The sequence below is a fragment of the Vombatus ursinus genome, unplaced genomic scaffold, assembly GCF_900497805.2.
Source record: "Vombatus ursinus unplaced genomic scaffold, bare-nosed wombat genome assembly UNPS02009770.1, whole genome shotgun sequence".
NCBI lineage: Eukaryota > Metazoa > Chordata > Mammalia > Diprotodontia > Vombatidae > Vombatus > Vombatus ursinus.
Genome location: NW_020949548.1, coordinates 12479634 through 12542411, shown reverse-complemented (window position 1 = coordinate 12542411; position 62778 = coordinate 12479634). Strand labels below are relative to the sequence as shown.

General features: G+C 40.0%; 1 protein-coding gene across 1 annotated transcript; it reads left to right on the top strand.

Moving 5' to 3' along the window:
* The first annotated feature begins 12716 nt into the window (after positions 1 to 12716).
* CTR9 (CTR9 homolog, Paf1/RNA polymerase II complex component) lies at positions 12717 to 41532 on the top strand. Its single transcript, XM_027852584.1, has 24 exons — positions 12717 to 12815; positions 14379 to 14477; positions 15726 to 15965; positions 17393 to 17510; positions 18077 to 18166; positions 20041 to 20189; positions 20856 to 20963; positions 21831 to 22175; positions 23170 to 23259; positions 23375 to 23503; positions 23609 to 23792; positions 24305 to 24393; positions 25194 to 25379; positions 25471 to 25558; positions 25797 to 25945; positions 28961 to 29077; positions 29241 to 29386; positions 30561 to 30632; positions 31674 to 31809; positions 31955 to 32110; positions 32675 to 32829; positions 35012 to 35108; positions 36238 to 36350; positions 38944 to 41532. Exons 1-24 carry the CDS (start codon positions 12771 to 12773, stop codon positions 39350 to 39352), a joined length of 3510 nt encoding a protein of 1169 aa, XP_027708385.1. The 5' UTR covers positions 12717 to 12770; the 3' UTR covers positions 39353 to 41532.
* Positions 41533 to 62778: the final 21246 nt, after the last annotated feature.

The following is a 62778-nucleotide window of genomic DNA, read 5'->3' as shown; positions in this document are numbered from 1 at the left end:
CACACACACACACACACACACACACACACACACACACACACACACACTGGTCCTCTACAGAAGCATTCTTCTTAAAATGACTTCTCTTGCAACTCATTTGGTAAATACTGTAAGTTTTCCCCAAGGCAGCTTTGGGCTGTGAAGTACCGGATGTTAATCCCATCCACGTTGACTTTAATAAGCAATACTCCCATAAGGGGAAGCTGTGGAGCCCGCCTCACGTCAGCATGGTTCATAAATCTCCGGAGGAGACAGAACAGCCTGTGGGCACTCACTAGCTACTTAACTCCCCGATCCAGTCACTGAGAGGCAGAAGCCTCTCACCGGGACTTGCACGTAATAGGTGCATAATAAATGCTTGTCGACTTCCGCGAAGAACCATAAATACTCTACCAATGCTGTTAAATGCTTTTGTGGTCCCTGCTCTTTAACAGCAATGATGAGGATGATAATGATGCTTTAGGGGTTGCAAAGTATTTTATAAATATTACTTCATTTTACGCTCAAAACAATCTTGGGAGGCAGGTGCTATTGTCGGCCCTATTTTGTTGTTGTTCCGTTGTTTCCATTGCGTCCAACTCTTCATGACCCCATTTGGGGTTTCCTTGGCAAAGATACTGAAGTGGTTTGCTATTTCCTTCCCTAGATCATTTTTTACTGATGAGGAAACTGAGGCAAACAGGGTTAAGTGACTTGCCTGGGGTCACATAGCTAGTAAGTATCTGAGGCCAGATTTCAAGCCTTCTGATTCCAAGCCCAGTGCTCAATCCACTGCATTACCTAGCTGCCCCATACCTATTTTACAAATGAGGAGATTGAGGTAGACAGATTAACTTGCCCATCATCACACAGCTAGGAAGTATCTCAGGCTGGATTTGAACTCAGGTCTCCTTGACCTCACACTCTATCCACTGCTCTAGGAGGACAGAATCTAACAATGGAAGAGACAAACAGTCTGAGCTAATATGTTCAGAAAACTCTGACTCACTGGCTCTAATTATCAGTCTGGGCCATCCCTGCCTTCCTGCTGACTCTGAAAGGTTTAGAGGGCGACGACAGACGTTTAGGGCTTCTGTAAATCCTTCTTTAAAGCAAAGCAAAGCCTAAAGCGTGTACTTCCACAAGGTCATGTTTGTTCAAACCTTTAAGCCTTATTCCTGGACCTTTCCACTCTATGTTTCAGCCCCCTTGCCCTACTGCTGGTTTTTAGATTGAAATGGGAACACAACCAGTCTCAAAAGATAAGGGCATATGGACACTTCATTAAGAGAGAGCCAAACCCTAGGACTTCTATTTCCTTAAATAAGAGGCTGCATTGTTTTAGGACCACCAAACAGTGGAGGGCTTGCTGATTTGAATGGTAACTGAAATGATACAATACAATTATGTATAAACCTGGAAAGTTTGAGGACCTGGGTTCTCTTCCTATAACAACAGGCAGATCTGTCTTGGGAGGGATGAGGGGGGAGCATAGACCCATCCTAGGGGTGTCCTTGGCCCCAAGGCATAATAGGATTTCTGGCAAGTAATTTGTGCTACAAAATTAACTGCAGTTCCATATTTGACCAACCACAGTGGATGCTTTCAGCACAAGTGGGCAAGGCGTGTATTTAAAAGCATCACTATGGGCAGCTAGGTGGTGCAGTGGATAGAGCACCGGCCCTGAAGTCAGGAGGACCTGAGTTCAAATCCAGCCTCAGACCAAACTCTTGACACTTACTAGCTGTGTGACCCTGGGCAAGTCACTTAACCCCAATTGCCTGAAAAAAAAAGAAAGTAAAAGCATCACTAAAAATGCAATGAAGTATTCAACAAATGGTTTGTGAACACTTCGCAAAGAATGTGATGATCACTAGAAGTTTGCTTCTGGGTTCATTGCAAAAAGTCAGACCAAAATGATCTTGCTTCCTTTTCTGATAGATTGATCCTGCTGACATACTGAATTCTGATTTCAGTAAGGCATCCGACAGACTTTTACAATGTTCTCCTAACTAGCATGGAGAAATGAGGACTGCATAGTTATTGTAGGTTAAATATTTGTCACACATATTTCTTACACGTGAGCCTCACTACTACCATGGTCTAAGTTTAAGCTCACTCCTCCCAAGGATGCTGTGGGTATTTGTGAGAAGGAGTGAACCAGGTTTTAGGAAAATGTTATCTGAGTGTAGTGGCAGTTACCCTCTAGGGACCCAACCTGCCAATTTGAGCAGAGTATCCTCCATGCCTAGAATACATTCCCTTCTCATCTCAGGCATCATTGAACATCTAGGAGGCACAGTGGAGAGAGTAATGAGCCTGAAAGTCAAGATCGACCTGAGTTCAAATCCAACCTCAGATATTTACTAGCTGTGTGACCCTAGGAAAGTCATTTAACCCCTGCCTGCCTCAATTTCTTCAAATGTAAAATGGGGATTATACCTCCCAAGGCTGTTGTGAGGATCAAATGAGATAATAATTGTAATTTGCCAAGTTCATAGTGGACACTATATAAATGTTAGCTGTTATTATTATCTCTGCTTCTTAGAATCTCTGGCTTCATTCAAGGCTCTCCTTAGGCTTCACAACCTATACAAGGCTTTGATTTTCCAAGTTGAGAGTATCTCTCCCCCTCTAAAAATACTACTTTATATATACTTCACATATACATTTACTTTCTGTTAGTTATTTCCTTTTTCCCTGCACATAGCTTGCTTTGTATATATCTGTTTGCATATCGTCTCCTCCATTAGATGCTCCTTGAGCGCAGGGACTGTCTTTTGACTCTTTTTGTAGCTTCAGTGCTTAGCACAGTGCCTGGCACATAATAAATACTTATTGATTGACAGATTAATTGTGTAGGTTGTTCCCCTCTTCCCCCTAAGCACCATAGAATGTCAGCTCCTTAAGGTTAGGAATTGTTTCATTTTCACGTTTAAATTGATCCTCAGTGCCTACCATAGTGCTTGGAATATATGTCTAGATGATTAATATGAGTTCAAATAATGCAAATTTAATTTAGTGCAAAATTTAAAATCATACCAGATAACATCCAATGTGAGCCAAAATTCAATTAATGCCATTTTGTGAACTAGTCAAGGGTTTTAACGTGCTGCTACTGATAACATCAGTCCTTACTTATATATTGTCCAGTGTGGATGTAATGGATGTGTTGCTACATACCATATTACCAACAGTTGTATTACCTTTTATTTATTTATTTAATTTTTTTTTTTTTTTTTGGCTAGGCAATGGGGTTAAGTGACATGCCTAGGGTCACACAGCTAGTAAGTGTTACGTGTCTGAGGCCGCATTTGAACTCAGGTCCTCCTGAATCCAGGACCAGTGCTCTATCCACTGCACCACAAGCTGCCCCTACCCTTTTTTTTTTTTTAAAAAGAGCCCTTAACAAAATGGACAAAAGGAAGAATACTTCAGATGGAAACACTAGCATTGAAGAGAGAGACACACACAGAGAGACTGAGACAGAGACAGAAAGACAGAGAGAGAGAGGTTTGTTATTACATTAGAACAAAAATTTAACGTAATAGAACTACACAAACATGATCATACTAACTCTTATACAGCACAAGATACTGAAATGCCTAAATCTATAGTACAGTATATTACCACAGGAGTGTCTATAATACAGAATATTACAAAACATGTAGGCAAAACAAAAGAAAGAAAATGCAAAGTTGCATTAGCTTTTTGTAATTTACAAACCACTACAAAGAAACAAAATATTACAGTGACAGAAAGGTGTCTTTTAGTGGTATGGACTGATGATTGCAAAAAAAAAAATGCATTTCTCTTAGCAGAGCAGTCATTCAGCCATTAAGGCAGGGAAAGAAAACAGAAATGAAGTAGATAGTGAAGAAACTTCGACTGTAAGCATTGGTTCAAAATGAAGTTCAATTCAATAATGTTAAAATTGCAGAAGAGGAGGTCAGTGCAGATGAGGGTACAGCAGCTAGATATCCTGATGTTTTCAAGAAAATCAAAGAAGGTGGATACAGTGATCAAAAAATTTTAATGTGGATGAAACAGAAATATTTTGGAAAAGGATACCTTTTAGAACTTAAATTTCTAAGATATAAAAAACTCAACCTGGATTCAAAGCATCCAAGGATCATCTATTGAAAGGCAATGCTGAACAGAATATTAAATTAAAACCAGTCCTCTTGATCTGAAAGGCTACAACCACGGATTGCCTCCAGTTCTTTCATGGTCAAATAAGAAATCTGGGATTACTAAAACTGTTTTTGAATACTGATCTTCAAGTTATTTTAGCTCAGCTATTGGAAAATATTTTAAGGACAACAATATACTGTTTAAAATTTTACTCATTTTAGATAATGCCCTAAGTTATCCAGCCACACTTGGTTCACTGTGTGAAAATGTAAGCATACAAATTTGCAAAGATATAGATAAAGATCTCTGTACCTGCCAAGGTATGTATAAAGATTTAAAGAGAAGACAGCTCAGTTTATGTTGTTAAACATATTTTAAATGACAATAATGACATTTTTGTAATATTATCAGTGCAGGCTTATCTTTAGGTATGATATTTAGTTATTTTTTAATATTTAAGATTTTGCTTTTAGTAGTTATTACTTTGTAATAAATTTGAATTAGAAATAGACTTTTCTTATATTTTGCTGTTATTTTAATAAAAGATAAAAAACTGATTTAAAAAATTTTTTCATTGCATATTTCCACTAGGCTGAAATCAACTACCGTATTTTACATATAATTATAACTTCAAATAGTGCAAATTCAAGTAATGGGATCACTTAACAGGATTCATTATTTACACTAACTGGAATCTAGCTGTGGTTGCTATTTAATAAATGCTTGTGGAGTGAATAAATAAATGATGCAGTAGGGTGGCTTCATAGCCACTTAAACAACCATATGTTTACTGCTGATAGGTTGATGTGAACCTAGAAGAATGTTTCTGGTTTCATGTTTCAGGGCTCTATCCTTGAACCTGTCCTGCACAGTATTTTTAGCAATGACTTGAATGAAGGGGGGGGAAGGGGGGGAAGGGGGGGGAAGGTGGGGGGAGCATATCTATAAAACTCACAGATGACACAAAGCTAAAAGTCATTAAGTGATAGGAATCCAAAATTATTTGGGAGCCTAGAATGTGGAGTTGAATCTAAGAAGATGGAATTTAATATGATAAATATAGTCATATCTCTTGGTTCATAAAATCAACTTCATGAGCAAAAAATGGGGGGAGCCATGACTAAATCACAAAGGCTCAGAGTTGAAATGGACCCAGCAAACCTGTATGTGAACAAGAATTCCCTTCTACAACATTCCATAACATCCTGACAAATGGCCATTCTGCCTCCAATTGAAGACCTCCAATGAGGAATCTCATTACCTCCATTACACTTTTAAACATTTCTAATTGTTAGGAATGTTACTCTTCCATCACACCAAAATTTGTCTCTTTGCAACTTCTTGCAATAGTTTCAGCCCCCTATTCAACATCTCAAAAAATCACTTACATAAGTATGAGATGAAGGTGTCAGTCATGGTGGCAGAAGAGCTAGAGGGGAGAGTGAGCCCTGGAAGAACACCCAGGGCTCACTCAGAAGAGGTACTTACTGGATGTTAGTCCGATGAGAGGGAACGATGCCAGCCTTTCTTCTAGTGGCAGGGGAGGAAGAAGACCCAGCACAGATATGGCTATAGAGTTGCCAGGCCATGATTTGTCTCTGTAACGAAAGAAAAGATAGCTCAAGAAAAAATAATAACAAAATTCATCAGAAAGAACAAAAGGGTAAGAAAATCAAAGGAATCAATGAAAAAAAAATGTGAAGGAAGGTAGACTAATAGTACCAGATTTCAAACTGTATTATAATTTGGTAATCATCAAAATAGTCTGGTACTGGCTGAGAAGTAGAGTGATGGATCAGTGAAATAGATTAGGAACACAATACATAGTAGTAAATGACCATAGTAATCCAGGGTTTGATAAACCCGAAGATACAAACTTTTGGGGTTAAGAATCCATCATTTGACAAAAATTTCTGGGAAAACTAGAAAGCAACTTTGGCAGAAACTGGGCATATACCAAGATAAAGTCAAAAGGGTTAAATGACTTATACATAAAGGGGAGCATAAGACATAAATTAGGGAGCATGAAAAAATGTACCTGTCAGATCTATGGATGAGGGAAGAATTCATGACCAAACAAGAGACAGAGAGGATTACAAGAAGTAAAATAGGTAATTTTGATTACATGATATTAAAAAGCTTTTACACAAACAAAACTAATACAGCCAAAACTAGAAAGAAAACAGGAAATGGGGGGAAGGCAGAGTTTACCACAATTTTATCTGATAAAGGCTTCATTTCTTAAATACACAGAGAACTGAGGCATAATTTATAAAAAATAAGAGCCATGAGACAACTAGGTAGTGTAGTGGATAGAGCACTGGCCCTGGAGTCAGGAGGACCTGAGTTCAAATGAGACCTTAAACCTTTGCTAGCTGTGTGACCCTGGACAAATCACTTATCCCTGATTGCCCCCCCCCCAAAATAAGAGCCATTCCCAAGCTGATAAATAATGGTCAAAGGATATTTGTAGGCAGTTTTTAGAAGAAGAAATCAAAGCTATCAATAGTCACACACACAAAAAAATGCTCTAAAAATCATTACCGATTAGAGAAATGCAAATTGAAACAACTCTACCTCATACCTATCAGATTGGCTAACATTACACAAAAGGAAAATGACAAATGCTGAAGGGGATGTGAAAAAACTGGGGCACTGACATACTAATATGTTGGTGGAGTTGTGAACTGGTCCAGTCATTCTGGAGAAAAATTTGGAGCTAAGCCCAAAGGGTTATAAAACTATGCCTATGCTTTGACTCAGCAATACCACTACTAGATCTGTATCCCAAAGAGATCAAAGAAAAGGGAAAATGACCTATTTGCACAAAAATATTTATAGCAGCTCTTTTTGTGATGGCAAAGAATTGGAAATTGAGGGCATGCCCATCAATTGGGGAATGGCTAAACAAGTTCTGGTATATGATTGTGATGGAATACTATTATACTATAAGAAATGACAAGTAGGATGGTTTCTGAAAAACCTGGAAAGACACATAAACTCATGCAAAGTGAAGCGAGCAGAACCAGGAGACCATTGTACACAATAACAACAGTATTGTAAAGATGATCAATTGTGAAAGACTTAGGTACTCTAATCAAGACAATGACCCAAGACAATTCCAAAGGACCCATGATTAAAGATGCTATCCACTTCTAGAGAGAGAATTGATAAACTCTGAATGCAGAGTGAAACATACTTTTTTTTTCCACTTTATTTTTACTGTTTTATTTTGTTTTCTTTCATAACATGACTAATATGGAAATATGTTTTGCATAATTTCATATGTATAATCAATATCAAATTGTTTACCTTTTCAAAGGGGGAGATGGGTAGAAGGGAAGGAGAGAATTTGGAACTCAAAATTTTTAAAAATGAGTGTTAAAATTTTTTAACCTATAATTGGGAAGTATTTGATGAAATAAATAGAAATAATTTTTTTAAAAGAGAGACACTAGCTCAGCAGAGATGATCATATGTATTAGTGGAACTCGGGAACAAGGGCCACAAATTCCATTATATTAAACAATAGAACAAGGAATTCAGGGTTAGGAAGCTAGTATTTAGTCAGAGTAACAGGTCGGCTCACTGAGATTCAGCTTTTCCCAATTCTTTCCAATCTTTCCAATCCTTTCCTGGTGTCAAGAAACGAAGCCAACCTCCTGAAGACATCATCAGAGACCCCAATGTTGCTGGTGATGTTTTAGATCAACCATCTTGGTTCTAGGGAAGCCAGAGCAGCCTCCAAGAGGGGTATATTATTTACCCAGCAGAGTAAGACAGGGTAGTGAAACCAAGGGAACTGCTCCACACAGGAGTTTATGGATTTCCTAGACCTTGTTCACAGGGCTGTAACACTGGGCAGGGAAGCTGTCATCTGGGTTCCAGCGAAGCAAAATTCTCTGATGGGAACCCTGTTTAACTTGTTGATCTGTGAGTAGTCAGAATAAGTCAGGGACATGACCCAGGCGTCTAATGTGACTAACAGATTTAACTTGGCCTAAATGACATAAAGGAGATCTGTTCCTGAGAGTCAGGAAGACCTGGCTTTGAATTCTGCCTCTGACACATATTGGCTGTGTGAGTTTAGGCGAGCCACTTAACTCAGTTCCTCCCCCCAATCTTTCCCCACCCCCCAAGAATATAAATGCTTCTGACTTTCTGGATTTTAACAACATGTGCCCCATCCCCTTTCAGCTCCCTTTTGTTTATTGTCTTCCCCTTTAGAATGTAAGCTCTTTGAGGGCAGGGATGTTTCATTTCACTCTTTATCCTTAGTGCCTAGCCCCAGACCTGGTGCACGGCAGACACTGAATGCAAGCTTCTTGAATTAGATTGATGTAGCAGATAAGGTTGTGAGCAAAGGTGGCCATCTCTGATAGGACAGTGATTGCTTGTAAGGAAAAGAATCGTGGAATTTCGTATCAGCTCCAGACTAGCCAACAGAGGAATGTGCTAACCAGAAAGACTGACATCGTTTTAGGCTGTGTAAATAGAGGGATGACGTACCCTACAGATTTGGGGAAGCACCAGGTCTGCTCCTGAGCTGGTCAAACTGCATCTGAAGTATTGTACTGAGTTCTGGGCACCACCTTTTAGGAGGAACACTGATAAGCTGAAAGTGTATGTGAAGGAGGGAGACCAGGAGGGTGAGGATGAAACGACACCATAGGAGGAAACCACATCAGTTGAAGGAAATGGTGGTGGCGGTGGCGGTGGTAGGGGGTTGTTTAGTCTGTAGAAAAGATTGAAGGGAGACAGCATAGCCAGCTGTCTTCAAATATTTGAAGAGTCAGTCAGTCAATAAACATTTACTAAGCGCTAGGCCGTCATGAAAAAGGAATTAAGACTTATTCTATATTGCTCCAGGGAGCAGAACCTGGATCAATGGGTATAAGTTTGCAAGTTTTGAATCAATATTAGAGAAGAATTTTCTAAAAAGCAGAACAAATTAGAGCTTTCCAGCTGCCTCACAAGGTAGTGAAATCTGTCCCTGCACATGAGGCTGAATGACCTCCTCTCCAACATCCCTGGAAGAGGATACTAGGGTGATAGGAGGCAGACTGGATGAACTCTAAGTTCCCTGCCAACCAATTAACCAATTAACAAGCATTTATTAAGCACTGATTACATACCACACATAGTGCTACACTAGGGATGAAAAGACAAAGGATAAAACAATCCCTGATCTCAAAGGGTTAACATTCTAACTCTAAGATTCCATTCCTTAGTTCCTTCGTGTAAGTGATTTGTCACCAAAACACAGAAAAGAGAATACTTTCTCCAAAACTTCAAAAGTTTTCCCTTGATTCCATTGCAAAATGAAGTGAATTATTTTATAAGTAGGTTATTTGGATTTTGGGAAATAATTTCTCCAAAAAAAAAAAAAGAAAGAGATGAATTAAAAGTCAACAACATTAGTGCCCTGAACCCAGTGTCTTTTACTTACTATTGATCTCCGTAAACATCTAAAGCTGGCCAAATGACTGCTCTTTGGTATACGTGTGTCAGTATGATGGAAAGATGGTCCTAAAACTGGCTGTTAGTAAATCAGTGGGAAATTCTATACTAGAATGTGAACCACTAAATTGTTCACAAACAAATTCAAGAGCCAACTTGGTTACCTATGCTAATGAGCAGACAGGTTCATAGGATAATATGAAAAAAAAATTATATACTAATTATTATGCAATTGTCAAAATATAAAAAGGTCCCTCAAAATGACTTATAAAAGTCCATCATGCATGCCATGAACATTCTCCTCTGCCCAAGCAGTTTTTAAACCACAATGGTGTGTGTATAATGTAGACAGAGATGGAGTAAGAATTAAACAAAAAGATTTTCAAAACATTTTAAGATCCATTTCATAAACAAAAAAATCTCTTAGTATGCAAACCTAAGTAGGTTCAGCTAAAACAAACTTTTTTTTTAGATACAAATCTTGGCAGCTCATAGCAATGCAGTTTTTTTTTCTCTGAACAGTTAGAAAAACTTCTTATTCTGCCTTATGGGATGAATGCATCGAATAGTAACCAACAATCTGAAGTTTCCAAGGCCTACCCTGTCATATCTTCTAAATTATCTTCCTGAACACTGAACTAGAAACTCCTTATCTGTGTAAAGCAAAAACACGCAGAATATATTTTCCAATTTACCCTGGGAAGAAATAGATTCTGCTCACTTGTTCAAACTTTGCGGTCAATTTTTTTTTTTTAAGGCAATTGGGGTTAAGGGACTTGCCCAGGGTCACACAGCTAGTGTCAAGGGTACAGTCACTCTTAAGAGAAGCGCCTGCCTGTTGTGAGGTGTTTTACACTTTACAACCCATTTGCATAATGGAATCCCAGAATCATATAATTACAGAATTAGAAGGGACCTCATTGGCCATTTAGTTCAACTCATTTTTGAAATAGAATTCCCTCTAATCCTTCCTTATTCTCTCTTTTGTGTAGATGAAGAGGTAGCCCCCCTTCTGGTCAAGACCCAGTTGTCTACTTTCATCTATCATCCTGTCATCTGTCACATCGAGGAGCTTGTCCCTTTCAATCATCCTTCCTCTCTTATATATAATTTTTTTCTTATCTTTTTCTCCTGCTCTATACACTTTTTAATTATTTCTTATCTTTCTTCCTTGCTACCTACAAACATTAAAAATAGATTCCTCCATTTTCAAAACAACCGCTGGACCCTGGCATCCCCTCAAGCTATACCTCTTTTCTCAAAACCGAGTACATGCAATTTTTCCTCCCCAGCTCCTCAATCCCTTATATTCTGCTTTCAGAGCCTATCACTTAACTGAAACCATTCTCTCTTAAGATACCAAATCCAACGCTCTTTTCCTCAGTCCTCTTCCTTCTTGACCTCTGTATGACATTTGACGCTGCTGACTGCCCCCTCTTCCAGGATACTCTCTCCTCGGTTCCTCTGTCTTCCTTTCTTCAACTGTCATCCAAGTCCCACATCATGTCCCTATACCATGAATATCCCTGAAGATTCCATCATGGGCTTTCTTTTCTCTTTATACCCTTTCTCTTAGTGATTCCGTTGACTTTCACAAGTTCAATGATCATCTTTACCCAAATGATTCCCAAATCTACACATCCAGTTCTAATCTCTCTCTTGAGCCGTAATCTATCGTCATCTTCCATTTATCTGCCTTTGAACAGACTTTCCCCCACACTTGGAATTCACACCTTCCTTACCTCCACCTCTTGGAATCTCCAGCTTCCTTCAAGACTCATTTCAGGTATTATCTTTCTCTCTCTCTCTCTCTTTTTTTTTTTTAACTAGGCAATGGGGTTAAGTGACTTGCCCAGGGTCACACAGCTAGTAAATGTCAAGTGTCTGAGGCCGCATTTGAACTCAGGTCTTCCTGAATCCAGGGCCACTGCTCTATCCACTGTGCCACCTAGCTGCCCCTAAGTATTATCTCTTACTAGAAGCCTTTCCAGATGTGCCTCCTTAGCTTTGGCCTTCTTTAACTTTCCTTATCTGATAAATTGTATCCACTCAGTAGATATGGAAGCAATATGGTGGGGTGGAGAAGTGGGGAGTGGGAGGTGGGAGAGAAGGAGAGTACATGCCTATTAATTGGGGAAGTTTAATTTAATTTTAATAGAAGACAGCCTGGTTTAGCACCACTGAGAAAGACTTTCCTTCAAGCTCTGCCTCTGACGGTAATAACTGTGGCCATGGGCAACTCTTTTTTTTTTGTTTGTTTGTTTTAAGGCTATGGGGGTTAAGTGACTTGACCAGGGTCACACAGCTAGTAAGTGTCAAGTGTCTGAGGTCGGATTTGAACTCTGGTCCTCCTGACTTCAAGGCTGGTTGCGCAACTCTTTTAAGATTATACATGGTGGACAATCCTCTTTTACATCAGCAGAGGGAATTTCCACACTGGGAGATCCCCACACCAATGAAATGAAGCACATTTCCTAAGGTCATACAGGCAGTCAGTGGCAGAACAGAGATTCAAACCCAGGTCCTCTGACTCCAGATCCAGAATCCTTCCAGAGACCTTCCTTTCACTCAGGTTGATACAGGGGAAGTTTCACAGAGTGACGTCATAACTGGGCCACTTTACTTAAATCGATTATTAGCCAAGTTCCTTTGCACGATTTTTTTTGGTGCCATTTAAAAAGTTCCCTTTGAGCGATTCCCCCCAAGGCTGTTACACTGTGCGTACCCTTTGACCCCGCAATTCCTCTCCAAGAGATCAGGCCCAAGTCCGGCCGAGTCTGTGTTCAGTTTTGTCATTAGTTAAACAGACTGTGGTTCAGGTGCCGGGGCTGGACCCGGAGTCAGCGAACTTCAACTCCAAGCCTGACTCTGGCGCGTGTTCTTTGGCTCCAGGCCCCCAGCCCTGGGCCTGTGTCCCGGTTTGTAAGGGCGGGGGGCGGGGACAAGGGAATCTCGAAGCCTCCTCCAGCCGCTCCCGCCCCGCCCCCTGGGAAGCTCCGCCCCCTCGCGCGTGCGAGTTCTTCCGGTTCAAAAGGGTCGGGAGCCGGAAGTGCCTGGGCCCCCTTCGGCTGTGGCGGCGTCTGCTCGTTGTGTTCGCGGCCGGAGGGGAGTTGAAGAGAAGCGCTTGACGCCGCCGGAGCCGGGCGCCGAGGAGGAGCGGGAGCCGGCCCTGCCAGCGTCGGGTTCCCGGCCTCACTATGTCGCGAGGCTCCATTGAGATTCCCCTCCGGGACACTGATGAGGTGAGCGGAGCCGGGGGCCAGGAGGTGCCCCCGCCCAGCAGGGGGTGGGGCGGGGCGGGGCAGTGGAATCCCCCCCCCCCCGGCTTCCCTCTCCCTTTCCCTCCCCCTCCACCATGCCCCAGGTTTGCCCCAGCCCTTACCCCCCAGTCCGGGGTCTGACCCGCCCCCACCCCCGGGCCCGGGTCCGAGCCGACCTGGGGTCGTCTGCAGACCGGGGTGGGGGGGTGGTTCGAGGAGGCAGAGAGCTGACACCCCCTCCCTCTTAACTTCCGTCTGCGAGCCCCGGTGCCTCACCCCGGTCCGAGGAACCCTCCTGGGTAACTTTGCTTGGGACCCCGTACCTGTCACACCCCACATACATCTCCCCCCTTGTTTGAGCACCCCACTCATTGCTCTAGAGGAGGAAACTGAGGCAGGCGGGGCTGAGTGAAGGAATTGACTTGTCTACCCAAGGTCGCAGGGGCAGTTTGACAGCAGGGGTAGCGTCTGGTTCCAAAGCCACAGCTTGGGAAGGACCTTAAGGGGTCTTTACGCCTCGGTTTGTCGAGGAGATACAGAGCACTGGGGGTTCTGTGGCCTCCACAGCCCAAGTTTCTTTCCTCCGCATCCTTTCCCTTTCCATTGTAAGGGGATCTAGACAGCTCCTTCCTTCAGGGAGGTCCCACTGCTTTGTATTCACCCGAATTTTAGACTTCCGCTGATGTTTGATTTTGCTATCTAAAGTCATCAAAAGTGGAGTTATATCTACTCCTGGTTGGTTATGCACAGTTCAAGTGTTTCGCTGACTTAAAGTTGCACTGCTTGGATCCATTTGCAAAGCTGATTATTACGCAGAAAATGTAGTTGGCTTACTCTAAATCAATTCTCCTCCACTGAAGTCCTTCTCTTAGAGTGGTGTGGGGGTGATTCTGGCTTCTTGAAGACTGCTAGTTCAGTGTAAACTTGGGGGGGGCGGAGTTTGGATTGTACCAGCCTGAATTAAGGGCCATCATAGACTCTATGTCTCTTTCCCGAGGACTAGCCTAGCACAGGTCTGTACGTTAACAGATTGGTTATGTGATGATATGATGGTATTTTTGGCCACAGAAACTCCTGAAAGCCTGCGAAGTCATAGAGGAAACTTGCAATCTGTACCGACCCTAATGAAATCACAGGTTGTTGAAGTATTAAAATATGTCCAACTCAGGACCATTTCCCTTAGTAATTAAGGTGGCATACTTGGGTTCTAAATACAAATGCAAAGCAGTGCTTGTTGTATGGAGTATACTAAGACATCTGTGGCATTTTATAGCCAAAATGATTCTTCCTTATCCAGCAATGCCAACTTTTTTTGCGCTGGTACTTATGAACATATTTCTTGTGCGTGCCAGAAGCATTTTTCTCACATTGAATGGTATCAGTATTTTTGAACTGGGCATTTTGTCTCAGTTGAAAATGAACATAAGCGATTTTTTTCTTGTTTGTTACATAAAGAGGCATATATGTACTGATAAAATTTGTACTTTGGGAAAAATAACTGAACAAGGATGTGAATAATGAGTAACAAATATTTTTGTATTTTAGGTCATTGAACTTGACTTCGATCAGTTACCGGAGGGGGATGAAGTTATCAGTATTCTGAAACAGGAACATACTCAGTTGCACATATGGATCGCTTTAGCAGTTAGTATTTATTTAAATAAATGTTTTTCATTTGCTGACTAGGAAAATAAGTTCAGAATATGCTTCTTTTAAGACTCTACGTGTATCTGATTTCCACTCAGGCAAACTTTAGGTCCATTGTAGAATTATATTGTGTCCAAAGAAGTTCACTCTCTTATTGTTTGTAGAACAATTCTGACATATTAAATGTACAATATTTCATCATTTTGAAAGAAATATTATTTAAAATAATCCATATAAGTTCTATTCATAAGGTTTTTTGTTTTCTTAAAGTGAAAACTGGTATCAGCTAAAGACTGTTCCTCCTCCCAAGTTTCTAGGAAATATAGACAACGGAAGCAATTGCCTGTACAAATGCAGTAGACGTTTCTTAAGTGCCTGTCATGTGCCAGGCTTTTTGTTAGGAGCTTAGGATGTAAAGGCAAACCCAAAATCATTTCTCCTTATCCTGCTTGTATTCTCTTCAACGATGCCACATAGAAGAAGAGTTATTTTTGGGAAGGAGAGAGTTTCAACTATCATCTCTATGTACAGGATTCCCAGTTTATAATATAATGTTAATCTCTGTCCTGAACTCCAACTCCATAGCGCCTCTGCCTACAGGACATTTCCATTTAGATCTCCTGTTAGTACCTCAAACACACGTTCAGAACAGAACTAATCTTCCCCAGTAAACTGACTCCTTCTCCAAATGTTCCCGTTTTTCTTTCCAGTGTCCCATGTCCTCACCCTAGGAATAATCTTTGACTCTGCCCTCAACCTCATGTTCAGTCACTTGCCAAATCTGTTAGGTTCCACCTCCGCAAAATTTCTTAAATCTGCCATCTTTTTTCCATTCATGTAACTGCTCCTTTTATCAGGGCTTTATTGTCTCTTGCTTAGGCAATTGTAGTAGATTCCTAATGGTTCTCTTTGCTTCTGATTTCTCCCTTCTCCAATCCATCTTCCACATACCTGCCAAGTTAATATTCTTGAAACAGATTAACCCACATCACTACCCATGTTCAAAATCTGACCTCAGCCTACTTGTCCAGATATATTTCATGCTACTATTCCCCTCCCCACACTCTTGAGTTGCAGTCAAATTGAGTTACTAGCTGTGTCTCGAATTTGACAGTCCATCTCCTTGGCACATTTGCACAGACTATCCCCCCGTGACTGAAATGTGTGTGCCTCTGAATCCCTAGTTTCCTTGAGGGTTCAGCTCAGTTGCTGTCTCCTATCTAATTTTCCTTTTTTACTTTTTAGTTGGAATATTACAAGCAAGGAAAAACAGAAGATTTTGTGAAGTTGTTGGAAGCAGCTCGAATAGATGGAAACCTGGATTATAGGGACCATGAAAAAGACCAGATGACTTGCTTAGATACATTGGCAGCCTACTATGTCCAGCAGGCCAGGAAGGAAAAAAACAAGGACAACAAGAAGGAGCTCATTACCCAGGCAACCTTGTTGTATACGATGGCTGACAAAATTATCATGTATGATCAGGTAAAAAAAAAAAAAAAAACTTTCCCTAGGTATGGTTTCAACAGATAGCTGCTGGGTGTGATTTACATTGAAGGTGCATCTTGTTGTTTAATGAAATAGACTCATTTAAAGAAATGAATGTTGGGGGCAGCTAGGTGGCACAATGGATAGACCACTGGCCCTGAAATCAGGAGGACCTGAGTTCAAATCCGGCCTCAGATCAAACACTTGACACTTACTAGCTGTGTGACCCTGGGCAAGTCACTTAACCCCAATTGCCTAAAAACAAAACAAAAAAAAGAAATGAATGTTCATGACGAAAAACATCTTTGTGGTTTTGTAAAATCTTTGGTTAAATGGTTGTAGTGAATCTGGGCTCTTTCTGATATGGTTGGTGTCCCCCTCCACCTCATACAGATCACTCAGCACCTCCCGTCCTCATCCTGTGCAGTTCTCATTTCCGTTCTTCCCAAAATCCTCCAGAAGAGCTGCCTAGCACACTGCATACCTCCTACAGGCCTCTTAATATTCTGGAGGCACTGGTGCAGGCCTCCGACTGCCTGTCTCTTCTTATTCCTCGCGGTCACAATGTGACCAGCCTCCCTTGTTTTCTGGAAGGCATGTCCTCGATGACGTTTTACAGGTCCCAGTCACTGTTGGTAATACAGGTTCATAGGGTCATAGATGTAAAACCAGAAGGAACCTCAAATGTTATCTAGTCCAACTCCTTCAATTAAAAGATAAGAAAACTGAACCCCTGAGAGGTGAAGTGATTTGGCCAAAGTAAATGATTTGCAGAACTGGATTTGTACTCTGATGCTGTGAATCCCACCATTGCATTGTGCTCTTTTACATCCATCATTCAACTTTCCATTGCTTTTTGGGTTGATTCCAGGGTTGATTCTCTAGGATTGTAGTGGAAATGATTTGTAGCCATATAGCACCCATCATCTGGAGAATATTGGTGTTAAAAAGATGAAATTTATGATAGGGAATAGCTTGGGTTAGTTGAAAGTTCCACTTATAGAAAGTTGAAAGTACAGTTCAGTCCATTGTCATCCTCCTATTCACTTCTGATTGATTTTTATGAAGAAGTTAGTTGCATGAATGTAACAGGCAAAATTCTCCTGTAAAACACACATTTTGAATGGGCAGTTTAAGCATCATCATATTTTCTTTCGGTGGGGGATCATAGGTTTCAGATGGAATTTGGAAACTTGTAATTTTGTTTTTGTCATCAGAATTACTGGCGAAAATATGCATTTTAGGACAGTTTTTTTAAGATTATAGTTAAGAACTATCCACCAGCTACTTATATGTTACAATTAAGGGAATTTACCTCCATTTATCACATCTTACCTGTTTTTTCCATTATCACAAGTTCTTTGGAAGTAAATATTGGCCATCTGCCATAAGGGAAATCTAATTTGGTGCTTCTTTTTATCCAGAACCATTTATTGGGAAGAGCCTGCTTCTGTCTGTTGGAAGGTGACAAAATGGACCAGGCTGATGCACAGTTTCATTTTGTACTCAACCAGTCTCCAAATAATATACCAGCCCTTCTTGGTAAGCTATCTTTAGTAGCCATCTTAGGAATCTTATTTCTTCCCCTGTGTCAGGAATACAGCTCTCATTAATTGAAAGTTAGACCCTGGCCCTTCAGCAAAGGGGAAAGAATTTTGTTTTAGTAAAAATAAAGCTTATCCTCTGAAGAGTGCCTTAGAAAGTTCAATGGAGAAAATCTGTGATGAAGAGAAAACATAGCCTGTAGGTTATGCTTTTAAGAGGTTCAATTATTTTGGCAAGAATTTTTTTATCGTTGAAATTAATTGGAATTAATTGCTTTCAGAATTAAGAATAATACATTCCTGAGCACTGAGTGTTTAATAAACAATGATCCCTCTTTATTTGGCCAGCATACCAGACTGGTTCAGAGAATTATTTCAAAGATAAAGATAGAGCTGTTCTGTTTATGGGCATAAATTATTACTCCTATGTTGGGGTTAATTGCTGATCCTGAAAGTGCATTGCTTTTTGTGTGTATTTATTTGTACTGAAATCTTATGCACACCTTACATTCTTTAAACTAGCAGTACCTATTGACTTTGCTTCTTTTTTTTAAATCACGACAGGTAAAGCTTGTATTTCATTCAATAAGAAAGATTACAGAGGAGCCCTTGCATATTATAAAAAAGCACTGCGCACCAACCCAGGCTGTCCAGGTAAGGGAAGAACAGATAGGCTCAAACTGTGACCCAGCTTAAAATATTGATAGTTTAGTGGAATGCTTTTTAACTCTGAGGTTACATGAGAAAATGTACTTCAGATGGAAGTGGAAATGACATCAAGAATTTAAAAAGTCTTCAGTTGGTTTTTAAAACAAGGTAATAGGTGATATTGTGCCCCTTTAAGTCAGAGAATATATTAGAATTGAAAGCATGAGTCTCTTCCACAGCATTCCCAACAGTCTTGTAGTTTAAGAACTCCATTGACAAGGAACTCGCTACTTTCCAAGGTAGCCCGTTCACTTTCAGATAGCTCTAATTACTGGGAAATGTTGTCTTATCTTGAATTAAAATCTGCTTCTCTTTGGCTTCCACCTTGGTTCTTCCCTCCTAAGCGAAGCAGAACAAGTCTAATAACCTCTTCCTGGTGTGAATCCTTAAGATATCTGAAGATAGTCATCATGCCCCTCCTAACCTATGTTGTCTCTCATACCAGTACTCTGAGATTCTTCTACTGATCCATGTGGCACAGTTTCGGCCCTGGTGGCTTCCTTTGGGCATGTTCTTTCTTGGTAGTGTCCTTCCTTAAATGTCATTCCCAGAACTGAACACAGTGATCTAATTGTGGTCTGACCAGGGTGAAGGACAGTAGGATTTTCCTGATTCCCCTCCCTAACCCCCACCCCCCCCCAAAAAAACTAGATTGTGTATTTTATATTTACTTAATGCGTTCATGTTCCCCCTGATAAAATGTCAGCTTGAGCACAAGAACTGTTTGGTTTTTGTCTTTATGTCCCTAGGGCCTAGCACAGTGCTTGACACGTAGATGTTTAATGTGTGCTCATTGATTGATTCAGTGAGATACTTGGCTGAAATCCAGGTATATTCTACCTCTTTTGCCTGTTCTCCCAGTCTCGTAAGTCTGTCGAAAAAGGAAGTAGAATTAATTATCACAATTTCTTTTCACCTTTAAATTTTTAGTGTCATGCTGCATTCAGGGAAGTAAATATCAGTCATCAATTGTTAAATCAAAAACATTTGTTAAGTGTTTACTATGTGCTACTTACTGTAGTCATATCCTATAGCCAGAGATAGATTTCAGTGCTTCGGTATTTCATTGCCCTGCCTTTTGGCCACTTCCTTACGTGTAAGCAAGAAAACGGTTAGTAGCATTGTGTTTCATGAGTGGCTGTCAGTCTTATTGCCCTCTTTTTAAAGAGAGTGGTTTTGGCCACAGATGTCTGGTATACTTTCTAATGACACCACTCTGTCACCTAAAGCCTTTTCTCCTTAGTCACCGTAGGAGTTCACTAGAAAACCCAGCTGTGGTTTGCTGTTTATTGCTTTGACTCTTCACTGCCTGCACAAAACCTTTTCTTTAAATGAATGCCCTTTCATTCTCTCAGACAAGCAAGTAGTGGTCAGGATGCGTGAGCATCTTTGTGAGCATCAGCAAACCATCTTTGGCTAAGCTGTTGTGTTACGTAAGGTGCAAATCTGTGAAAGGGATAAATATTATGGACAGTACTTTGTTGTTGATCACAGGGCTTTTCACTTTCAAGGGAACCTCTTGCTTTTTCTGCCTGAAAATTGTCATTCAGAAGCACAGTCTAACAATGGTGTTGGGAGATATATAACACACCAGAATTAGGTATTTTGCATTCTTGTGGGGAAGGTTTACGTCATTTGATACATGGGGAAGGAACTATCAGGGAGGATATGATTTGACGTATTGAAAAAACAAATCAGTGTAACAGGACTCTTGATAATGGAGTTTACTGTAGTTGTTTAAAATATAGAAGGGTTAAATAATGGAGCTTTAGAAATTCCTTAGTTTAACAGGTTGAATGACGTGATTTTTGTTTTTTTAGCTGAAGTCCGCCTAGGAATGGGACATTGCTTTGTAAAACTGAACAAACTGGAGAAAGCTCGTCTGGCTTTCAGCAGAGCCCTAGAGCTCAACTCCAAGTGTGTGGGAGCATTAGTTGGATTGGCTGTTCTGGAACTCAATAATAAAGAGGTACGTGAGTAAGAAAACAATCCAAGCATTGATTGATGTAGTTATCAATAGAGAAATCCTCAAAGAATCCGTTTATCTAAAAAGATGAGTCCAAAATATAGATTGGAAAAAGGAACCATATTTTCCTGTATAAACAGGTTCTTTTTTTCTCTGCAGAATGTAATGGTATCTTCTTACAAATCATCTAAAAAATATTTGTAAGATGGCCTTGTTTACAGAAGAGGAGCAATGCAGCCAGACTAATATTATCACAGGCACTTAAATAACAGATGTGATAGACTTTTGTGAAAAGTTCCTTTACAGCTAAAAATGTAATGCAAAACAGAATGTACTGGAGTATTTTGTATCGCTTGCCCTATTGAGCTAGTGTTAATTTTAAATCATTTGTGTCAAATGATGTTCATATACCCAAAATTAGAACATGGGGGAATATTTCTAAAGCTAAAACTAGAATAAAGTTGTGCTTGCCTTTGATTAATTATTGGGAAACATAGGTACCTTAAGTTGAATATTCAGACAAGTAAAGTAAGAGCTAAACTGTTTACCTGGGTTTGGCTTTGTGTGATGTTCGTATCTTTAAAAGTTTGGAAAGAAAACATTTTAGAAAAAGTGCTCTCTGAATATTATGCAGTCATACTCTCAACCCAAACCTTGTCTTTTGTTTAGGCTGACTCTATCAAGAATGGCGTCCAGCTTCTTTCCCGAGCTTATACGATTGATCCTAGCAATCCTATGGTACTGAACCACTTGGCAAATCACTTTTTCTTCAAAAAGGTTTGAGAAATCTTTTATCTTTAACTCTTGATTTTACTTCAAAACGTACGATGTTTCACTTTCTTTTACACTAATGGAAAGTTAGTCTGAGGCCAAATAGGTATAGGTTGGGACCTGAGTTTTTATATTGACCCCTCGTTTGATGGACATGGTCTGGGGTCTCTGTGTATTTGATGTGCTCTCTCAGTGGAATTGGAAGAGGAGTAGAATTAGAGTTAGAAAGGTGGCTTCAAGTCCTGGCTCAGACCCTTTCTAGCTGTGTGCCCCAGGGCAGGCCACTTACACTCTCTGACCTTTATCCCTTTCACCCTTATCTGTAGAACGGGAGATCATAATATTTGTGCTCCCCACCTTTGAGGGATGTTGTGAAAAGGAAACTTTGCAGACCTTAAAGCTGTATGTAAGTTAAGCCATTATTACAGGAAGTGTGATGAGTGTGCCTCTTTATAGTGACAGATATGTGGAGGACATTCTATACCTGTATAAATGGTGACAGCTTTGTTGTGGTCCCTATAGAGTAAAATTTGAGCCTTTTAATTTGTAGGAAGTGGTTTCTTACTTCAGTCTGTATAAAATTCTAACTGGTAGCTTTTAATAGATAAAATAGATAAAAGAATGCATTTCTTTTCCTAACACACCCCACTAAAGTAAAGAATTATTGAGTGCATGGTGTCCTTTTCATGGCATGGTTTTATTGAACAATGGTAATGGGGAAAACTCAAATAAACTCTGAGATAAAGTACCAACGATAATGTTTATTTTAGTCACCTAACTCTTGTATTACTTTGGAAAAATTTTGTATAACATCATCTTTTATGATTGAGGTGGTTTGGTGTCTTATAACTTCTTGTACTCTTCATTTTTCAGGATTATAGCAAAGTCCAGCACTTGGCTCTCCATGCTTTCCATAACACAGAAGTGGAAGCCATGCAGGCAGAAAGCTGTTATCAGCTGGCTAGGTCCTTTCATGTTCAGGAAGACTATGATCAGGCTTTCCAGTACTATTATCAGGCCACCCAGTTTGCCTCATCCTCTTTTGTACTGCCCTTTTTTGGTTTGGGCCAGATGTATATTTACCGAGGTGACAAAGAGAACGCGTCTCAATGCTTTGAGAAAGTTTTGAAAGCCTATCCCAACAATTATGAAACAATGAAAATTCTTGGCTCTCTCTATGCTGCTTCAGAAGATCAAGACAAACGAGACATTGCCAAGGTACATTTCAAATCTTAGTTATTCTGAAATAACCTCCAGATGGATGTCAGTCAGTAAACATTCATTAAGGAACTCCCACATACCAGGCGCTGTGCTAAGTGCTGGGGATACAAAAAGAGGCAAAAGAAAGTCCTTGCCCTCCAGGAGCTTACAGGCTGGTAAAGGAGACAGCAGGCAAACAGATATGTACAGATAAGCTGTGTATAGGATAAACAGGAAATAATTAAAAGAGGGAAGGCACTAGAATTGAGGGGTTGGGAAATTCTGCTTGTAGAAGGCGGGATTTTTAGATGGGATTTGAAGTATTCCACGGGCAGTCATTCTAACATTATCTGTTACCGCTAGAAAAAAACTAACAATAGAGTTTAATATTTCAGAAAAGTGGTTATTTTATCTATACCCCACCTCCTCTACTGACAAAAATCACACAACTCCACTTCATTTTAGAAAATAGTGTTCATGACTTGTTATCACCAAATAATTCATCCCCTGATGACCACCCTTCTGGGGAAGCGCTTCATTCCTCTTACGCAATGTGGACCTGGGACAGTAGATCCCTGGAACTAATCTTCTGATCTGGCTTAGGATCCCCAAGGCTTGTGCTCCATTGTCCTTAGCCCTTTACAAACTCAGGCTCGCCTTCATGCCTCAAGAATAAGACTTCAAGGGAAAATCATCTAATCATATACTGTTTTGTGGTTTACCAAGGGCTTTATGGATGGGATAACTCCAGTTTTCACATTAGCTCAAGCTCATAAAGGTTGAGTAACATGCCCAGGGCCAGACAGGGAAGTCATAGCAGAGCTGGTATCCAGCTCACTTCCTGACTTTGAGTCTACGGTCTTTCTCTTCCTTGGTGCTTCCTAAACATTAATGATTTAATTTCTGTCACCTTAATAAGCACTACTTTTGGATGCTTTAATGCTGCATTCATGGTGACTTATCTTGGTGACTTTTGGATGTCACACTGATTCTGACATCTCCTCTGTCTCAGGGCCACTTGAAGAAGGTCACAGAGCAGTATCCAGATGATGTTGAGGCCTGGATCGAACTGGCACAAATCCTAGAGCAGACTGACATACAGGTACGTGGTGTAGAATTCCCTTTTAGCTGGGCACTGCCCGCTCTGTGACATAAACTGTGTAAAGCATTGGTCACCATCATGACTTAGGCCTGCTTCTGTCTATGTGGGCTTACAGGGTGCCCTGTCAGCATACGGAACAGCAACACGTATCCTTCAGGAAAAAGTACAGGCTGATGTCCCACCAGAGATTCTGAATAACGTGGGTGCCCTCCATTTTAGGCTTGGAAACTTAGGGGAGGCAAAGGTGAGAAAATGGGATGTCTGTATCCTTCTGGAGTGTGTAGTTTTTTTTTTAAAGTCGGCCCTGACCTAACATTTTTTTTGAAAGTTGTTTTTCTATTTTTAACAGAAATATTTTTTGGCATCTTTGGATCGTGCTAAGGCAGAAGCTGAGCATGACGAACATTACTATAATGCCATCTCAGTTACAACATCGTACAATCTGGCCAGGCTTTATGAGGCAATGTGTGAATTCCATGAAGCAGAAAAGCTGTACAAAAATATATTACGAGAACATCCTAATTACGTTGACTGTAAGAATTTTAAGTTACTTTTTAAAAAATCCTACATGTCATTCAGTTACTCATTCAGCATACATTTATTTAACAAACATGCCAAAATGAGAAATGTTGAAACTTGTTAAATCAGCAAATACTCATTAGATGCCCACTATGTACTTAGTATAGCATTAGCTGTAGAATATGTAAAAGACACATTCTCTGGCTTCACAGAACTTAACTCTTTACTGGGCAGATTTGAGTGTGGCTTTGAGAATGAGTCAGATTGAAGGAGAAGGTGGGGACATTCCAGATGAGGGGGAATGGCTAGAAGAGAAGTATGGCTGAATCTGGGGGCAGGGTTAGGTGGATAGGCACACTGCCTGTAGGTCATAGGAAGGAGGCAGAACTTTCTTCAACTGAGGTGAATATTGGGAGAAATTTGGGTGGTGGGCGAGATTTGGGCATTGAACAGTAGACTGAAGAGGTAGAACTTAAGCTAGAATTTGATTTTGTAGAGCTGGTCTTTTAGCATACATTTCTTTCAGGCTATTTACGCTTAGGAGCAATGGCTAGAGATAAAGGAAACTTTTATGAAGCTTCAGATTGGTTTAAAGAAGCTCTTCAGATCAATCAGGTTGGTAATATTAAATCCTTTTTGAGAAATGAAAATTTTCAGTTTATTGTCTAATGAATGAAATTATTTCCTTTTAAAAACTATGACCTATTGGTCTCAGGTCTATTTTTTCCCAACTTTTATTTCTTTTAAACACAGTGGTGGTAAAAAAAAAAAAATGCAGGTTGTATTGCTGTGCACTAGTTTTGTGGACTTTTGGGCGACATAGACTCATAAAATGTCAAGAGTTAGAGAGGACCTAAAAAGTCATTTAGTCCAACCTCCTATTTTATGCATTAATTACCTTCTACTGCATCCCCAGCAAGTGGTAATCCATTAAGCAGTGTTTGATACCCAATATTATGTATGTACAGCTATTCCATCTGTTCTTATCCTCCACCTTTTCTCTCAACTACTACCCCTCCATAAAAGTAAAGTAACCTGCACTCCCATTTCCACATGACTTGGGATGAAATTCATCCCTATGTGTAGAGTGAATTCATTTACATACTTTGTTTTTGTGATGCCTCGTCCTTCAAATCCTTGAAGTTTTATTCCCAGTCCATTGGGCTTTCTGTTATACTGTATTTGAAGAGTTAGCCTGGGAAAATGGACTACAATATCTTGGAAGTCCTCAATCTTGTCCTAGCTCTTCCACTGCCTACCTTATAATTACAAGGAAGCCCCTTCCTCTCTGAGGCTCAGTTTCTTCTTCTGTAAAATGAGGTAGGTGGGTTTAAACCAGATGATAGCTAGAGTGCCTTCCAATTCTTAACTTTCTGGGACCTAGAATATTTATAAACTTTTAACATGTGTTTCAGGATCATCCAGATGCTTGGTCTCTGATTGGCAATCTTCATTTGGCCAAGCAAGAGTGGGGTCCAGGTCAGAAGAAATTTGAAAGAATATTAAAGCAACCATCCACTCAAAATGACACATATTCTATGCTGGCCCTTGGCAATGTTTGGCTGCAAACTTTGCATCAACCCACCAGAGACCGAGAGAAGGTAATATCTTTATTTACTGAAGGTAGGATTTGGCTGTCTTTGACTGAACTCCCTAGCATCTCTAACTAACGGTGTCATTTCTCTTCTTTAGGAAAAGCGGCATCAGGATCGTGCACTAGCCATCTACAAGCAAGTCCTCAGAAATGATCCTAAGAACCTCTATGCTGCCAATGGCATAGGTAGTGTAAGGCTTGTATATTTGCACTAGTTTGAAATTTATGATTCGGAGACGAGTGATGGTGAATCTTAGTTCAACACTGAGGTTATTACCCTGAATTTCTCTATAAATACAATTATTCTGAAATATGATTTGCTATTTTTATTTGTCCTAATTTCCTACTGGGCACTGTCAGCTTAAATAAAATGGTTTTTTGTTTTGTTTTGTTTTGTTTTTTTGCATATTTCACTTCTCTTTAGGTGCTGTGCTAGCCCACAAAGGATATTTCCGTGAGGCTCGTGATGTATTTGCCCAAGTAAGAGAGGCAACCGCAGATATCAGTGATGTGTGGCTAAACTTAGCACACATCTATGTGGAGCAGAAGCAATATATCAGTGCTGTTCAGATGGTAATGTATATATGTTTTCCTTGGATCATCTAAAAGAAATAGAAAATTTGAGATAAAAATACTGTTTTAAGACCAGTTTTATTGATGGACTTGAACGTTTACTTTCTTAACCACTTCTGCCCTCTAGTGGAATTAAATGCCATTCTTTTGTCATTCTTCCTAACGATGTCTATTCAAAAATTTAAGTCAGAGGCTATTATGAACAAACTTAATGGGACATTATTGTTTTTAGTATGCATTAACTATGTTTTTAGTATACATTAACTTGAGGTGAGATAATGCAGTACCTGAACTCAAGTTAGGAAATGCTGTAAATCTGATAGAAAAATGTATACATCTTAAAATTGTAAAATTTCTAAGGTGAGAGGCTAGAGATTATTTAATGCAATGTAGCCACCAAATGGTCACTCAGCCCTTTTCTTGGATACCTCCAGTAACGCGAAACTCATGGGCCAGCTTATTCCACTTTTGGATATTTTTTTTTTGAGTTTTTAAAATAATTTTTTATTATAATCTTTTGTTTCTACAATTTTAAATGTTATCTACATTTTAAAAGGATGAAGAATAAGTTCAGCAAAAGTAACCAACACATGGAAAAAAATCTGACATTCTCTGTAGTGTTGCACACTCATAGTCCTCTCACATGTGCTAAGTGTGGGGAGGTGGTACCCTCTCATATCTCTTCTTTAGGCCAGTTGTCATTTGCAGCATCCTGTTCTGATTATTTTGTTATTCTTTCCTTTAACATTGTTGTAGTAATTGTTTTTACTGTTTTCTTGGTTCTGTTTCCTTCACTTTACATCAGTTTGTCTTGAACCTGCAGTCTTGAAGCCATGTGTGGCCTTCTAAGTCTTAGGGTGCGGCTGAGTCCAAGTTTTCCAGAACAAATCTTTTTATGAAGGGACTTTGTTCTGTGAAGTTTGGATTCAGTCAGAGGGCTCCCTGCCCCTGGCACTCAAAATCTGCCGGTATTTCTCTGTATTCTTCACATTCATTCTTTCTTGCAGAGTGTGCCACAGTTGGTTTAGCCATTCCCTAATCAATGAGCATCTTTTTCAGTTCTTTGCTAGTACAAAAAAATTGTGCTATAGATATTTGATGTACATAGGGCCTTTTTTCTTGTCATCAACCTCTTTTGGATATATACCTAAGCAATGGAATTTCTGGGTATGGACAATTTAGGCTGTATCACAGATTCAAAGATAGAATGGTCACATTCTTTTGCACATAGTAGAAGCCAGTATTTGTTGAATTGAACTGACGGTTTTCGTAGTTTCCACTTAGACAGTTCTTTGTGGGTAAGAATCAGGTCCAGAATACTCATTCCCCTTTTTTCATTCTTCCACCTTTTAAAAGATGAAATTATCATTAAAACAAATTCTGAAATTGATTTGCTCTTGGCAGAGAGAGAATGTGCCAACAGATATCCAGGTATTTGAATCCCCCGTCCACTGCTAGAGCATTTTCCTGTGTAAGACTTATGATCTCTTTAGTAAATTCTTCATCTTTTTCCTCTTTTAGTCTAGCTAGTCTATAAGATACTCCAAATACAGGATCTTTGATCTTTACCTCAATGCTTTCCTGCCTTAGTTCCCAAATTTTCTCATATGAGCATATCTTTTTAATATAGAATGCTGTCTATACAGAAGGGAGAGCCTAGTCATGGGTCTCATGCCACCAAGACTTAGTGATCTTTGTGGGACCAAATTTGCCTCCTTCAGTTAATATCTCTTTCTCTCCTTGCTTATTTCTCGTACTTGGTATGTTTGTGTTTAAACATCTCAGGCCAGAGGTTTTAAGTAACTGTCCATTTGCTTGGATTTTGTTTCCTGTAAATTTCAGAATATCTATTTTTTTAGTCTTCTTACATTGTAACATTTCTTTAATCATATCCAGCTTCATGGATATTTGTAGTGATTTTCTCCAAACCTCTTTTCAGTTTAAGCTCTTTTGATAACATTTGCAAGTTTCCATGCAAATACATTCTAATTGGTCCTTCTTAGACATACTCACTCCCTGACCAGCATCCTGTTGATCAATAAGCATTTATTAAATGTCTACTGTGTGCTCGGCACTGTTGATACGATTTTAACTTGTGGTTCAGAAATCCAAATGCTGTTCTCAGAGTTCATCTTTTTAACAGCCTGACCGCTTCCTTCTCCATGCCTGTTTTACTTGTTTACAAAGTGGAGCTGGTAATAACATTATTGCTTACACATATAGCTGTTGTTGAGGACCAAATGAGATAATGACTGCAAAGTGCTTTATGAACCATTAAACACTGTGTAAATGTTAGCTACCGCCATTTTATGTAGTGAGACTTAGGGAAGCTGGGACCAGAAGAGGCATTTATTGTACATTCATTCTAGAAATTGAGATTAACTCAACCAGTTGCCATCTGCCAGGCTGTGAAAATGGCCTTATTGTACAGAACCTGATTGCAGTAGTAATATTTATTTTTTAGGCATTCTACCTATTAAAAAAAATCACAAGAAAGTTCCTGTGTGAGGTCCTATAGTTGTCTTGATTTATTTTGCTTATCTTTAGTAGCCAGTGGGCTCCTTCTTTCTTGCTTTTGGTCAGGCCCTCAGCCGCCACCAGTAGGGCTGAGCCAGGACAGGGTTGAAAATAGGGACTATATGGTTGGGGCTGGGAAGAAAATATGGGAGGGCATGTTATTGTTCAAAATTATATTTTGTTGTTATCTAGTCCTCTAAATTCATACTCTTCTGCCTGCCATTGGTACAGACAATTCAGAGTTTCTTGTGCCCCAAATTATAGAACAACACAGCTTTCTCAAATGCATTTTTGAATGGTCCAACTTTGTTGCCAAAGTGTGTCCTGGGGAAAGTTAAAACAAAAACACAACTGAGATAATTTTCTGAAAATGTAGAACCTTTGAAAAGGCCTTGCCCTTTTGATGAGCAGTGCTTTAATTGCATGGACTCACGCTATTCAACTGGAATGGTCTTGTAATCTCTGTTGTGTTTCAAGCTCTCTCTCTTTCCTTTATAGTATGAAAACTGCCTCCGCAAGTTCTACAAACATCAGAACACAGAGGTGGTGCTGTATTTGGCCCGTGCCCTCTTCAAGTGTGGCAAGCTGCAGGAGTGCAAGCAGACTTTGCTCAAGGTAAAAAGTTTGGTGCTTGGGGTCATGAGATTGCTCCATCAGACTTTTTTGTTCATGTGTGTGCATCTCTGAAAGCTACCTGAACAAAGATGATAGACCAAGACTCGTCTCTCAGATGGCTTAGCTCATGAAACCTATTTCCTTTTGCTTTGTATGAGCACAGGCTAGACATGTCGCACCCAGTGATACAGTTCTCATGTTCAATGTGGCTCTGGTACTGCAGAGGCTAGCTACATCTGTTCTTAAGGATGAGAAGAGTAACCTCAAGGAGGTACTTAATGCAGTTAAAGAACTGGAACTTGCCCACAGGTAAACAAAGAGCTTTTAGAAATGTCATTTGGAATACTGTATTTCTTTATTCAGTCAACAAACATTTCTTAAGTGTGTTAAGATACTGAGGCATCAAGAGAGACACCTATAAAGAGAAATAAAATAGGTTTCCTACCCCCAGTCTACTTAAAATCTAGTTGTAGTAATCTACAAACCTGGAGTTCCCAAAGTCTGCTTAAGTCAATTTCTTGACTACAGAATAAGGAAACAGTGTTGCTGGGAATACGTTATGTAACTGATTTAATGTATTTCCAGCAATATTTAACCTGGGCAAACTATTTTTACATGAGCCCTTTTCTGATTTGTTGAAGTATTTATTTTTCTTCAATACTTAAAAAAAAAACAAAAAACGAGGGTAGCTAGGTGGCGCAGTGGATAGAACACTGGCCCTGGGTTCGGGAGGACCTGAGTTCAAATCTAGCCTCAGACACATAATACTTACTAGCTGTGTGACCCTGGGCAAGTTACTTCACCCCATTGCCTAGCCAAAAAGCAAACAAACAAAAAAAAAAACCAAACAAACAAAAACCCGCGATTCCATTTGTGTGGATACCTCCTTCATGGACACAGAGTACTTACTGTTACAGGATTTTAAATCTGGTAAAGAAACCTTTTGCCTTCAACATATCTCGTGTTTATATTTTTAACTTTTTAAAACCTCCTTGAGGGCAGAAAATGTTTTGTTTTTTTTTTTAAATAATTCTTTCTGTTCTCCACAAGTGCCTAGAATATAGTAAGTACTTATTAAGTGGTTTTTAGGACATCCTGGCTTAATCAGAACTTAATTTTTGGTTTAACTGAGGACAGTATTAAATATTAATTTCCTTATTTTGATGAACTTTGCTATGTTAAAATATTTTTTCTTATTGCCGATAACTTTACTCATTATTGATTTTAATTATAAACATATTTTGTGTGCTCTTTAAAATGTCATTGATCTCATTTTACTTTTGATATGATAGCATTTTTTGTAGAGGTAGAGTCATGCACAAAAGCCAGCATATGAGTCTTTTAAAGGTTTTTTTAAATTGCAAAGCAAATTTAAAATTCTAAAATGATTTGTTTCTTTAGACATTGAATAATTTTAAAAATAATGTATAAAATGTTCTTCAACTTATTATTAAATATTTTTTTACCCCCATATTCAAACTAGGTATTTTAGTTATTTGAGTAAAGTAGGAGACAAAATGAGATTTGACTTGGCCCTCGCTGCTACAGAAGCCAGGTAAGAGTCTTTATGTTGCTAAAACATAGTATTGTTGGTACTAATAAACTTTGTCAGGTGTGGCTATTATTTTATGCTGCTAGTGATTGCCTGGAAAGTGTAGCAACAAAATCAAAGGTTCATTCTTCTAGATTTGCCCAAGATAGGTCTGAAGGGATGGTTGTAGTAGTATTGTGGAAAGAGTTTTAGATGGATTAGGTCTTGGGACAACTGGGTTCTGTTCCTAGCTCTGTAACTCACTGCCAGTTTGTATGACAGTGGGGAAGTCCTTTATTCTCCATCTCTGGGCAGTTGTATTGTCTTGTATTTACTCATATTTGTGTGTATGGTGTTTTGCTAAAGAGAATGTAAGCTCCTTGAGGGCAGAGACTGCTTTTGTCCTTTTATTCTTTTTTTTTCTTTTTGTTCTCTATATCGTTGCCAGCACCTACATGCTTCATAATAGATGTTTGATAAATATTTATGGGTTGGTTGATTGTAAGGTTCTTTTCAAATATGTCATCCTATGCCTCTGTGATGTTTAAATTTCTAAAAATCTCAGCTGTTCTGTGAACCCTCCCCATCCAGACCAAGGTTACTCTTGGTGAGGCCTGGTGTCCTCTTAGGGAATTTGCCAGACTGATTAGGAACAGCTGCTGTCCATGGAAAGCTGACTTTAGGCCAATCATAGAGTAGCCTTTCTGGGTGTCCGTGATGTGAAGAAGTTGGGGGGCAGAAGACCTTCAGGGTTCCTTCCACCTCTGAACTCTGTGAACTCTGAATTTCAGTAAAGGACTTGGGTGGTGTTTGCTGTGTCCCCAGAATCAAATGTACGACCCAAGTCCAAGTCACAATGTATGAGTCTGAGTTTGACATCTTCTCCTCCTCTCAGAGGAAAAAATATTTCTTAGCATTGCTTTAAACTTCAGTGTGTGTTTTTGATTAAACAAATGGTTGTTCTTGTGAATTAAGGCTTGACATAAATATCAAATTAGGCTCCAAATTAGGTTATTTGCATTAAAAGGATCAGCCCCACCACCTGTGTTTTTCTAAATGTTCCAGGCAGTGCTCTGATTTGCTGAGCCAGGCTCAGTACCATGTGGCCCGTGCACGCAAACAGGATGAAGAGGAGAGGGAGCTCCGGGCCAAGCAGGAGCAGGAGAAAGAATTGTTACGGCAGAAACTGCTGAAGGAACAGGTTCTGTTGGCGTGTCTCTCTGGGGTGTGGCTGCAGTGGGGGGCTTCTGGGGCCACCAGGAACGGCCACCAGGGAGCCAGGGCCCTTGGGCACGCGCACAGGAGGCGTACTGACCAACTTCTCCCTTGTTCTTTGTATTTCACAGGAAGAGAAGCGTCTTCGAGAGAAAGAAGAGCAGAAGAAACTCCTGGAGCAGCGTGCACAGTATGTAGAGAAGACCAAGAACATCCTCATGTTCACGGGAGAAGCCGAAGGAACGAAGGAGAAGAAGAGAGGCGGGGGCGGCGGAGGCGGGGGCAGGGTGCGTACTCCTCTGTGTGATGGTGGAAATGGCCCAGGGAGCCCAGGCCACAGTGGAAAAGATCTGATAGTATTCCTTCACTGTAGAATGTTTAAAACTTGGACCTGACTCAGGCATCATTCCCTGGATACTTCCAAATGAGATTTAATGGATAAATGGAATGGAAGGTTGGAATAGGCATTTATTAAGTGCCTACTGAGCGTTAGGCACTAAACTAAGAGCTTTGTAAATGTGATCTCATTTGATCCTCACAAAACCCCTGGAGGTAGGTGTTATTATTAACCCTGTTTTATATTTGAGGAAATTGAGGCAAACAGGTTAAGTGACTTGCTCAGGGTTGCACAGTTAGTGTCTGAGGCTGGATTTGAACTCAAGTCTTCCAGACTCAGGCCTGGAGCGCTGTCCATTTTTCTACATTGCTACCTCAATAGAGCTGTAAAGTAAAAATAACTCTGATAGGGTAAATAGTTAGAGACCCTTTTTTGCTGTTTTGTTTTGTGATCAGTACTCAAGTGTGGTCCACTTAACAAGGAGTAATTGGGTTTGGTTTCCTTTGGGTTTCAGCGTTCTAAGAAGGGAGGTGAGTTTGATGAATTTGTCAATGATGACACTGATGAAGACATGCCTGTGTCCAAAAAGAAGAAGAAAAGGAAAGGCAGTGGAAGTGAACAAGAAGGGGAGGAGGAGGAGGGTGAGAGGAAGAAGAAAAAGCGGAGGAGGTAAGTTAGTCTTGAATGAGCCCTCAACTGGTGTTCTTAGTTTCCTGAAAACAAAGTGTTTTTCACAGATTTGTACTAAAGTATAAGAACAGTTTAAAGTTCGTCCAGTTTCTGACGCATAGTTTGTACTTGGATGGTGGGAGGGGCCTGTGGTGACACTCCTGGTGTGGTTTTTCCTTCCCCTGATGCAGATCAACCTTTCCACCCCTTCTCTAACTAATCTCTCTTTTGAGTCTCACAATATACACAATAGACCAAAGAGCAAAATCTATTTTAGAGTAGGCATGATCTTATTAAATTTTGTAAATTAGGTGCTGTTATTGTCCTCATTGTACAGATGAGGAAACTGATGCTGAGAGAATTTAAATGACTTGCTCAGAGTCACAGAGCTAAGGAGTGTCCGAGGCAGGATTCCAACTCGAGTTTTCCTGACTCCACATCCAGCACTCTACATCACACTTGCTTAGCTAGACCAGCCTCAAGTAATGAATGAATCAACGAATGTATGAAAAAGCATCTGTTAAGCACAAATGCTGCGTCCAGCACTGTGCTAAGCTCTGAGGATACGAATAGAAGAGTCAGGACAGTCGGGTTGGAGGAGGCAGCACACTAAGACAATTTAGCTGCAGGGTAAGGCCTGGGGTCCGTGTCCGTAGGTCAGATGTCAGTGCCTGGATCCGAAGGGCTGATGCTAAGACCTGGTGCTCCTCCGTCTTCCTAATCCTTATTAGAGATGATGAGTCTTCTATTGTGAGGAATGAGGCCCCCAGGTGATTCTGAAGGGAGTGGGGGAGGAGCAGGATTCTCCTCTTTTTCCTTCTCTCTCTTCACCTCCCCCCTGCTCCTACCCTAACATCGCCCTAAACCCCATCTTCCTTCTGCATAGCCATAATGAAGGTAATGAATTGTGGCATTCAGAGTTTGGCTGGCTCTGATAGATGTGGTAACATCTGCTTTTCCCTCTCTGCAATGTGGGTTAGGGAACTGTGGGATAGAGCTAGCCAGAACACTGCCTTAAGTTTAATTCCACATCGACAAACATGGAGTCTTCGCACAGAAATCTGTGCGCTTCCCTGGTGTCTTCAGCCCTTCCGTCTGCAGAGCCCAGGAGCATCTGCCCCAGCTTGTGCTCTGTTGGCATCACAGCCTTTGGGAACCTTTGGCCCTCTCCACGCCACAGGGAAGGATTGGAGCGGGATTTCTGTGGAGCTCATAGTGATGATGTTTAGAACATTGGGAAATCCTAGTCACCTAGATCTTCTAAGACATTTCAATTCTTTTCTTTTTTTAACCTCTCTTTCTTTAAGACATAAGTTCTTATTAACCTGAGGGCTATGAACTTGTTTTATAAAATTTGAATAGCTGTATTTCGACATAATTGGTTTCCTTTGTAATCCCTATGTATTTAAAAACATTTTTCTGAGAAAGGAATTCATAGGCTTCACAGGAGATCATGACAAAAACAATTAAGGATCCTGCTCAGACTGTGGCTTTGTGTGCAGCAAAGAATGCTGTGATATTGAAAAGACCTCAAACTATAACCGAACTTACAACATCTCGGAGTTGTTGTACTTTCGTATTTTTTGTGCAATGTGGATCTTTTGTTTCTGTTCGTTAAAAGCATTTGGAAAATGAGCAACAACATTCTACCCTCTGTAGCTTTGAGGAAGATATTTTTGGGTGCAGAAGAGCCTTGGTACTGTTCCTCAAATTACCCCCCTTTAAGTGCCTGCTTATCACAGACCTGTGTAAAGCTCACCCTGCCTTAGATTAACAGGAGAGGATTGATGTTTCCTAAGTCTATCAGCACATCTTTCTTGAGTGTATTAGTTTTGCTGTCTTGTGCCATAGAGGAGGGATCTACAAGGAATAGAAAACCTGGTCTCTCTCCTTGAGGACTTAATAATGCAGTTATGGACACAAACTATAGTATATAGCAGCATCTGTGAATAGGGTAATTTTTTTTTTTTTTTTTTTGGTGAGGCAATTGGGGTTAAGTGACTTACCCAGTGTCACGCAACTGGTGAATGTTATGTGTTTGAGGCCAGATTTGAACTCAGGTCCTCCTGACTCTGGGACCGGTGCTCTATGCACTGTGCCACCTGGCTGCCCCTACAGAGTAATATTCTAACAGGCATGAATGTTACTTAAGTATGTTCTTTGTCTCCTCGTCTTTATTAAGACCACCAAAGGGAGATGATGGCTCTGATGAGGAAGAAGCTGAAAATGGCCCCAGGCCGAAAAAGCGTCGCCCACTTAAAGCAGAAAAGAAGAAGGCTGTAAGTACATTCTGTGGAGTTTTCACACCCTATTCATCTGTGCATTTCTCTTTTGGGGAAGGATTGGAGCTGGGCTTGTGCTTTCATTTGCTATGTGGAACTCCCAGATGAGGAACCTCTCGAGCAGTGAAGATCCACAAGTTCTTGGCAGTTTCTCGGCTTAGATAGCTGCTGAGGGAACTTGCTCCGAGTCTTCTGAATTCTGAAACCGGCTCTCTTTGCACTCCCCCATGACTTCTTTCTTTTATTCCGTACCCACTGTAAATAAGATTAATAAGGCAGGTGCCCTCAAGAACCTTACAATTTTATGGGAAATGAGATGTTTACAAGTCAAGTAAAAAGACCAGACTGCTTGCCTAAGGAGAATACAAAGTGGTGAGCTCAAGAGAGCCGAGAGTTTATTTCTAGCTGGGGAATCTAGAAGGGCTCTAAGAGGAGGTAGCATTTGGGCTGTGCCATGCAGAGGCTGGTTAGGATAGTAGTGGTCAGAGGGGGAAGGCATTCCAGTGGTAGAACTAAGAAGAAGAGTAGTAATGATAGCCAATAACAATCCTGGGAGTTAGATGCTATTATTATCTCCATTTTATAGATGAGGAATTGGAGGTGAATGGAGGTTAAATGACTTGCCCAAGGTCACACAGCTAATAAGCACCTGAGGCTGGATTTGAGGCTGGCCCTACACCCCTCTCCACTGCATCCCCTAGCTATCTAAAAAGTGGGATCAAAGTGGGAATCAAAGGACTATTGGGTGGAGTAGTAAATTATGGAAGCTACTCAGTGAGGTTGGGAATTATCTTGTTTAATTGGTTCATAGAAGACATGATGAGGAATAATGGGCAATGAGGTTGACAAAATAGCTTGGAGTGGCCCTCAATGCCATGAGTTTGGATTGTGCTCAGTAAACAGTTGGAGGCTTCTGGAGTTATGGGGGGCAAGGGGAAGAGTATCATTCTGTACACCCTGAAAATAACTCCCTCACATAATGATACCGTGGGGCACAAGTGGTAGTGTTTTATTTAAAGTTATTCAGTTAGTCTTTGGTTCTGCATTATGTAATCAGTTTATCAAAATTATCTAGAATTAAATTTTTCACTAATTGTCTTTGTGTTTGATTTTTTTTTTTTTTTAGCCTAAGCCAGAACGGTTGCCTCCTTCAATGAAGGGAAAAATAAAATCAAAAGCCATAATCTCATCAAGCGATGATTCTTCAGATGAAGATAAACTTAAAATTGCTGATGAGGGGTAGGTATTTTTTCTCTTGGCAAATTGTTCTGCTGTGGTAATGTGTGTGGATGAAAATAGTTGTTAACTAAGCCTGTCTACTTGAAAAAGCTTTGTGTTCTTGTACCAGGGGGGAAATGGAGTTTGGAGGACATAGGATGAGGTCTGAGTGCCTTCACTAGTACTGAGTGCTTTGGCTAGTACAGAGCGTCCTCTGTGTTTTTCCTCTTCCCTCCCTGCCTCTATTTTCCAGCCACAGGAGGAGAATAGTGGGCTCTCGGTATTCGTGGGATGGAAAACGATGAATAGGGAAAGGGAGTTTTGTACTAGGGGGTTTCTGCCTTTATAATACTAGACTAAGATGAACAGAAGGGTCAGAAGACTTGAGCCTTCAGGCTGCCAAATTGTAACAGCATAAAAATTGTCCCCCTTATTCAGACCAACAAGCTATTCAGCCCATGATTCTATTTCTGACAGGCGCCAAAGGATGTGTTGCTGAAGGAGATAGTTGTCTTCTTTGATATCAGCTTTAATGGTGTGGGGAATGTCCCCTGAAACATCCCAGTTCTCTTCGTTCCCCATAGCTGAATTCCTCTGTGCTTTTTTTGCATCTCTCCATATTTTCAGTGTATGAGTGCTCTAATTATAATGACTCATATGTGAAATACTGCTTTCTTTTCTTGGCCTTAGATTGTTTTTCATACAGGCTTCCTCATTCAGGCACATGACAAACAGATCTAGATTTACTTTCTCTACCATTTGTCTGGCTTCAGCAATAGTCCCCAAGCCTTCTTTCCCATTTTTCAGAGGTCACCAACCCTCCGCCTGATAAGCGAGTGTCCCTTACAGCAGTCCCTCCAAATGGTTATCAAGCCTCTGCTTGAGCATTTCTTGTGACAAGAAACAGAAGACCGCACAAGGCAGCTCATTCCACTCTGGGATGAGATTAATTATGAGAAAGTTCTTCCTGATGTTGAGCTAACACGAGACCAAGCTCTCACTTTTAAGAAAACAATCCCATTGCTTCTTCCTTCTGACGGCCCTTTAAACATTTGAAGACAGCTGGCATGTCTTTTCCTCTTCCTTCTACCCCCATAGAAAGCATTTTTTACTCCAGGCAAATCCTGTGTATCTCCTTCAGCCATTTCTATTTGAGGTGCTTCCCAAACACCTCACTGTCCTCATTAGCCTCGTCTACACATAAACCAGTTTGTGAATGTCCCTTCTAAAGTGTAACACTCAGAACTGAAAACAGTGTGGCCCCTTCCTAATTCTGGACTTTGTGCAGGCCCACTGATGCAAGCTAAAATCATTTTAGCTGCAGCCACGACGCATGGTTGATTCTTGTTGAACTAAAGTCACTCAAGAGTTTTTTTTTTTTAACATGACCTGCTTGCAAATCATGTCTTTTGCCCCCCTGTTTTTTGTGTAGTTGATTTTTTTGAACCAAAGTGTAATTTGTTATGTCCGTCCCTGTTCGGTTTCATTTTGTTAGATTCTGTCCATGGTTCTAATCTGTCCAAAGCTTTAGTATTCTTCATTGCATCATCTCATCCATGATTTTCATAAGTATATGATCTATGCTTTCATCCAAAGTGATTTTTTATGTCTTATCTTGTTAGAATTTCTAATCTTAGTCTCTCTCCACTATCATCCTTCTAATAATTCTTAATTTTGTCCAGTTTGTTGACTGTTTGAGCAGTGGTGGCATGGTCTTCAGAAAATTTACCATGAGTCCAAGGTCTTTTTCCTAAATATAAGACACTCCCTCCTCTACCTCTGATTCGAAGAGCCTGATGTACTAAAAAGAAATAGAAGGTGCAGTCATAGTTTGGGTGAAACATCAGTGAAGGTGTCTGACAGACGTGAGCTTTTTGAACATCAGAGAAGGTGAAGTAAGGGTGTGGCTGAATGCTGGAGCCCTGGGGAAGGACCAAGCTGTATTTCTTGGGGCTTCTTGGAAATCTGCAGCTTTTCCTGGTAGTCATGATAGGAGGACTGTTTTGTTAAGAGGGATCCTGTCTAGAGTGCTGACCTTTACTCTCCTCCTAGCATTCACTAACTAGCAAGTGTCCACTGCGCTCCTTCCTGTTCTGTGAGTTGGTTGGGTCACCTTCGTTTCAGGCTTCATGTTTCACCTTTCAGTGGGATAGGATTCTCCCTTATCTCTTGTGCACGTGAAGAGGTCCTGATTCCCAGGGTAGGAGTGTCTGCGTTCTTCTCCATCCTCCACTGGAACGTATTTGGCACAGCACCAAGCCCTGTAGAAAACTTTCTTCTTGGAAGAATTTTCCAAATATTTGAAAACCAGAACCAGATACATTGCTATAGTTTAGGTGTTTAACCTTCTCCAGACCTCTGAGAGACTTTTATGCCAAATGAGTTGTAGGGTTTTGCCTTAACTTCTGTAAAATTTCCTAAGAATACCATTTTACCCCTTTTTTCTCCACTTCTCGATTTCATGTTTGGAATTAGGAAGTCCTAGATTTTGATGAAAAGGCGAAAGACAGCATCCCGTTAGGGTTTGCTTGCTTTTATTCATGTGCATTCCTCCCTGTTCCATGCTTGCTGAGTCCCCAGAGCCCTCAGCATAACTGGTGCTTTTGTTTGTCAGACATGCCAGGAACAGCAATAGTGATTCAGATGATGGTGATCTACGCAAGAAACGTGTGATGTCGGAGAGTGATTCTGACGAGAACCCAAATCATTCTGGGAGTGAAGCGGGCAGCCCCCGGAGATCCAGCGTGCAACAGTCAGAGGAGGATTCTGACAGTGACCGGTCAGCTCCAAAGAGAAGACGCTCAGTGTCTGAACAGTCTGACAATGAGTCTGTCCAATCAGGACGGAGCCACTCTGCAGGTTCTGACAATGAGTCCCGGCCAGCTTCACCAAGTGCTGATTCAGACCGGGAGTCAGAGAGAGCCTCTGATAATGAGGCTTCTGCAAGGGGCTCTGGGAATGACTCGGAACCAGAGGCTTCCAACAATGAGGCCTCAGAACGGGGTTCTGATGATAGCGATTAGATTGTAGTTTGTAAATAAGCTAAATTTCTGGAAGGGAACCTTTTTTTTAATATATGAAAGCTGTGAAATGCTTGAAATGTTTAGTAAAACTTGTGAAATTTTTCTGAAGGCAATTTTTTTCTATCAAATTATATATTACTAAGCCCTGAGAGACATTTTCTTGTGCCAGAGACCAATATTTGAGTTTCTTGTGCAAATGACGTCTGCTCTCCAATGTGGAACAGAGCCACCTGTCATATGTGAAAATTACACTTAAAAATAAAACCAGACATTTAGTCTTTCCTGGAGTAGTTTGGCTGCAATTTTGGCCTACATCCTAGGTCTTCTATGTGTTTAGCTGCATTAGATAAATGATTTTTTTTAATAAAAGGTGCAAGGAAATATCTATTTCCTTTATTACCTTTTCATTAATATCTTTGTCTTTCTTGGGAAGTAGGTTTACTTTACTTTCCAGTTAGACACATAATTTGTAATTACACCAAAATGCAAGAAAAAGAAGCAGGGTTTTTTTCCAAAAAAAAACAATCCTGCAGAGAAGTCAGTTACAGGCATGGCATATAATTCCTCAGGAGAAAAAATGTGTGAAAAGACCCCTTGTTAGTCAAATATAAAGCTCTGCCTAAGCAAACTGTTTAATAAAATTCTGTTGTTACAAGCTTTTGTGGATAACCTCATTTGCTTTGTTACTGAAGTGGGAATCAGAATGCCCTGCCTGTAGGGTTGATTAATCAGCTGAGCAGGGAAGGTGTGGCTAGACAATAGTTTATGTGAAAAATATCTAGCAGGAGGCTGCAAATTCAATGTGAGTCAGAAGTTATGGCAGCCAAAAAGCTGAGTCCATATTTAGCTGCATTAAGAGTGAGGAGTGAGGTGGCCATCCTCCTGCACTCTGCCCTGACCAGACCACATCTAGGGTTTTGTGTTTGGTTCTGGGAAGGTCATTGATTAGCTAGAGGTCAGCCAGAATTGGTGAAAACTTAGAGGTCATGCTTAGCCTGGAGAAGAGAAGAATTGGAGGAGACATAAAAGATCTTCAAGTATTTGTCATGGAAGATGGACTGAAATTGTGTTGTGTAGACCCAGAGGACAGAGCTAGAAGTAACTGGAAAAGTTGTAGAGGGGCAGAGTTGAGCTCAGGCTGGGAAAAGCTTCTGGATGATTAGAGCCATCTGTGAATGGAATGGATTTTCCTTGGAAGTAGTAACACCCTCTCCCCTTCCCCCCACCTTGAAGTTTTCAGTAAAATTTAGGCTGGCTAGGATAACCACTCAGGGAATTCTTAGAGGGCATTCTCAGCCAGATAACGGGGTTAGACATGATGGTGTCTGGGGCGCCTTCCTGCTCTTGAGCTTTATCTTCGGTAAAAGGAAGAGATTGATCTTGACCTCCAAGGGCCTTTCCAGCTCTAGATCTATGTATAGTATGATCAATAGAGGACCAGTCTTGGAGTTAAGAAAACCTGTATTTAGGTTCTGTCTCTAACACAAGTTGTGTGACCATGGATTTGTTATTCACCGTCCCAACTCAATTAAGACCAAGGGTTGCATGAATTTCATATGCTCAGGGAGAATTTTCCATGCTGATGAAATCATAGGTCACGGCTGACAAATATGTATATATATATGTATGTGTGGCCATGTAGATATACATAAGTATACTACATAGATATATACATAGCACAGATGTTTGGGTACTATGTAAAGTTGCTATGTACATATCAACATATATATGTTGCTACAGCAATGTAGCCACAACTCTGTATGTATTATGTGTGTATGTATGTGTGAGTTGATACTTAAATCTACCCAGATTCAGCCCCAATCCCTTCCCCAGAACTGCAGTCCTGTATTTCCAAATGCCTGTTGGGTAGCTGCACTGGGGATTCCCTTGGAATTCAACATGAACCCAAGTGACTAAATGAATCATTTCCCCCCTCAGACCTCCCTTCTCATGTTCAGAAAACTTCCCTGTTTCACTTGATGGCACTACTATACTTCCATGTTACCCAGCCTCAAAACCAATGATTTTCTCTATCCCACCCCACCCCTCTATGTCCCTAAACTCCAAACACCCTTTACATCCAGTCATCCTCTGGAATCTTAGCATTGATTAGAGTTCTAAAAACCTCTACATTGTTTTTCTTGATAATGTTGCATTGAATAAAATTGTTCTGGTTCTCACTTCACTCTGCATTAATTCATAGGTATTGTCCCAATTTCTTCTGAAATTGTCTGTTTTGTCTTTTCTTATGGTGTGGTAATATTCCAATGCATTCACATACCCTAATTTGTCCATCTGCCAATAGGTGAGCACCCCTTTAGTTTCCAGCTTTTTGCTACTAGAAAAGAGTTGCTAATAAATATTTTTGCATATATGCATCCTTTTAATTTCTTTGATAGCTGGGTCAAATGCTATGCACACTTTAATAACTTTGGGGGCTTAATTCCAAATTGCTTTTCAGAATAGATGGGCCAGTTCCCAACTCCACCAACAGTGCATTAGTGTGCCCATTTTCTCTCAGCCTCTCCATTTATCATTTATCATATCCTCCTTTGTCCTCTTTGCCAATCTGATCGATGTGAAGTGAAAACTCACAGATGGCTTAATAAGCATTTCTCTAATTATTAATGATTTGGAACATTTTGATATGATTATTGATAGCTTGGATTACTGCTTTTGAAAATTGCCTGTTCATATCCTTTGGTGATTTATCCACTGGGGCATGATCCTCAATCTGAAATTTGAATAACTTTCTTATGTATTTTGGAAATGACTTCACAGAAACTTGCTGCAAAGATTTTTCCCCTGGTTATGTTTTCCTTGTAGCTATAGGATTTCATCAAGTTTATAGAGAATTAGGATTGGAAGGAAGCTTTGAGAATCATAACGAATACTGTCTAGAGTTGGAAGGGAACTTGGAAGCCGTCTAATCTACCCTCTCACTTTTACAGATGAGGAAACTGAGGCCCAGAGAACTTAAGTGAGTTGTCCAGGATAACATGGGTTGTAAGAAGCATCAGAAGCCCTTTGCTTTGCTCTATGGAAGATTATTATGTCTCTACCTTGGAAAGAAGCTATAAGGGTATACTTGTGTATTTATTTATTTCTTATCTAAAGCCATCTACTAGGTTGGGTGCTAAGCCCATTCTTTTCCCTCTCAGTGGTCTATTTGTGGCTTCATGTAGGGGTGATGGTGGTAGTGGTGGTGGTGGTAGTGTGTGTGTGTATGTATGTATGTATAATCCTTCCCCAGATATTAGTCACAGGGCAGTCCTGTGTGGTACCTACCACTAGATGGATTATTAGGCTCAGGGTGAGATTAGGATTATCTATGAGACTTCTGGGGGTGGAGCCAAGATGGCAGAATATAGAAGCACTCAGCTAAGCCCTCCCAATATTTTCCTCCAACTAACTTTGAAATAATGCCTCAAATCAAATTCTGTAGTGGCAAAGCCAACAAAAGGTCCAAGTGAAACATTATTCCAGCCCAAAACAACATAGGAGGTTGGAAAGAGAGATCTGTGACGTGGGGTCTTGGCTGGCCCAGAGCCTTTGTGTTTGGTGAGACTAGGTGGTGAAGATGGAAGCAGCAGCAGCTTTGGAATTTTCCAAGTCAGAGACAAGAAGGGGACCTGGCAACTGGTCAGAGGGAAATTACAGGGTACCTCCTATGCTAGCACTGGACTCAGGACCATACACTGTTTGGCAACTCCATTGTCTATATCTACTTCAGGGTCACAGTTTAAGGACAGAGAGGAGCACATTTGGTCAAGAGGGAGTGGAAGCCTGAGTGGGGAGTGGGGAGTATAATAATTTCCAGCCACAAGGGATCAGGGACTCTGAGGAACAGTATCATTTCTGGTTCCAAGGGAGGAGGGGCCCTGAGGAGGAGTATCAATTGCAAGTCCAAGGGATCAGGAGACTTTCCTGAGTACAGACCAGAGTAAAGACCACGAGAGCAGCTCTTCCCAGCTCACACCACTTTGGAAGCATCAAAAACTTCCAACCCCCAGAACTAGCTCTAAGAATAGCAATGTGAAAAAGCCTGAAACTTGAGATAGACTCCCCTACCCTGACCCTTCAGCTCTCAACCCCAGCTGCGCCATGCCAGGAACAGAGCCCAACTTAACAACAACAACAAAAAATTCCAAATCAATACATAAAATGGAAAAATGAGCAAACAATAAAGAACCTAACCATAAAAAGCTACTATGGTCAGGGAGGATCAAGACACAAAATCAGAAGACAATGAAGTCAAAACAGCTTCAAGGAAAGCCTCAAAAGTTTTGAATTGGACACAAGCCCAACAAGAATTCCTAGAAGATCTAAAAATTATTTTCCAAATCAAATAAGAGTAATAGGAGAGAAATTAGACAAAGAAATGAAAGCAAAGGAAGAAAATCATGAAAAGACAATAAACAGCTTGGTAAAAGAAGCACAAAAAATACTGAAGAAGATAACACCTTAAAAAACAGAATTGGCCAAATGGAAAAAGAGGTACAAAAATTCATTGATGAAAACATCTCCTTAAAAAGCAGAACTAGGGGCAACTAGGTGGCACAGTGGATACAGCACCAGCCCTGAAGTCAGAAGAACCTGAGTTCAAATCTGGACTCAGACCAAACATTTGACACTTACTAGCTGTGTGACCCTGGGCAAGTCACTTAACCCTAATTGCCTAAAAACTAGAAGAAAAAAAAAAAAAAAACCAGAACTGGCCAAATGGAAAAAGGTACAAAAGCTCACTGAAGAAAATAATTTCTTAAACATCAGAATTGGGCAAGTGAAAGCTAATGACTCCCTGAGACATGAAGAAATAATGAAACAAAGTCAAAAGACTGAAAAGAAAAATAGAAGAAAATGTGAAATATCTCGTCAGAAAAACAACTGACCTAGAAAATAGATTGATGAGAGATAATTTAAGAATTATTGGATTATCTGAAAGCCATGATCAAAGAAAGAGCCTAGACATCTTGTTTCAAGAAATTATCAAGGAAAACATCCCTGGATATTCTAGAACCAGAAGATAAAATAGTAATTGAAAGAATCCACTGATCATTTCCTGAAAGAGATCCCAAGATGAAAACTCCCAAGAATATTGCAGTCAAATTCCAGACCTCCCAGGTTAAAGATAAAATACTTCAAACAGCAAGAAAGAAACTATTCAAATTCCATGAAGCCACAGTCAGAATCTCACAAGATTTAGTAGCTATCATGTTAAAGGAAGAGAGAGTTTAGAATACTATACTGCAGAAAGCAAAGGAGGTAGGATTACAACCAAGAATCACCTAACCATTAAAGCCAAGTATAATTCTTCAAGGGAAAAAATACATATTTAATGAAACAGAGGACTTTCAAGCATTCCTGATAAAAAGACCAGAGCTGAATAGAAAATTTGACTTAGAAATATGAGACTCGAGAGAATAAAAAAAATATGAAAGAGAAATCGTAAGGAACTCAATAAGGTTAAACTGTGTACCTTTCTATATGGGAAGATGGATCTTTTAAGAACTTTCTCATTATTACAGCAGTTAGAAGTATTCTACATAGAAAGAAGGTGTGGGAGTGAGTCATTTATTTTGGGATAATATAAAAAAGTGGATAGGCAAGAAGGAGAGATGCTCTGGGAGAAGAGGGAAAGGAGAGAAAGAATGGGGAAATTATCTCACATAAAAGAGGTATGCAAGGAAGTACTTTTACAGTAGAGGGGAAATAGAAAGGGGATGGGCAATGCTTGAACCTCACTCATGTCTAAATTGGTTCAAAAAAGAGAATATGTATATATATATATTCAATTGGTAATAGAAATCTATCTTACCCAACAGTAAAATAGGAGGGGAAGAGGATAAGAGAAAGGGAAAGTGATAAAAGGGAGAATAGATTAAGGGAGGCAGTGGTCCGAAGCAAAATAGACTTTAGAAGAGGGACAGGATAAAGAAAGGGAAGGATAAACAGAAGAAAATAGAATGAAGAGAAATGCACACTTAGTAATCATGACTGTGAATGTGAAGGGAAGGGAATAGCAGGATGGAGCAGAAACCAAAATCCAACAATATATTGTTTGCTAGAAACACACTTGAAACAGAGAGACACACACAGAGTTAAAATAAGAGGTTGGAGAAGAATCTACTATGCTTCATCTGAAGTAAAAAAAAAATGCAAGGATAGCAATCATTATCTCAGACAAAGCAAAAACAAAAACAGACCTAATTAAAACGGATAAACAAGGGAAACTACATTTTGCTAAAAGGAACCATAGATAATGAAGTAATATCAATACCAAATATGTACCAAATGGTATAGCATCTAAATTCTTAAAGGAAAAGGTAAACGAATTACAGGAGGAAATAAATGGTAAAACCATACTAATGGGGTACCTCAACCTTCCTCTCTCAGAGCTGGATAAATTTAACCATAAAATAAATAAGACAGAAGTTAAGGAGTTGAATAGAATCTTAGAAAAGTTACGTATGATAGACCTCTGGAAAAAACTGAATGGGAATAGAAAGAAGTGTACCTTTTCTCAACTGTGTGTAGAACCTTCACAAAAATTGACCATGTATTAGGGCATAAAAACCTCATAACCAAATACAGAAAAGCAGAAATATTAAATGCGTCCTTTTCAAACCCATAATGTAATAAAAAAATTACATTTATAAAGGGCCATAGAAACATAGACTAAAAGCTAATTGGAAAACAATTTAAAGAAAGAGTTGGTCAAAGAACATATCACCCCCAAAACAACAATTTCATTAAAGAGAATGACAACAATGAGACAACATTCCAAAATTTGTGTGATGCAGCGAAAGCAGTACTTGGAGGAAAATGTGTGTATGTGTAAATGTAGTATGTACATCAGTAAGAGAGAGAAAGAGCAAATCAATGAATTGGGCATGCATCTAAAAAAAAATAGAAAAAGAAAAAATTTTAAATCCCTAATTAAACACCAAAATGAAAATCCTAAAAATCAAAGGAGAGATTAATAGAAGTGAAAGTTAAATAAAAAAAAAAACCACATTGAACTAATTAAAAAAAACAAACAACCTAGGAGATCATGAAGAAACCAACAAAATAGATACACCTTTGGTTAACTTGTTTAAAAAAAAAAAAGGAAAAAAGAAAACTAAATTACTAGTATAAAAAATGAAAAGGATAAATGCACCACCAATGAAGATGAAATTAAAGCAATTATTAGGAGTTATTTTGTCCAATTATATGCCAGTAAAACTGACAATCTAAGTAAAATGAATAAATATTTACAAAAATATAAACTGCCCAGATTAACAGAAGAGGAAACAGAATCCTTAAATCACCCTATCTTAGAAAAAGGAATTGAACAAGCCATCAATGAGGTTCCTAAGAAAAAAATATCCAGGACCCAACGGATTCACATTTGAATTCTACCAAATATTTAATGAACAATTAATCCCAATACTATAAAAACTATTTGAACAAATAGATAAAGAAGATCTACAAAATTCCTTTTATGACACAAATATAGTTTTGATACCTCAGCTATGAAGAGCAAAAACAGAGAAAGAAAACTATAGACCAATTTCCTTAATGAATATTGATGCAAAAATTTTAAATAAAATACTAGCAAGGAGATTACAGCAATATATCACAAAGATCATGCACTCTGATCCAGTGGGATTTGTACTAGGAATACAAGGCTGGTTCAATACTAGGAAAATTATCAGTATAATTGACCATATCAATAACAATAACAGCAAAAATTGTATCAATAGATGCAGAAAAAGCTTTTGACAAAATATAACACCCATTCCTACTGAAAACACTATAGAAAGCATAGGAATTAGTGGAACCTTTCTTAAAATAATAAATGTATCTATCTAAAACCAAAAGCAAGCAAGGGGATAAACTTGAGGCCTTTCCAACAAGATTAGAAGTGAAGCAAGGATCTCTGTTATCACCACTATTATTTAATATTGTACTAGAAATGCTAGCTATAGTAATAAGACAAAAAAGAAATAGAAGGAATAAAAATAGGCAATGAGGAAACAAAACTATCATTCTTTGCTGATGATATGATAGTATACTTAGAACTAAAAAAAAAAAAAACTAGTTGAAACACAACTACTTCAGCAAAGTTGCAGGATATAAAATAAACCCACATAAATCACCAGCATTTCTATACATTACCAACAAAGTCCAGCGGGAAGAGATAGAGAAATTCCAACTGCAGACAATGTAAAATATTTGGGAGTCTTCCTGCCAAGACAAACCCAGGGATTATATGAACACAATTATAAAAGACTTTTCACACAAATAAAGACATTAAACAACTGGAGAAATATTAATTGCTCATGGATAGGCCAAGCCAATATAATAAAAATGAAAATAAATTTAAAATTTATTTATTTGTTCAGTACCATACCAATCAAACTACCAAAACTTATTTTATGGAGCTAGAAAAAATAATAACAAAATTCATCTGGAAGAACAAAAAGTCAAGAATACTGAGAGAATCAATGAAAAAAATGTTAGGGAAGGTGGCCCAGCAGTTCCAGATTTCAAACTATATTATAAAGTGGTGATCATCAAAACAATCTGACACTGGCTAAAAAAAATAGAGTGGTGTATCAGTGGAATGGATTAGGTACACAATACATAATAGTAAATGACCATATTAATCTATTGTTTGATCAACTTTGGGGTAAGAACTCAACAATTGACAAAAATTTCTGGGAAAACTGGAAAGCAGTTTGGGAGAAACTAGGTATAGAATTAGACTAACATCTCACGTAGTATACCAAGATAACGTCAAAATGGATAAATGATTTAGACATAAAGGGTGATATCATAAGCATATTAGGGGAGTTTACCCATCAGATCTATGGATAAGGGAAGTATTTATGACTTCAAGACTTGAAGGAAAATAGAGGTTCTAAGAGGCAGAAGTAAAGACAGCAAACATTTCAGGCATGAGAGGCCCACCTGTGCATCATGGAGATGGGAGATGAAATGTAGCATACCAGGAACACTAAGGTCAGTTTGGCTAGAATGTCAAGATTCTAAAGAAGAATAATATGTAACTAATCTATTTCACAAAAGGGCAGTAAGGTTATGGACTTTAAATGACAAGGAGAAGGGCTTGCATTTTATTTTAGAGGCAATAGGGAGCTGCAACAAGCTTCTTGAGGAGGGAGATGCCATGGTCAGATCTGGACGTTGGCCATATCAATTTGGCAGCTTTGTAGAAGTATTGGAGATGGATGAGGCTGGGTGCGTGCAAGGAGACCAGTTGAGAGACAAATGAAATAAAAGATTGTGGAGGTGATGGGTTCCCAAACTTAGTAGGCTGTGACATGAGTGGAAAGAGCAAATATGAAAGATGTTGAGGAGCTAGACTCTATAAGCCTTGGCAGCTGATTGGGTGTGTGGGTGGGGGAAAGGGACAGCATGTATGGGGATGATGAGTCAAGGATAACTCCTAGACTATCAATCCTTGGAATTGGAAAGATGATGGTGGTCTGAACAGTAATATGGAGGTTAAGAGAAGAGGGGCTTAGGAAGAATGGAAGTGTATTCTGTTTTAGACACGCTGAATTAGAGATGCCTATGGGGTATCCAGGTGAAGGTGTCCTGTAGGCCTTTGGAGATGTGCCTCTGGAACCTGGGAGAAAGAAAAGAATTAATATGTAAGTAAATGTGGGAGTTCTGCATCTAGTGATGATAATTGAACCTCTGGGAGCTGAAGAGATCACCAAGAGAAAAAGGGTGCAGGACAGAGGTCTGGTTGGAGATGGTGGGAAGAGGGCAGAATAGAAGATAATCCTACAAAAGAGACTTAAAAAAAGAATCTGACAGGTGAGAGGAGAACTAGCAAAGGCAAATATCATGAAAACCCAGGGAGGATAAAAAAATCCACACGGGAAGAGTAGACAATGGTAATAATTTACATATATTATCTCACTCAATCCTGACAATGACCCTGTGAAGTAGGTGCTATCATTAGTCCCATTTTATAGATGAAGTGATTTGCCAGGGATCACAAAGCCGGTCAGTATCTGAGGTAGGCTTTGTAGTCAGGTGTTCCTGAACCCAGCAGTCTATCTCAATCTTTGCCAATCTAGCTACAAGACTTTCACACACTACAGAGAGGTCAAGAAGGATGACCACTGGATGTTTTAGTAAAGAGATCATTATAGAGAGTGTAGAAAGGGGTACAACATAAGATAGGAAAGGTAGGAAGGGGCCAGATTATAAACAGGCTTTAATTGCCAAATAGAGCATTTTATATTTGATTCTGGAAGTAAGGGGGAGGGCTGAAGACAGTGACATCAACCAGACCAACCAGAAGGAATAGCTGAGGAGCAAGGTATTGAGGAGTCTAAACCAGGGTGGTAACTGTGTGAGTGGAAAAAAGGGCACATAAATGAGAAATGTTGTGAACTCTATATGGGGGCGTGACCCACAGTTTAAGAAGAGCTGAAGGGGTCACAAATGGAAAAGTTTAAGATGCCCTGGACAACACTTGGAAACAGATTGGATCTGTGGGGTGATTATGAGTGAGGAGAGGAGTCAAGGATGAAATGCAGGTTGCTGGGGGTATCCTTGAGAGCAATACACACACATATGTATACACACATACACATACAGATATACATACATATGAGTGTGTATATATACATAGATATACATACATACATATGAATATATGTGTGTATATATAATATATGTAATATATAATATTATGTAATATATATAACCATGTAATCTTATGGCACTTAACATAGTACCTGTATAGAGTAGGCACTGTATAAATGCTTATTGTCTTCCTTCCCTTTCCCTACTCAGCAACCACTCTCAAATTTAGAGTTAGAGGCTCTGGGTTAGAAACCTGCTTCTGCCACCTACTAGATGTGTGACATTAGGTGAATCACTTAATCTTTCTGGACCTCAGTTTCCTCGCCTGTAAAATGAGGGGGTTGGTATCAATGATCTCTATGGCACCTTCCCACTCTAAATCTATGTTCCTAAATAGAGATGCCCAAAATGTGGCATTGTTTCCCTTGCAAAGTGGAAAATGTACCCTCTCCCTCTTAGATACCTAATGGTACCCAGTTGTCATGGTTACTATACTCTACAGATTGAAAACAGGCTTGCTTAGAACCCAGGATTCTTGATATTTGTTGCGCATATGGTCCTTCATCAATTCCATTCAATTCAACAACAGCAAGTCTGTGGAAATGCTGGGACAGAACCTAGGAGTCCTGAGATCAGATCCAACATAGCTTTCCATTGTTCCAATGTTGCCACCCCTTCTTTATTTAATGTAGGGAAGATGGACCATCCCAATTGTCCTGTTCTATATTTGGCCACTGGACCCAGATGACTCTGGAGGAGAAAGTGAGGCTGGTGACTTTCCACAGTCCTGCCTCACTTAAATCCAATTCATTTGCAAGTCATGGCATCATCTTCCTGATGTCATGGTCCTCTTCAAGAACGAAGGACAAACCACACACACACAATGTAGTGGAAGAATGGGGACAAGTCAGGGGAAGAGGATCCCTACTAAGAAAGCATATGATGTCATTTCTGTGGTTTGATGTTTGATTACTCACCATCTCCAAAGGCAGTGATTCATTGGGCCACTTGTGTTTCTAGCCCCAGGCATGTGTGGAGGCTGTGTTTTCTCTGAGCTCAGATTCCCGTTGCATCATTTCATATGGCAGAGAGACATCAGGGGAGATTCTCCTCCCCAACCCTGCCCTGTCTCACCCTCGTCCAAGTTCCAGCCAACAGCTGCCATTTTCAGTGTTCCTGAGCCTTGCAAAAGCAAAAACAAGATGACCAAGCTGAGGGTCTGGGGGGAAAGGCAAGAACAGCAGTAGAGCTGCAGTGATCAGACTGAGACGAAAGAGGAAGCCATTCAGCCCCTGCATCCAAGCCCAGACCTGGAACCCATGGGAACCATGATGGCTTCAGGCTCAAAGATGGTTCCACCAGTCATGGGCACCTACAGCACTTCCAACTTGAAGTAAATCCTTCATCTAGAGCAGCTGTGCGTGACCTTTAAAAATATTTTGATGATTATATTTCAATATAATTTGCTTCCTTTGAGATCTTAAGTATTTTATTTTATACATTTAAAAACAAGATTCTGAGAAGGGGTCCATAGGCTTTAGCAGACATTGCCTAAAGGTCTATGACTTCCCAAAAGGTTAAGATTTCCTGTATAGGCTCTGGGCTGGGTCAAGACCCAAAGGCCAGGGAGAGGAACTTGTGTGGGGCAGGAGCCAGTGGGTAAGCTGTTCAAGGCCAAACCAAAGCAAGGCTTATACCAAAGAAATCAGCTCTGACCATCCCCCTAGGAGTCATGTGCTTAGAGTGTCTTTTGGGTAATCCTTATTAGCTGAGTGGCCTTGGTCCCTTTCCTTAAACCTGTTTCCTCATCTGTAATTTGGGGTTGGACTCAATGACCTCCAAGTCTCTTCTGGCTTTGATGATTTATGTCTCAGTGTTACTGGTCTGGACCTAGAGTCTTAGACTGGATTTTAGATTAGAGTGGAAGCTCCTTGAGGACAAAGACTGTCCTATTCTTCTATTTGTATCCCCAGCACTTAACACAGTGCTTTGCACATAGTGAACACCTAATAAATTCTTCATTAATTCATAGATTTAGAGTTAGAAGTGACCTTAGAGATTATTCAGAAACCCCTCAATCTACAAATGAGGCAGGAAGGAAGGAAGGAATGAAGGAAGGAAGGAAGGAAGGAATCGTTTTTAAGCCTTTACTGTGTTAAGTGGATACAAATACAAGCAAAAAGAAAACCCCTGCCCTCAAAGAGCTTACTTTCTAATACAGTAAGACAACACATAAAAGAGAGCTGAAAAGTTGGAGTTGGAGGGATGAAGGTACCTGGCATAGGGGTATAATTTTTAAATACCCATAGTCTGGAACAAGCCCAGAAAGGAAATGAAGGCAGGCTGCCCTGGGTCCCTCCACAAAATGGAGGCTCCTGGAGGAACTCAGCAATAAGAGAAGAAGGGCAGGCCTCACAGAGGGATATTCTAGGGTGAGAAAGCCACAGAGATAGTAAGATGTTCCAGGGTCAGGAGGCCCTAGATGCTGAAGGATATTCCAGAATGAGCCAGCAGTAGAGGAGGCAGAATTTTTAAGTCCAGAACATCAGAAACAGGACCAGAAGGGACTTTAAAAGACCATCTAGTCAAATCCCCTCAAGAAACTGAGGCCCAGTTTAAGTGATTTGTCCAAAGTCACATGACTAGCAAATAGCCAAGGTGGGGTTTGAACCCTTTGATACCAAAGTCATTGCCTTTTCTACTGTACCGTAAGAATAAGGTAGGTAGCATTCACAGAGTATTTTACCTGTGAGGTAAGTGGTATAGTAATCCCCACTTTACAGATGAGGAAACTGAGGATGAAAAGCATTAACTGATTTTCCCAGAGTCACACAGTTGCTCTGCATTCTTCATATTATTTTTAATGACATAATAATATTCCAGCACCTTCATATACTACAATCTGTTTAGCCATTCCTTAATAGGTGGCTCCCACTTTGTATCCATTTTTGTTTTGTTTTGTGTTTTTGCTACAACAAAGAGTGTTGCTACGAATATTCTGGTGTCTATGAGATCCTTCTTTCTGTCTCCAACCTCCTTTGAGTGGTGTGATTGCCTGTCACAGTAGACACTGATATAAATATTTGTTGAACTGAATGGAGTCTATAAATCATGGCTAATTGGGCTTGTACTCACTGCCCATCTTCCAGGGCTGCTGTCAGAGAAGTACTTTGGAAACCTTCGATCACTAGGGAACCCGTAGCTATTGTTTCTGTGGGGAGGCTAAGGTACCCCAGTGCCCAGAGGCTCGCCACAGTTGGGATCCTAGTTTGAGGATGAAGTTTTGGGGCTCCTAGACACACATGGAGTAAGATGGGCTTTTTCCTTCCTGGGTTGGCAGCCCCTGGACCATGGCCCAGAGTCGAAGCGAACTCAAGGACGAACTCATCTTCAAATCGTCCAGCCCTCTGGTTGCCAACATAAACAGAGGCTAAATATAGCAGCCCAGAGAGGGGCTTTGTTTCCCTTACAAGGTGGAAAATACTCCTGGTCCATCTGAGCTACCCAGTGGTACTTAGTTGTCATGGTTACTCCTGACAGAGATTAACAGAAGCACTTTTCTTGGAACCCAGGGATCCTGCTGTTTGCAATTGAATCGGAGCGTTTATTAAGCACCTGCTGTGTGCTAGGAATGGAGCCTAGAAACAATCTGGAAATGGGAAGCATTTTTCCTGCACCAAGGCCTGGAAGGGGATTCTGTCCTCCTCCAGGAATTCTTTTGTCTCTCCAAAACCACAGCCGAGATTTTTCACCTCCCATTCCCAAAGCTCATTCATTCACGGTTTCTCCTTTGACCAGCATGGCAGCCCTGCCAGGGAGGTAGGATAAGGGATAGCATAGTAAATTCCAAGTGGGAAGGCCTCAGAGACCATTTAGTCCAACCACCTCCTTTGACTGATGAGGAAACTGAGGCCCAGAGGTGAAATGACTTCCCCTGGGTCATACAGGTAGCAAGTAGCAGAGCTGAGGTTTTCAACCAGATCCTCTGACTTTGAATCTGTTGCCTTTTCCACTGGGCCACATTATTCCCCCCTGTCCTTTAAAAAAAAAAAAACTAAATAAGGAAACCAGAGAAGATGAACTGATTTATCCATGATCACACAGCTAGTAAGTGCAAGATCTGGAATTCAAACCCGGGTCTTGTGATTCCTCCATCAGCGTTCTTTCTTCTCTAGCCCCAGCCTCTCCTATTACCACTAGCTAAGAGGAAGAATTATTAGTCAACATCTGGGAATTCCTCATCCCCTTGATCCATCAATGCTCCTTCCCTGCCAACCCACAACCTGAGCAATCTATAGCATCCAATTCTCCAGCCCTGGGCCTAGGCTGCTGAGCATAGCTGGGAAATGTCACAAAATGCAGCTGCCCGTTCAGTGTAATTGCATGGCACACAACCTCAGCAGGGGCCATTAGCAGTCCTTCTATTCCACTCTTCCTTGGTGTCATTTGGTCTTTTTAGTCATGTCTGACTCTTCATGACCCCATTTGGGGTTTTCTTGACAAAGTTACTGGAGTAGTTTGCCATTTCCTTCTCCATTGTGCTCTCACTTTATAGATGAAGAGCTGAGGCAAATCTGGACCACCTTGCTGCCTCATACCCTTAGTTGGCTCCCATCTTAATGCCTACAATATCCACTTCAAGTTTTCTCCTCTCTCTTCCAACCCATGTCCCTATTTTCCACTGACAATGAATAACCTAATCATAATATTAGCTTTCATTTAGTGCTCTGAAGTTTGCAAAGTGCCTTACCTATATTGTCTTATTTGACCCTCACAACAACCCTAGGAGGCAGGTGCTTTTATTATCATCCTCCCTCCCCCATTTTACAGATTAGGTAACTGAGGCTGAGAGACTTTCATTGGTTTGCTCAAGGTCACACAGCTGTTAGGTGCCTGGGGCAGTATTTGATTTTGATTTTGACCAGAGTCCTATCCACTGTACCACCTGGCTGCCAGCTTCTTTGCTTACAAGATTGAGGCCATTTAATATGAGTTGACTCAGCAGCCTTCCTAAACACTTCAAAGCTTTTTGGCCTCTTCACCTATGCCATTTTTTTCACTAAGAAATCCTGTTCCTTAGATCTCCATCCTTCCTGCTGTCTCTTCTCACCTCAGCCTCTTTACCTGCCAACAAATATTGAGAACCAAGGAGATCTCTAAGGGAAAGTGTATAGAGAGAGAAGAGAAGAGGCCTTGTGGGAAACCCACAGTGGAAGATTATGAAATGATTATATTGCCTCATTTTTACAAAATTTTATTTTATTTTCAGTTCCAAATTCTCTCTCTCCTGCACTCGTTGAGAAGGCAAGAAAAATAAAATCCATTACAAATATGAAGTCATGCAAGACAAATTTCCACATTAGCAATGTTCCAAGAAGGAAGGAAGGAATATAGAATAGAAGGAAGGAAAGAAGAAAAAAGAAATGAAAAAGAAGAAAATATGCTTCAATCTGCACCAGCTCTGTCTGGAGGTGGAGAGCATCTTTCTTCACGAGTCCTTTGGAACTGTGGTGGGTCATTGTGTTGATCAGATTTTCTAAGTCTTTCACCGTGGATTATCTTTATAATATTGCTATTAGTATGTCAATTGTCCTTCTGATTTTGCTAATTTCAATTTATATCAGTTCATACAGGTCTTCATGGTTTTCTGAAACTATCTCCATCATTTCTTATAACACAATAGCATTATATCACATTCCCATACCATAACTTGTTTAGCCATTCCCCAATTGATAGGCATGCCCTCAGTTTCCAATTCTTTGCCACCACAAAAAGTAACTGTTATAAATATTTTTTGTGCATTTGGGTCATTTTCCTCTTTCTTTAACCTCTTTTAGGTATAGACTTTGTACGCCATCACCTTTGGGCGTAGTTCCAAATTGCTTTCCAGAATGGTTGAACTAGTTCACAGCTCCACCAACAATGCATTAGTGTATTTATTTTCCTCCATCCCCTCCAGCATTTATAATTTTCCTTTTTTGTCATCTTAGCTAATCTGATGGGTGAGAACTATTTTAATTTACATTTCACTAAATATTAGTGCTTTAGAGTATTTTTTTTTCATATGGCTGTTGATAGCTTTGATTTCTCCCTTTGAAAACTGCTTATTCATATTCTTTGATCATTTATCAATTGGGGAATGGCTCTTGTAAATTTGATTCAGCTTTCTCTATATTTTAGAAATGAGATCTTTAGCAGAGAAACTTGCTTCAAAGACAATTTTCCAGTTTCCTAATTTTCTTCTAATTTTAGTTGCATTGATTTTGTTTGTGCAAAATTTTTTAAATTTTATGTAATCAAAATTATCCATTTTACCTCATGTGAACCTCTTTATTGCTTGTTTGATTATGAACTCTTCCCCTATCCATGGATCTGGCAGGTAATTTCTTCTGTGTTCCACTAATTTATGCTACCTTTATATCTAAATCATGGACCCATTTTGAACTTATTATATTGTGTAAGAAGTTGGTCTATGCCTCATTTCTGCCATTAGATTATAAGCTCTTTGAGGGCTGCAGCTATCTTTTGCCTCTTTTTCTATCCCTAGAGCTTAGCACAATGCTTGGCACAGAACAGGTACTAAATAAATATTGAATGATTGGTTGGTTAATTGTCAGACTACTTTCCAGTTCTCCCAACCATTGAGTTCTTTCCCAATAGCTGGGATCTTTGGGTTTATCAAACACTAGGTTACTATGCTTATTTGCTTTGATACCTAATCCGTTCCACTGATCAATCTCACTCCAAATTGTTTTGATGATTACAGCTTTGTAGCATTGTTTGAGATCTGGTACTTATGATATGGATTATGAACCAGCCAAAGAAACTGAGAAGGAATGATCAGACATACAGGACGAGAACCAGGAAAAGTGTCACGCAACAGCTAGGTGATGCAGTGGATAGAGCACTGGCCCTAGATTCAGGAGGACCTGAGTTGAAATCGGCCTCAGACACATAACACAGCTGTGTGACCCTGGGTAAGTCACTTAACCCCATTGCCTAGCCAAAAAAAAAAAAAAAAGAAAAAGAAAAGTGTCATGGAAGCCAAGGGAGAAAATAGTGACTTAGGAGAAGGGGGTAGTATACTCTGTGAGGACTTGAAGAGAAGTCAAGGAAAATAAGAACTGAGAAAAGACCGTGGGATTAGCAATTAAATTAGCAATTAAAATTGGTAGTTTAGAGAGAGAAGTTTTAGTCAAATGGTGGGGGCTAAAAGCCAGATTGTCAAGGATAAAGAAGTGAGTGAATGGTGAAGCAGTGGAGGCTAGCATGTTCAGCAGCCAGGGAGTAAGAACTGGGAAGACAGATGGTGGGGGTGACCCAGGGTTGAGTATTGACAGAGTATAAACAGCAGAACAAGTGGGTCAGAGATTCAAGGGTGGAGCCAGTGCATAGATGGCCTGTCTAATTATAGGATCAAAGCTGAAGGGATGACACTGAGGTCAGAACCATGGTGTGGCCTGTAAGAACAGGGAGGGACTGAGGGATTAGAATTCATGGTGAAGTGTACACTTGATAAGGAAATATAAGCGCTGATAAATAAGTGGGAGCAGAGGAGTAAAGGACCAGAGTGTTATATGCAAATTTGAGGAAGATGAGAGCAGCATAATTGGGGAACACTAGGTAGAGAATGCACCACAGTTAAGTCTTGAAGGAAACTAAAGATGCTGAGAGGTAGAGATGAAAAGGGAGTCTATTCAATATGTGGGGATGAGTTTGTGCTGATTTAATGGTTGATTGCCAGACTACTTTTCAGTTTTCCCAACAGTTTTTATCGAATAGTGAGGTTTTTCCCCCAATAGCTGAGATCTTTGAGTTTATCAAACACTAGGTTACTATGCTTATTTGCTTTTTTTTATTAATTTATTTTAATTTATCAACCATCACTTCCATAAGCTTTTGAGTTTTAAATTTGTCTCCCCCTCCCTCTTGCCCCAAGATGGCGTGCAATCTGATATAGGCTATACATATACATTCCTATTAAACATATTTTCACATTAGTGATGTTTGTAAGGAAAAATTAGAGCCAATAGGAGGAACCACCAGAAGAGGAAACAAAATAAAACATAAGAAAAAAAATAGCAAATCGTATGCTTCGATCTGCATTCAGACTCCCTAGTTCTTCCTTTGGATGTGGATAGCATTTTCCATCATGAGACCTTTGGAGATGTCTTAGATCCTTGCATTGCTGAGAAGAGCAAAGTCTAGCAATGTTAGTCATCGTACAATGTGGCTGTTACTGTGTGCAACATTCTCCTGGTTCTGCTCACTTCACTCCACATCAGACCATACAAGTTTTTCCAGGTTTTTCTCAAGTCAGCCTGTTCATCATTTCAGCACAGTAGTATTCCATTACATTCATATACCACAACTTGTTCACCCATTCCCCAGCTGATGGGCATGCCCTCAATTTCCAATTCTTTGTCACCACAAAAAGAGCTGCTATAATATTTTTGTACATGTGGGTCCTTTTCCCATTTGTATGATTTCTTTGGGATACAGCCCTAGAAGTACTGTTGCTGGGTCAAAGGGTATGCACATTTTTATAGCCCTTTGGGCATAGTTCCAAATTGCTCTCCAGAATGGCTGGATCAGTTCACAACTCCACCAACAATGCATTAGTGTTCCAATTTTCCCACATCTTCTCCAACATTTATCATTTTCTTGTTTTGTCATCTTGGCCAATCTGATAGGTGTGATGTGGTACCTCAGAGTTGTTTTGATTTGCGTTTCTCTAATCAATAGTGATTTAGAGTATTTTTTTCATATGACTATAGATGACTATTTGTATGTTGTTTGCTGTTCAGTCATTTCAGTCATGTCTGACTCTTCATGACCCTATTTTAGTTTTCTTGGCAAAGATATTGGAGTGTTTGCCATTTCCTTCTCCAGTTCATTTTACAGATGAGGAAACTGAGGCGAACAAAGTGACTTGCCCAGGGTCATACAGCTAGTCAGTGTCTGTAGCCAGATTTGAACCCAGGAAGATGAGTCTTCCTGACTCTGGGCCTGGCGCTTTATTCACTGAGCCATCTAGCTGCCAACTAATCTGTTTCACTGATCAATATCTCTATTTCTTACTCATTACCAAATTGTTTTGATGATTACAGCTTTATAGCATAGTTTGAGATCTGGTACTTATAATATGGATTATGAACCAGCCAAAGAGACTGAGAAGGACTGAGAAGGAGTGGGCTTGTGATGATGCACGGAGGATAAAGAGTAGATGAAGAATTGTTTCTTGATTGATGAATCCATCCCTAGGACCATCATTTTAGGAAGGATCCCAGTCACACCTCACCTCACAAATGTTTAGCTTGTCTCTCCTGACTCTTTCTCCTCTTTATCTGCTACATTGCCAGTCTGGAGAACCTTCTACTCAGAGGCTCTCATCTCCTGATTGGTGACTCCCTCCCTGGACCACTATTTTGGAAAGACAGTGTTAAGCAGTGCCTGGCACACATTAAGAGCTTAATAAATGCTTTATTTATTCGAGAGGAATGACGCTGAAGGAAAAACAGAAAGACAGGAACAGGTGAGCTGAGAAGATTTTAGAATTCACGATCACAGAATTAGAATGGTTTTTTAGAAGACAGTTGATAAGCAAGTCACTTAACCCCAATTGCCTAAAAAAAAAATGAAGATAGTTGAGGTTTAAGGTAGAACCACTCCTGTGGGTGGAGGAGGTGCAGTGGGAATGTAGGTTATAAGACGTGAGGAAGGTGATTAACTGGGAGGCCAAGGTATTTTAAGAGGCATCATTTTGAATATTGAAATCCCTAAGAATGAGGGCAACTATGAACCGGATGCTGAACCCAATGAGTAAGGAGAGGCTATCTTCGGGGCTAACAAATGGCACTGGCAAAAATCCTGATGGATCACCTGGATATTTTGGGATATCCCAAGTGAGGTTATTCCCCATTTTCCTGTCTGTTGGCTTTTGTCCACCCCATTCTTTATACTTGGATTACTTTCTATTCCCGTCTTCCTATTCATCCATCCAGATTCAGTTCAAATGCTACCTTTATTCCTTGAGACAGTGTTGGGTAGTGGAAAGCTCCAACTTTGCAATCAAAAGACCTGGGTTCCTATCTCACTTCTGCTACTGTGTGACCTCGAGCAAGTCACTTTACTTTTGTGGGCCTCCCATTTCCTTATCTGTGAAATGAAAGGGTTGGACCAGAAAGTCTAAAAAAACCCTTCTAGCTCCAAATCTATTACTCCGTGATTTGGTCAGAAGCTTAGCACTGTGATTAAATCTTTCCCAATGCGTTTGTTCTTCTAGGTTATCTTTTCTGCCCTGCTAGGGTCACTTTTTTTGCACCTCTTCCAGGTCTTAAAATAGCAGTAATTGCTGCTTCTAAAAAATGCTTATTTAATTGAACTAATGTCAGCCTAGTTAAGCATAATCCCTTCACTACTGATGGGAGCAAAGGCTGCTAGTTGACTGTAAACACTGGTTTTTTTGTTGTGGTAATCGGGGTTAAATGACTTGCCCAGAGTCACACAGCTCATAAGTGTCAAGTGTCTGAGGCCTGATTTGAACTCAGGTCCTCCTGACTCCAAGACCAGTGCTCTATCCACTGTGCCACCTAGCTGCCCCTAAACACTGGTTTTTAAGGAACACAGTAGATCCAAATTCCCTTCTAAAATTTCTAACTCTAACTTTGCTAACACTTTGGGGAGTCTCCACTGGTATACAGGTGCATTCTCTGTCTTAGGAGCCAAGAACATTGACCCCAAAGAGACTTTCTTTGTGATCACTGGTTGGTTCTGCTCCTTGCTGGATGTGGGCCTTGATTTCCTCATCTGTAAAATGATGAGACTGTAGCAGATGACTTCAGAAACAGTTGAGTGTCCCAGTGGGTAGAGAGCTGGACTTGGAGTTCAAATCCAGCTTCAGATACTTACTAGCTGTTTGTCCGTGGGGAAGTCACTCAACTTCTGTCTGCCCGTTTCCTCAATATTAAGATAGTGATTATACTAGCACCTACCTCCCAGAGTTGTTCTAAGGATCAAAAGAGATAATATTTGTAAAACACTTAGCATAGTGCCTGGCACATAGAAGACACTTAATAAATGCTTGTTTCCTCCATCCTCCCTCATATAGTAGAAACTCAGTCCTTCACTATCCTGGTAGCTATCCATCCTCTGGATACTCTCAATGTCCTTTCTAACCTATGATATCCAGAACTTATCACAAACCCTAGATAAAATTTGGCAGGAGCAGAGGGCAGTACAGGACCATTACTGTTCAAGTACTGAACACTACACTTCTTTTACTGCAGCCCAAGATTCGTCAGCTTTTCTTGGTGATTTGTAAAGTACTTAGCAAAGGGCCTAGAGTGTGGTAGGCGTTAACTGGCTGGAGAGGCTCCTCACCAGTGAGCTGCCACTAGGTGATGGATTCTTTGGCCTTAGAAATCCTCACAAAGAAAAACTCAAAATGTCCCATGTCCCGTACAGCTCATTTTTGCTTTTATAATGACAGAGGCAGACTGCTGAAAGAGGATGTTTGGGTGCAAAGAATCTGTTTTTGATGTTCTACATCTGGTCCAATGATCAACAATAAACCCAATAGATCCAAATTCCCTTCTAAAATTCCCAACTCTTACTTTGCTAGCACATAGGGAGCACATGAAATCTACTACAAAGGGAGTGGTCCTATCAGTCTTCTCATCTTTACTCTAAGCAAGACCAAAAGATGAAAGGGAATTGTAGCTGATAGAAGGATGATTCATAGTCTCTTTGCTATGAGGAGAATAAAGGAGTTGGTAGAGTTGGTTTTTATCACATGCCCAAAGGTAATGAGAAATATTACCTTTGTCCCTGTTACTAATGCTTCTAACCCCCCAAATTTAGCAACCTCCAAAAAAACTGGAAAAATAAAGCTCTCAATATACACACATTCATATACACATATACATACATGTGTGCATATGTGGTATATGTGTGAATTTATATATATACACATACATACATACATGAATACATGTATGTATGCGGTTGGGTGAAACAATGAATACATGTGTGTATGTAGTTGGGTGAAACAAATCCCCACATTAGCCTTGTCTGAAAATGTTATGTGTCTTTCTGCCTTTTAAGCTCATTACCTCTCCGTTGGGAGATGAGTGGAGTATTTTATCTTCATTCTTTCAGACTAAAGGTTTTTCATTGTACTGATCAGAATTCCAAATTCTTTCAAAGTAGTTTTTTGTATAATATTGTTATCATTGTATACATTGTTCTAGCTCTACTCTTTGCTCTACGTCAACTCACTGAGTTCTGCCCAGTTTTCTCTAAAATTGTTCATTTCTTTTTATTTTAATTTTTATTTTGAGTTCAAAGTTCTGTCCTTCTCTTGAGCCTCTTTCATACCCACTGAGAAAGTCAGAAACGTGATACCCACTATACATGTAAAGTAATATAAAACATATTTCCATATTACCCATGTTGCAAAAAAGAGAAAGAAAAAACAATAAAAATGGGAGGGGGGAATGCTTCAATCTGCATTCAGAGTTCAGTTCTCTCTCTGTAGGACAATAGTATTTTTCATCATGAGTCTTTTGGGATTATCATCATGGATCACTGTAGTGTTCAGAATAGCTAAGTCTTTCACAATTGATTGTCATTACAGTATCGCTGATACTATGTACAATGTTCTCCTGGTTCTGTTCACTCCACTTTGCATCAGCTCATATCAGTCTTCCAAGGTTTTTCTGAAACTATCCTCCTTATCATTTCTTATAGTGTAATAGTATTCCATTACATTCATATACCACAGCTTGTTCTGCCATTCCCCAATTGATGGGCAT

Excerpts from the sequence above, each read along its gene's own strand:
- CTR9 (XM_027852584.1), top strand. The coding sequence starts at position 12,771 with ATGTCGCGAGGCTCCATTGAGATTCCCCTCCGGGACACTGATGAG. Across the intron at positions 20,190-20,855 it reads TGGAACTCAATAATAAAGAG|GCTGACTCTATCAAGAATGG; the intron begins GTACGTGAGTAA and ends TCTTTTGTTTAG. Across the intron at positions 23,793-24,304 it reads ACATCCTAATTACGTTGACT|GCTATTTACGCTTAGGAGCA; the intron begins GTAAGAATTTTA and ends CATTTCTTTCAG.